Here is a 61399-nt window from a genome sequence, read left to right on the forward strand (position 1 = left end):
ATCTACCAGTGCCCATCAGTGCCGCCCATCAGTGCCCAACAGTGCCACCTATCAGTGCCACCTATAAGTGCCCATCAGTCCCATCTATCAGTGGTACCTACAGTATCAGTGCCCATCTGTGCCACCCTCTGTGCCACCCATCCGTGCCACCCATCAGTGCCATCTTATCTGTGCCCATCTTTGCCCATCAGTGCCACCTTATCTGTTCCCATCAGTACTGCCTTATCTGTGCCTATCGGTGCCACCTTATCTGTGCCTATTAGTGCCACCTTAACTGTGCCTATCAGTGCCCACCAGTGCAGCCTATCAGTGCCCACCAGTGCCGCCTCATCAGCGCATTTCAATGAAGGAGAAAAATTACCTGTTTGCAAAATTTTATAACAAACTATTAAACATGATTTTTTATTTTTTTTAATTTTGCATCTTTTTTTGTATGTTTAGCAAAAAATAAAACTCCCAGCTGTAATTAAATACCACCGAAAGAAAGCTCTATTTGTGGGAAAAAAATGATAAAAATTTAATTTGGGTACAGTATTATATGGCCGCGCAATTGTCATTCAAACTGCATCAGCGCTGAAAGCTGAAAATTGGTCTGGGCAGGAGGGGGGTTTAAGTGCCCAGTAAGCAAGTGGTTAAATATATAACGGTATAGACATCTGAAAGCATTGATTGGAACAAAGACACAAATATAGAAATACAAAAGTGCAAAGAAGTGCAGCGCTAATAGTGAAATTATCAACCAAAATGAATGAATATTTGTATAAATGAAATATCCCACCAGTGACGTGAAATAAATAAATAACAATGATATCAAATAAATTTAATAAATAATTGAACAAAAATTTATATACTTATTAGAATAATTATCACACCAAAATGACGTGAAATCAATAGCAATGATAAATATTAAAAAATAAAATAAATGATTGAAATCAATTCTAGAGTAATGGTGAAAAGTCATAAAAGTAAAACTAAAGCAGACACCATGCAAAATTCATAACCCTCCTAACAAGTGTTAAAAAGCTCTCTTTAGTGGCAAACAACACTACAAAAACCCATACAATTAATATATGCAAATAAATAATAATAAAAAAGAGAAAATAAAAATAAAAAAAGTCCAACAAAGCGTGAATTAATGTAATAAAGTGCACAAAGAAAAAAGTCCACATAAAGTGCTGAGAAACACAATCCAATCTCAGGTAAGTGAAGACAGATTCCTTTATCCCAATCGGTGACTAGATCCAAACAGGTGGCACACCATGAGTGAGTAATAATAACCCTTACCGACTCCAAATGACCACACTGCAATGGTCACTCCAAGCATGGGGAAAAATTCTCAGGTATCCCCAGTACCTATACCGGCTTCTCAGGCAGCTCACACAGTGGGTATGGCAATCATGCTGCTCAGGAAGTAAAAACAAGAATTGCCTCCATAGTGTAATTGTATAAACACTTATTTAATGAGTAAAAAAGAAATACACTTACAAAGGAACATCTGATTTGTGCGTAAAATAAAAAACTGAGATTGCGGTGTCTCCACAGGCTTCCCGCTGTTGTCTTGCTGTCCATCAATGTTCTATCAGTGTGATGACGTCAGCGTCCCTGGCCCCACCCTATGTGTTTCGTCACAAGGGGACATCGTTTGGCGATTAGCCAAGTGATGCCGCCATCGCGCTGAAGGTTACCCATGCAGCGCCATCTTAGATACTGGCCTCACTGAGTTAACAAAAAGGTGCTGCCATCTTAGACACTGGCCGCTAAATGCAGCTGCTAAATGCTGCAGCACACAATGCGTTTATAGACCTTAAGTCAAAAATATACTGTGGTTGCAGCAAAAAACCCTACATGTTTCGGAAAACACAAAAAGATTTTTTCTTTTTATGGTGTATGTACTTCCTTCCTTAGGGGTTGAGAAAAAGCGTGCTGTTATATTTTTATTGAAAGATATACACTGTGTATATATATATATATATATATATATATATATATATATATATATATATATATATAAAAATAACCAGACAGTAAACAAACAGTGATTTTACATATAAAAATTGGTTTCAGAAAGGCAGCCATACATAGAATTTATACAGTTAGGTACTCACAAATCACATGTTCCTTTAGAAAGAAATGATGCACAGCATCATTGCAGGTAGCTGGAATTCCACGTCCGGAGGTCCACTGGAATATATAGTGACCATAAGGCAAGAGCAAAAAGATTTCTTCCCCAGTCATTAGGGTCCTGCTACCCTCTCAGATATAGGATGGATTGGGTGCAAACCGGATCTCTATTGGAAGCTGGGACAGGCTCTGCCTATATAGTGGAGCGGCAAGTCAGGGCTCACAGGAACCATCACAAAAGGCATAGAGGGTGCAAATCTAGCAGGCGTAGGTATAGAAGAGGTGTAGAAGAGATGTTTGGGATACAGTCTAATGTTAGAAGACCCTTTACCAAGGACTGCACTTGAAATCTCCTCTGTCGGCTATTTGTATGGTGTGTTTTCATGTGTAAGTGAGATACTTTTAAAGAAGGCCACTAGGTTTTATTCTCACAGTGAAAAGAATCTATCAGCAGTCTAACAAATGTCAGCTTTCTTGGCAATCACAATAAAGGCATTTCTACTGACAAATTTACTGGTTGTGCAGTCAAGTATGTGTGTCAGATATAATTGGAGAATGCTGCAGGCAATTTTTGTTTTTCGAAATGCAAAATCAATAACTTAAAAGCTGCCAGTGACCAGGGGCGTTGCTAGATCTACAAAAAATCTGGGGCTAGAGCCCATAGCAGCGAAATAAAGAAAGTCATAGGCTTGGGCAGGCATACACATGTATATAATATATATATATATATATATATATATATATACTGTATAGTACTGCATACAGTATCTCACCAAAGTGAGTACGCCCCTCACATTTTTGTAAATATTTTATCATACCCTTTCATGTGACAACACTGAAGAAATCCCCAGAGAGCCCCCCCCTTACATCAGGGTCCCCAGAGAGCCCCTTCCTTACATCAGGGTCCCCAGAGAGCCCCTTCCTTACATCAGGGTCCCCAGAAAGCCCCTTCCTTACATAAGGGTCCCCAGAGAGCGCACCCCTTACATCGGGGTCCCCAAAGATCCCATTCCTTACATCAGGGTCCCCAAAGAGCCCCCCTTACAACAGGGTCCCCAGAGAGCCCCTTCCTTACATCAGGGTCCCCAAAGAGCGCACCCCCTTACATCAGGGTCAATTATAAAAAAACTTCTGCTCAGCTGGGGGCCAGGGGAAGCAACAGGACTGTTTAACCCCTCAGCTCAAGTGCTTACCGCTTGTGGTGATCCAGACCGGACTGTGGCTCTGGGCTCCATTTGCTCAGCTGGTGGCTGGGAGAGGAACATGACTAGTTAATGTTATCAGGCAAAATCCTATCTACAGTATATTCAGCAGTTCCAACCATTTGATCATTGTCCCGACGTTCACATTTATACCAATCTGCCGGGCGATGTAATTGTCGGGAACTGCAGCACAAGGATTACTCCACCTGAGCCCAAAAATCATCAAATAGTCCACTTTTTAAATAATGTTTTGTGCTATACCCACATCTGAGGTATAACAAAAAGCATGGTTGCACCAACCATGGGTTACACCAACCTCTCAAACCCAAACCACCCCCTTTACCACCTCCCTTCTTGGGGTGCTTCTGCTATTTGTTTTAGGTATTTAAATGCAGCACCACCTGGCTTTGCCCATACAGTCATATTATTAATTTATGGATCTATGAATGAAAAAACTACAAGTCTCATCTGTCACCACAGTAGATGGACTAAGCAGATCACATTGGCAGCAGAGCGGTAATATCACTACCATTGTAATGCATTGATTATTTTCTCCAGCCCCACACCAGAAGGTCCACATGGCGGTACAGACCTTCTGTTACCAGGGTGGATGAAATAATCAATGGGACTGGGGGTAAACAATGAAAAAGCCTGTGCATTGCACCTGTGACGTATTGATCAGGGTTGCAATGCTATCCAAAAATATAATAATATAATAAATTTGTGTTTTTTTTATTAGTTCATTGTTGGTGTATTTATTCGTTTTTTTTAATTTACTTTGTTTTACTATATAACGGAAAATTGTTACCAATACTTACTGTAATTTTCCTTTCCTGGCCTGCCCTCACGTCAGCACACAATGGGTTAACCCCTTCCTCCAGTCTCTCAGTACCACCTTGATAAAAAGGGAGCCCCCCCCTCCCCTGCCCTTGTTCCATTACTAGCGGACGACAGGCTTGTAGGGAGGGGAAAAAGATTGTGCTGACGTGAGGGCAGGCCAGGAAAGGAAAATTACAGTAAGTATTGGTAACAATTTTCCGTTTTCCTGGCCAGCCTCACGTCAGCACACAATGGGATTTGATTTAGCTGATATAGGGTGGGATAACAAAAAGAGTTGAAAAAGAACTGGTAATACTGCTTTAGTGAATATTTTATTTTGCTTGGAAGGGAGTTGACCCCCCTACGTTTCCAAAATTTGATGCACTAGCCACTGTGACATCTAAACTGTAATGTCTTGCGAAGGTTTCACGGGAGCTCCAACTAGCGGTCCTGCATATGCCTTCAACCGATATTTTAGCAGAAGCTGCCCATGAGGCTGCCACCCCTCTTGTAGAATGAGCTCTAATAACTTGTAGGGGCGTCAGCCCCTGTTTCTCATATGTGAGGCTTATCCCCTTGGTGATCCAGGTAGCTATGGTTCTAGCTAATACCGCTTCTCCTCCTCTAGGTCCTGATGGCAGGACGAACAAGGTATCCGTTTTGCGCATCTGTAGAGAGCGGTTTAAGTAGTTTGAAAATAAGTTGACCATGTCCAATGGTCTGAGATCTAGTTCCTCCGCTTGTCTCGGCGGTTGGGTGAAGCTGGGTAGGACCGCCTCCCAATTTACATGGAACTTGGAAACCACCTTAGGAGTTAAGGCTGGCGAGGGCCTTACGATCACTGTCTGGGCGAATGATGCAAAAGGAATCTTTGCAAGATAGAGCTGCCAGCTCTGAAACTCTCCTTGCTGACATTACGGCTGTGAGGAAAATCAGCTTGACTGTCAGGAACCATAGTGGGCATGTCTCCGCAGGCACGAATGGATATTGGAGCAAAGCTTTTAGCACTGTGCCTAAGTCCCAAGCTGGGAACAGGGACTTCCTTGGTGGTCTTATTCTTATGGCCGCTCTAAGAAATTGCTTTATTAGCGGCTCGTCTGCCCATTTGTGGCCTGTGAAGCAAGACAAGGCTGACACCTGCACCTTTATGGTGTTGTATGCTAAGCCCATACTTAAAGCTGACTGTAAAAACTCCAGCACCTGCGCAGTGTTTGCGGACAATGGGGAGAAATTTTGTTGTAAAGCGAATACTGTAAATGTTCTCCAAATCCTGGTGTATGTGGCATTAGTTGTGGCCATTCTTGACTTCAATAAGTGTCGAGAGTACCTCCTCTGAGATGCCCTGAGACTGCAGTCTGGCTGATTCAACAGCCATGCTGTCAGTTGCAATCTGCCTGGGTTGGGGTGACACCATTGGTCCTGCTGTAGAAGGTCCCTCTTCAGCAGCAGCCTTATTGGGGGAACTGCCGCCATCTGCAGGAGCAGTGGGAACCATGGCCTTCATGGCCAGAAGGGTAGGATTGTAATTGCATGGACGTTCTCCCTCGCAATTTTTAATAGGGTTTTCATTATCAGTGGTACCGGTGGGAAAACCTAGACTAGGGGAAATTCCCATGGGATTGAGAAGGCATCTTGAGCTAGCGCTTCGTTGCAGTGGAATCTTGACACAAACTGGGGGTACCTGTGCATTCTCTGGGGTCGCCATCAGATCTACCGAGGGTGTACCCCACCTGTAAAAGATTGCTTTCAGATAGTCCTTATTGAGTGCCCTCTCGTTTTTGTTGGGAAAATCCAGACTCAGATGGTCTGCTATGTAATTTTGACTGCCCGAAATGTAGGCTGCCGTCAAGGCTTCCACATGTGCCTTGGCCCAGGCGAATATTTTGGTTGCCAGCTGCAGCAGCGGCAGGCTCTTGGTTCCTCCCTGATTGGTTATATAAGCGACCACCGTCCGGTTGTCCAACATAAGCTTGAGCCGAGCTCCCTGAATCAGGTTCTCGAATGCCAGTGGGGCTAAGTATCTTGCTTGTAACTCCAAAAGGTTGGAGTGTCTGGTCTCCATCCTGCTCCATTTGCCTTGAACCCGTCTGCCGAGGCAGTGAGCACCCCAGCCCCGGAGACTGGCATCCGTGGTTATTTGGATCCAATCTCCAGGGCCGAGAGGCATGCCCCGCGACAGAGTTCCTGGCACTATCCACCACGCCAAGCCCTGGCGAATCCGTCTTGGTATGAATATTTTTTGGTGGAGTGATACTCCATCCCACTGGTTCAGAAATGACGTTTGGAATGCCCTTTTATGGAATCTTGCCCAGGGAACAGCTGGGGTTGCTGCGGTAAACATTCCAAGAAGCGTCATACAGTCCCTCGCCGACAGCGACGAGGACTCCATCACGTTTTTCAGGCAGGCTACTAGCTCAGCTATCCTGCAATGTGGTAGCAAGACCTGCCCTTTGCTTGTGTTGAAAACAAGCTCTAGGTACTCCATCTCTTGGGAGGGAATCAACTGGCTCTTCCGCTTGTTGATAATCTAGCGAATTCTGATAGAATTTTCAGCACCACTTCGCCTTGTGCTGTTAACTCTTCGTTTGCACGGGCCACTACCAAGATGTCCTCTAAGTAGTGGAAAATTGTTATGCCCCTCAAACGTATAACAGTGAGGGTAGCTAGCAAGATCTTGGAAAAGACTTGAGGTGCTGTACTGATTCCTAAGAGAAGACATTTCAGCTGGAAATGATCTTCCCCTACCATGAAACTCAGGTATCTTTGGTGATGCCTGTTGATTTGGACATGAAGGTAGGCATCTGCTAAATCAACTGATATTAGCCAGTCCCCTGGTTGCAGAATTGATATAATTGTAAATATTGATTCCATCTTAAATGTCTTGGGATCGATGTAGTGGTTTAGAGATCTTAAGTCTAAGACCGGTCTGAGACCTCTGGAGGCTTTGGGCACCAGAAAAATTGGGGAGTAAACCCCTGTTCCCTGCTGCTTTACAGGAAATGACGAGATTGCCTCTTTCTGAAGTAATTCGGTCACATATTCTTGCAAGCACCTTCGTTTCTTCTGATCTTGTGGCCATTCTGTCTGGACAAAGATGCCCGGTGGTTTTTCTCGAAACATTATCTTGTACCCTCGCTTGACTGTTTTCTGGACCCATTGGTCCTTGACCTTCTCCGCCCATACCTTCCAAAAGGATGCCAACCTGGCACCCACCTGGGGGTGATGGGCGGTCAACCCGTCAAAAAGGACTTCTCCGGTTTCTTAGCAGTCTGAGTGGCCTTAGCCTTCACGTTCCAAAGAAAGGAGCTTTGTGAGCCTCTCCATTGGGGATATATTCTCGGCCTGGTCTATATGACCTGGCCTCCTGCAACCTTCTGAACTCTGATTGGCCCGACCGAGCGGTTTGCGGTCTCCTTTTGGGTCTCTGTGGTATCAGACCCGACTTCCCTCCAGTAGCTCGTTTAATAGCTTCCTCCAGGGTGTCCCCGAAAAGCATCTTGCCCTTGTATGGAATGTTACAAAGTGCCTGTTTCGAGGTACTGTCCTCCACCCAATGGCGTAACCCTAGGGCCCTTTTTGCCGTTACTGAAAACATCATAGTTCCTCCACTGCTGAAATGATTCTGGCCGTCTCTACGTCAGACTTCAGGGCCGTCTCCACATTTGTGACCTAGCCCTTCAGCGCCCTGGAGATTGAAGTTAGGGCTATGGCCGGGCGACAAGCTGCTCCAGCAGTTAACTAGATTTTCTTTAGATCTGTGTCTGTGCGTCTGTCCATTGGGTCTCTGAAGGTTGTAGAATTCTGCAATGGCAGGGGCACCTGCCTTGCTAAGTGCTGCAAGGCCGCATCTACCTCTGGAGGTGACTCCCAAAAGGCAGCATCTGGGGTGTTAAATGGGTATAATCTTAAAAAGCGATTTTGTATGTTCACCTTCCCTTTCCGGCTTTCCCCATTCCTCATCGGATAATTTGCGGATCTCTGTCATGAACGGGAAGGTTGCCCCTTGCCTTTTCAAGTTAGGGAAATATCTTTAATTTTTTTCCGGAGGCTGAGTGTCTTGATCCCAGTCTATGGCCTCCTTCACTGCCACAATGTAAGGGTCTATGAGTTGGAAGTCGAACAAATATTCCAATGGTTCATCAGAGTCTGAAGAATCTCCTGAAGATATGTCCAGCCCTGGTGATGCGTCTTGCTTCTGCTTAGATGTGTTCTTGGCTCTAGGCTTAGTCCCGGAGGCACTGTGACCGCCTGCATACTCTCAGTCACCGCCTCCTGAATATAGTCTTTTGTCCTACGTGCCTCTGTTTCTCTATCAGTGGCTACATCTCTTATGAATTCTGCGCACAAGAGCTTTTCAGGGGCGGATGGCACTGAACAAGCCCAGCAGAGGCCTTCGGTGGGACGGCCTCTTGTCGCACTTGGTTCTGCCGCCCTAGCTGTGTGAGCATTTTTGCGGCTTGGACTGCCCATTGCTTGGGGTCTATGTCCTGTGCGTGACCCAGATGCATGCGGAGATTCTGAGCGGTGGCGGGACTTTATCTTCCGCGACTGTCTTTTTTTAGGACTTCTGCTCCTATAAAGACAAAACACCTTATAAGGCTGGTGTTGCACTTTTTTGTTTTGTGGCCTCCGTAGACCCCTCCTACCTTTCCGACGATCTTTGTGCACTTTGGGGCTGTGGTGAGCTCATACTACAGCAACAAAAGACAAGATATAGAAATAAGAAAAAATAAGTTCCTATTCTATCGCTTTTTTTTTTTCTTTTCTTTACTGGCTCTTTAAAGGAAAAAACTTTACCTTAATACTGGATATGGAGTCACTCAGGGTGGCCGCAGATTTGTAGGGTATCTGAAAAGCTGTAAACACATGGTGCAATGCATTTTGTGATCATGGCTCAGTAAACACTGACACAGCCCAGCCACCCCTCCCCCTCTGTGAAGGAAAAGTATACTTCACTCACTAGCTGTGGAAAACAGCACTGGAGCTTCTGGCTCTCCAGGCTTTATAGCCCCAAAGCCCCGACCCCCTGTGAGGTCATCACCGACCAACAGAAAACACAGGGGAGATGGCCGGCACAGCTCCTAGAAAGCAGGAAAGGAAAACACAATACTACAGCAATACCACAGCCTAAAATGGTAAGCTCTTTAAGCCTTAGTATGCCCGCATGGCTCCTGCACATAGAGCGTCCAGTGTGATAAAAGGAACTACCTTTATTGTTCTGGACCTTCCGATCCCAGGAGAGGCTTGAACCTGGGTGGGTAGGTTCGGTAGGGGGGTGTAGTCTAATCCATGAGCATGGTGGCCTGGAGTCTGACCAAAAAAAAGGAACAAGGGCAGGGGAGGAGGGGCTCCCTTTTTATCAGCTAAGAGAAGGTGGTACTGAGAGACTGGAGGAAGGGGTTAACCCATTGTGTGCTGACGTGAGGCTGGCCAGGAAAATTTCTTTACAAAGGTTTTTATTGATAGAATATAAAAACTTACAGAGCCAACTGACTGTGACAGTTATCCTGAGTGTACAACATAACTCAGAGAATAGCTCCAAAATACAGTAGGGAAAAATAAAGTTATGCCGTGTACACACGACCGGACTTTCCGGCAGACTAGAGCCGCGTACACACGGGCGGATTGTATGGCCTACTTAGTCCGTCGAAACACATTTCAGCGGACAGTCCGCTCGTGTGTGGGCTTCAGCGGACTTTTTCAGCGTGCAGTCTGGCGTACTAAGTATTTCGGATTTTTCGAAATACTGTCCGTCATACTTTGGTTTCAGCGGACAATCCGCTCGTCAGTAGGCTAGTTCAACGGACTAAGAATGGCGCATGCTCAGAAAGGATTTACACGGCGAAAGGTTGCATTGCTGTGTATTCGACTTCCTATTTCTAGTCCCGTCGTACGTGCTGTACACGTCATCGTGCAAGCTTTCAACGGACTGTTTGTGCATCCGTGTGTGGTCAAATCCGTTCATTCGAAAGTAGGACGGACTATCCGTTGGATTGTATGACGGACTAAGTAGGCCATACAATCCGCCCGTGTGTACGCGGCTTAGGTCCGACGGTCTTCCCAACTGACTTTTCAGTGGAGTTCCGATGGACTTCTGAACGAACGGACTTGGCCACACACGAAAGTCTGTTCATTTTGAACGTGATGACGTATGATGGGACTAAAAAAGGAAGTTCAATAGCCAGTAGCCAATAGCTTCCCTTGCGTCGTATTTGGTCTGTTGGACCAGCATACAGACGAACGGTTTTCCCGAATTGAGTCCGTCAGACAGCTTTGAAACATGTTCTATTTTTAGGTCCGTCAAATTTTTAAAATGAGAAACAATCTGATTAGCCCACACGCGATTGGATTGTCTGACAGACTGATTCCGTCGGACCTAGTCTGCCGGAAAGTCCGGTCGTGTGTATGCGGCATTACAATGTGTACAAGTTACAAAATGTAAAATATGGAATAACTAAACCGATCCATACTATAGATGTAATATGCAAATGTTCCTAAAAGATAGAACAAAAAACAATGTATAGGATGAAGAATACTTCCCAGAATATGTAGGAGGAGGTTGAAGGTATAAGGAATCAGACAGTATAGATGTTAATATATCATTGACCATAACATCATTCATGCGATGTTTAAAGCGGGAGTAAACCCAGTTTCAAAAAACACTTAGATTCCCAGCATGCCGGAAATACTAACTTTCACATTGGTTGTGCTCTCAACCAAACTTTCAAACCATCCAATAGCTGGTTTCATAACTGATCACATGTGCAGCATTATGGAAGTTGAAGAATCATTATAGGCCAAGATGGCGGCTTCCTTGACTGAAAACGATAGAAGGGTTTACTTCCACTTTAACTGCTTCGAAGCTGAGAGCAGGATTTTCCTGGACTCCCAGTATAGTGACTTTAGTTGCAAGAAAGAGGTGAGTTACCAGTTTGCATTCGTCTGCAGTAATAGATAATAAAGATTTTAAAAGGAACGCTTCACAGGGGTTCCTCCTGACATCTTTATTATTTTTTAAAACTATAGACTATACCTTTAAAGGGGACTTTAAAGTGGTTCTGAAGGCTTAAGCTTTTTGCTTAAGCTTACGTACTTACTTACACCATTGGAGCATATTTTGTGTGGATAAAGGGGAACGAGTGCGATTCATGGTTGGAGGAGGAGTGCACCTGAAAACTGCCAATTCCCTGTGACCTCCATTTAAAGCAATAAATGCCAGTGGAAGATTATTCTGGCAGAATTTGATTATGCCTTGGAAGACATTTTTTGGAATGTTTAAATTTTCAATGTACAGTACACTTTTTTTTAATTTTTTTTATTATCTTTCCACCTTTTGGACATTGTGCTTTGTTTTCTTTCTTTTTTTTTGTTTCCATTTTATTAATTCGGGCAGCACAGTGCTTGCACAGTGGTTAGCACTCTCACCTAGCAGTAAGAAGGGTCGCTGGTTCAAATCCCAACCACGACACTACCTGCCTGGAGTTTGCATGTTCTCCCTGTGCCTGCATGGGTTTTCTCTGGGTACTCCAGTTTCCTCCCACAATCCAAAGACATGCAGGTAGGTTAATTGGCTTCTATTCAAAATTGGTCGTAGTATATGAATGGGGACCTTGGATTGTGGGCTCCTTGAGGGTAGGGACCAATGTGAATGTGCAATGTACAGGGATAGGGACAATTGTAGACACTCACTCAGGTTGAACTGGATGGACTGGTGTCTTTATTCAACCTAACAAATTATGAAACTATGAATTTACATCATAGCGCTGCATTTTGAAAAACACTTTGTTCATATGTTGTGGTATTTAATTTCAGGATTTTGTTGAAGGTTTTTTTTTTTTTTTAACTCTACTGAGTTCTCTGCCTTAAGGTAAAAAAATGTCTGTAGTCAGGATAAACCTCCCCCCAACACTTGCCTGAACCTGATCTCGATCCAGTGCTGTGCCCGAGAGCAGCGTCTCTCTCTCTCCTCACAGGACAGAGAGCCATTGGCTCCCACTGCTGTCAGTCAAATCATGTGAAGAGGGAGTCGGTGGTAGGGCCAAGCCACCCTGTTTGTGTCAATGGACACAGGCAGCGTGGCTTGAGATCGAGCAAGTGCACCCATAAGAAGCAGCTTACTATGGGGACACTCACTGAAGAGAAGGAGCCATAAGTGCTGGTGGGGGATCCCAGAAGAGGAGGATCAGGGCTGCCCTGTGCACCATTGCACAGAGCAGGTAAGTATGACATGTTTATTATTTAAAAAAAATAATTGCAACCATTTTTTTTTTTCAAAACTTTATGAATAAAAGGTGACTATCTTTTAAAACTGAACTAAAGTCTGAAAAAAAACATTGGAGCAGGCAGGCTCTATATTGTAGAAGAGACATGATGCAATGCTTGTTCTTACACCGCTGATTATAAAGGGCAACAGGCCTGCTGGTCGTGAAACAGTTACCCAATCTGGATATTCACACTTCCAAAAATAATGTTATCACTCATACTGAATATAAACAGTATATAAACTATACAAGAAGGATGACCTAAAAACATATTCAGCAGAAAAAAAACGTTATCAGTGTCACGAGATGTCCTGAGATTTACACAATACTGATGCTACAGTTTATAAAGCTCTTCATCAAACCTGCCACAAAAATGAAGTACTGGTCATTTTTATATTTGATGGATCCTATGTATCACAATTTTTAAAGTATAAAGCAAACCTTAAAATCTTGTTTTTATATATACAGATCTCAGGATGCACACAATGAAGAAGGTCTCCTTTACTTTTTCCTTTCACTGCTGAACATTGCTTAAAGCTGAACTATAAAAATACAATACTATAAGGCTCGGTTCACACAGGGGGCCATGCGAGGCGACACGACTTGCCGCGCCGCGACCTGCCGCGACCTCAGCGGCGACTTGCAAATGACTTCTGTATAGAAGTCAATGCAAGTCGCCCGAGGTCGCCCAAAAGTAGTACAGGAACCTTTTTTCTAAGTCGGAGCGACTCGAGTCGCTCCTCTTAGAACGGTTCCGTAGTACAGAACCGAGTGTGAACCGAGCCTAAAGATAGTATTATAGTAGAAAGATACTATAAAGATACCAATTGATGCAGCTCTGTATAAATATTACATTATTAAATGCATTTTTAAAGTATATGTGAACCTTCACCTTGTTTAGCAACCCATTCAGTTTAAAATAGAAATACAGGTTTTTGCCTTGGATTGAGAGTATAATTAGTTGGAACCTTGGATTGAGAGCATAATTAGTTCCAGAAACATACCTGTAATCCAAAGCACTCGTATATCAAAGCGAATTTCCCCATAAGAAATAATGGAAAATCAAATGATTAGTTCCACAACCATTTATTCATAAGTTCTTCAGTTTATAGTCCATATAAAAAGATTATAGCAATGTGACCAGGTTGTGTAACCATAAAATGTCCATCTTCAAATGGCAGCCTCCACAAGGGGATTAGAAGCAAAATCCAGCAGGAGCTACAGAGTATAAAAGAGAAGAGAGGCGCCTCTAAGTTTAGCAATATGGTTACATTTAATGAAGGTACAACATTTAGCAACTCACATGGTTGATGATCAAAAGAGGCACATCTAAGTATGAAGGCATCCGGGGTAAAGCTGTCCACATAGACCATCCTCCGCACCGCCGCCTCTCACCGCTGTCAGTCTGCAAAGGTGACCGGGAAGACTGCCCTGCAGTAGAGCGATCTGAAAGCGAGGCTTGAAGCATTTGTGGAGCGCAGAGTGGAAGGGATGGCGTCAATGGCGGTGAGAAGGTTGGTCTATGTGGACAGCTTTACCCCAGATAGCTGCATACTTAGATGTGCCTCTTTTAATCATATTAAATGTAACTGTATTGCTACACTTAGAGACACCTCTCTCAGTTGTGACATGGCGCTACTGGTATATCAAGACGTCGCTTGTATATCAAGTCACATTTTATTAAAAAAATGAATGTACCCCAGAATTTATATAATGGATGGCACGCAAAGGAACTTGCTGCTTCTGAAGTCGGCGCTGTTTGATGACGAAACAGCGGAGGTTGAACGCACGTCAGGCTACAGGTGGCATCCATCTTTTTTGATTGTAACAGTGGACCGTTTTGTATGATGTCTATTGGATGTTGTAGTGTTTTTAATCTTTTTTGATAAATCTACCAATAGCTTTTACACTATGAGAAGCTCCCTCTCTGTTTTCATGTTTATCATACTGCCTGCCCACTAATTTCACAGGAGCAATAGCAGGACCGTATTGAGGAAGAGAAAAGATCCGTGCCAGGAAGCCACCAGGAAGAGTGGGATAAGTCTCCTAAATGACCTACAAGCGTTAAGGACTTCTCTTGCTGTAAAGTAAGGGGGTCATTGACATCTGATGAGTGCGGTGTGTATTACCCAGCACAAGGTGTAATATTCACTACAGGGGGCACACTGGGAACCTGGCACTCAAGCAGTCAAGATTTCACAATCTACTGTATAAAGACATTTGCACTAGTTTACTTTAAGGATTTTTTATTTTTATGCAATATATATATTTTCCCATATTTGCATTCATAGTTTGGTATTTGTGACAATTCATTATGGTACATGTTTGATTTACTGTACAATAACGCAAGTGCTGCCTAGGGATAACTCCATAATGATCAGATTTTTTTATCTATAGGCAAACTTCTTCTATAGGCACACTTATCCAATAGCAGGAGTGCTGCCAGACAGCGAAGAATAGAAAGGTAAGTATTTCAAATGTTCTCTTATAGGGGGCATTTTCTAATCCTAGGAAGAGGGTCGCTTTGATGGGAGGACTGAATAGATCAATAGGCTTGTAGCTTTTAGTAACTATCAAGATGAAGAATTGTCTGTGTTGCCCCTGGGCCATCACAACCAGTCAAACTTTTCTTTTCAATCTCTAACTGTAACCTAAAAAATCTGAGTTTCTATCGACAACATACCTTTCAGACACTTCGATAAATGAGGCCATCTGTGTCTGTGTTTTGTTCTTACTTCAATAGCAGTTTTGCATTCCATCACAAAACACTGTGAGAAGGAGATCAATAACACAAATGGGTGGAGGCCTGTGGTAAGAAGAAAGAGATGGAATCACCCAACTGCAAAACCTTTTTGTATAACACGCCTAAAACATACAATAAATGTCTAGCAGAATATATTACCTTTGTACAGAATTTGCTGACCCTGCCCCTAGCTCAGTAGGGCTTTGCTATCAACACAGCTATTAATCTCCATTATCTGTTAAAGATCAAGGACATGCCTAAAGGATGTTGAATATGAATCTAGGATCCCCGAGTAAAATTGTGAAGCTTTGGCAAACATTATTTAAATCAAATGTTTGGCTATAATAATGTATATTTATTAATATCTATGTTGTGTGATGGCAGGGTGCCACTGGCATGTTCAGATATTCCTTTAAATCCATGAGGCTGAGCCTGCCAGGAAGTTTTCACCTATAATGGGCCCTTCCCTGCCTTGCAGGTGCAGATATACAAGGGAACTCAGACACAAATGATTGGCCCATTACAGATGACAGCTGCCTGCCTACAGATGACAGCTGCCTGGCGGACTTTGCCACATGGTTTCAGAAGAGCACCTGAACATGCCCAGACTCAACTCTAGTGCCACATGTTGGGCTGCATGGTCACCACATGAACTCCTTACCCATGGGATGGATTTCCCCAAGCACACTAAGATACCTAGGGTACAGGCCTCCATAGGGTACCCTGGGACTCTGGCCTATGCTATGGATTGCCCCTTTGCGTGAGCTCACCCTTTTAGAGATATCCAGCCTGGCCTGGCCTGTATTTTCAGTTGCTCTTCCACATACCCACTGCAAACCTTACAGCATAGAGTCCCACAGCAGACCTACACTGACACAAGTTTTGTTATTGAGCGACCTTGCCAGTAGAGGCTGGGATAAAGGAGATTCCAGAGGCGAGAGGCATTTTCAAAGCTTTACTGAACAGTCAGTCAAAATCCATATACCGTATATACTCGAGTATAAGCCGAGATTTTCAGCCTCTTTTTTGAGGCTGAAAGTGCCCCCCTCGGCTTATACTCGAGTCATCGCTGTCTGCCTGCTCGATCAGCGTGTCGAGCAGACAGACAGCGGCCATTCTATAATTCAAAAGCCGCGCCTCCGGCTCCGCCTTCGCCTGTGATAGGCGGAACACTGAATTTCCCAGCAGCCTGTGTTCCGCCTATCACGGACATCGTCTCATCCTCGTACTACGGACGAGGATGAAAGGATGTCCGTGATAGGCGGAACACAGACTGCTGGGAAATTGTGTTCCGCCTATCACAGACAGGGAGGCGCGGCATTTGAACAGGGGAATGGGCGCCGACGAAGAGCGGTGATCCTGGGACGGGACCGGACGGAGGCTCGGCTCGGGACGGGACCGGACCGGACGGAGTCTCGGGACGGGACGGGACCGGACGGAGGCTCGGGACGGGACGGGACCGGACGGAGGCTCGGCTCGGGACGGGACCGGACCGGACGGAGGCTCGGGACACAGGTAGGCTGGACACACAAGGCCACACACACACACACACACACACACACACACACACACACACACACACACGGATGGATGGATGGACACACACACAGGGATGGATGGATGGATGGATGGACACACACACACACAGGGATGGATGGATGGATGGATGGACACACACACACACAGGGATGGATGGATGGATGGACACACACACAGGGATGGATGGATGGATGGACACACACACACACACACAGGGATGGATGGACACACACACACACAGGGATGGATGGATGGATGGACACACACACAGGGATGGACAGGCATATCTCACCCTCGGCTTATACACGAGTCAATAGGTTTCCCAGTTTTTTGGGGGTAAATTGGGGGCCTCGGCTTATACTCGGGTCGGCCTTTACTCGAGTATATACGGTACGTTTACTGTCATCCTGGTCCCAGGTAAGGGCAAATGACTTAGTTGCAAAAATGTAAACGTTAAAGAGAGAGACTGAGTCGAGGAGTTACCGTATGGTACAAAGCTCATGGCCCCTAAAGACCAAGTTGCCCAATTGTGGATGAGATCCAATGCAGGTGTCTTTGAGCTAGATCCTTACAGCCTACATCCTGCTGTAGCTTTATCCTCAGCCACTTACCATCAAAAAGACTCCAGTGGCTCCACATCAAAACTATTTATATCCTAGCCCTCTACCATGGTGTGCTCGCATTAACTCTAAGTGCCATCTACCTATCACCAGTATACTACCTATGGGGACCTCTAGTGGCTTCTATTGCAGCTACACTGCAAATTAATTCAAGTGTTCCTCTAGCGGTCAGAAAAGAAAAATACCCTACACTTATATTAAAAGAACTCTAGAAGAGCGCCTGCAGTATGCAAGAGCAGCTGGAGTTATCATGGCATAATGTTGCCTGGACTAACTGTGGAAATCTGTGGTCTGGCAAAAACTATGTATGCAAGCACTGGATGCTGTAGGCTATATGTCACAAAAGTTTAATATGGGGAACAAAGCTATAAGTGTGCCTTAAAGCAAACCTAAAGTGGAATATACTTAAATAATCCAATGCCATCATCATATAGCTGGCAGCTGCAAGTGTCTGTATGTTAGGGCCTTTTTTATCTGAAGCGTTTTGGGTGCCCTGAATGCTCAGGTGATATGATATGCAAAGATGTTGGTCTATTACTGTTACTGTGCACTGGGCTCGATTCCTGCCTGAAATGTCTCTCTGACTGCTTATTTATTTCTGTGTGTTTAAACCTGGGAAGATATATATAAAAAAAAAAAAAAAGAAATCGAAAATAATTTTTTTTACAAAAAAAGCTCTATTTGTGGGAAAAAAATACATACGTTTTATTTGGGTATAGTGTCGCAAGACCGCGCAATTGTTAGTTAAAAGGGTGCTACACTTACGTCCTCTGCATCCCCTTCTGCTATCAGCTCATGGTCACTTCAGCAAATTTGAACGAAAGAAAGAAGTGTCCTCTAGACTCTCCTGATTAAAGTAATAGCTGTGGTCCACAGCTAACAAGCCACTGATCGCAGGCAGCCATTCACTAAAAATGTAATGCCGCGTACACATGACCGGACTTTATGGCAGAAAAGGTCAGACGGAATCATTTCATCGGATATTCTGATTGTGTGTGGGCTTCAGCTGACTTTTTTTTTCCAAAAGTCTGATGGACCTAGAAATAGAACATGTTTTAAATCTTTCCGACAGAATCAATTCCTATCGGGAAAACCGTTCATCTGTATGCTAGTCCGGCGGACCAAATACGATGCAAGGGCAGCTATTGGCTACTTGCTATTGAACTTCCTTTTCTAGTCCCGTTGTACGTCATCACGTTTGAAACTAATGGACTTTGGTGTGATCGTGTGTAGCAGGGGCGGATCCAGAGTCTAATCTCGGGAGGGGCACTGCTATAAAATATGTTTTTTGGGGGGCAATTTATATGGGAAATGGCTGGTATTGGCGCTTCAATCATTACGGCACCATGGTTGTTATGGTGTCAGGATGATTGAAGCGCATTATTTCTATTAATACATTGTAATATAAAATTAAATGGTTCAACTCACCATATTGCAGAATCAGTGGGAGCCCTGAGGATGTCACTTGCCATGTCGCCTGCCACCAAATGTGGATTGTCACTTGTCACCAAATGCGGATTGTTACTTGCCACGTCACCTGCCACACATTGCGGATTGTCACTTGCCACGTAGCCTGCCACACATTGCAGATTGCCACTTGCCACGTCACCTGCCACACATTGCGGATTGTGACTTGCCACGTCACCTGCCACACATTGCGGATTGTCACTTGCCACGTCGCCTGCCACCAGATGCGGATTGCCACGTAGCCTGCCACACATTGCGGATTGCCACTTGCCACGTCACCTGCCACACATTGCGGATTGTCACTTGCCACGTTGCCTGACCCACATTGCGGATTGCCACTTGCCACGTCACCTGCCACACATTGGGGATTGTCACTTGCCACGTCACCTGCCACACATTGCGGATTGTCACTTGCCACGTTGCCTGCCACACATTGCGGATTGCCACTTGCCACGTCACCTGCCACACATTGCGGATTGTCACTTGCCACGTTGCCTGCCACACATTGCGGATTGCCACTTGCCACGTAGCCTGCCACACATTGCGGATTGTCACTTGCCACGTCACCTGCCACACATTGCGGATTGCCACTTGCCACGTAGTCTGCCACACATTGCGGATTGTCACTTGCCACGTCACCTGCCACACATTGCGGATTGTCACTTGCCACGTTGCCTGCCACACATTGCGGATTGCCACTTGCCACGTAGCCTGCCACACATTGCGGATTGTCACTTGCCACGTCACCTGCCACACATTGTGGATTGCCACTTGCCACGTAGTCTGCCACACATTGCGGATTGTCACTTGCCACGTCACCTGCCACACATTGCGGATTGTCACTTGCCACGTCACCTGCCACACATTGCGGATTGTCACTTGCCACGTCACCTGCCACACATTGCGGATTGTCACTTGCCACGTCACCTGCCACACATTGCGGATTGTCACTTGCCACGTCACCTGCCACACATTGCGGATTGCCACTTGCCACGTAGTCTGCCACACATTGCGGATTGCCACTTGCCACGTAGCCTGCCACACACTGCGGATTGTCACCTACTGGTGGTCTTTTGTTGGGTCCCAGAGTGAAGATAGGCAGCAGAGAGATAATGCAATCTCTCCGCTGCACACAGCTTCGTACACAGTGAGGGTGGAACTGGAGGGATGCAGGGCAGTGAGAGATGATGTCATCTCCCTGCTCCCCTGCCTGCTGGCTTCCTGATTGGCCAGCAGCCCTCCTAAGCCGCCCAGCTGCCCCCCCCTCACCCGTCCACTCAGCGCGGGTACCCGCGGAACCGGACGCGCGGGTACCCGCGGAACCGACCGCGATTGGACCCGCGGAACCGGCCGCGGGTACCCTCGGAACCGGCCGCGATTGGACCCGCGGAACCGGCCCGCGGGTACCCGCGAAACCGGCCGCGATTGGACCCGCGGAACCGGCCCGCGGGTACCCGCGGAACCGGCCGCGATTGGACCCGCGGAACCGGCCGCGATTGGACCCGCGGAACCGGCCGTGCTGTCATTAGCTGGCGGTATTCTCGGAGGGGGCAATTGACCCGTTGCCCCCCCCTGGATCCGCCCCTGCCGCGATTGGACCCGCGGAATCGGCCGTGCTGTCATTAGCTGGCGGTATTCTCGGAGGGGGCAATTGATCCGTTGCCCCCCCCCTGGATCCGCCCCTGGTGTGTAGTCAAGTCCGTTCTGTCTGAACTCCATTGAAAACTACGTCGGAAAGACCGTCAGAGTTTATTCTGATGGATAGTCCGGTCGCGTACACGGCATTATAGTTTCTTGATCGTTTGCTAAACATTTGCGCAGCTATAAAGGGTCCTACAAAATCAGTAGCACCATCTTTTTATTCCAGTGCTCCTGTACTTTCAGAAAATGGTTAGATGGGTATTTTACAAACTCTGAAAACTATAAGAGAAAAATTATAAAAAAAGGTTAAGATATGCAAATGTGGTCTGGCCACCTAAGGTTAAAGGGGAGCACGGGGCCTGGCAGCAAAAGGGTTAAAGAGGGACCTTATCACCCCCTTTTGTCCCGATGTGTTCATTTTCTCTCAGTCTTTTCTCACTTCTTTTGCTGGGTTGTCCTCAATTAACATGCAGTACATACCCAGTGAGGCTCCAGGGGCAAGGTTCTACATGTTCCTGGCCTGGGTGAGAATGGGGGCAGCGGACAGGTGGAATGTAAAAGAAAACAAAGGTAAAAAGCTGAAAAAAAATCCTTTTTTTCTTACATGTAGTGCTACTCCTGCAGGAGCCACTGGTAATATTAGGTCCTCTGCTCTTTCTCTGGTCCTAGGCAGAGCCTTACTCCTGCTGACACCACCAAAATACCTTGACTGAGAGCTCCCAGCGGTCACTCAAGAATGGCATACACTGACTGCTAAAAAATAAATAGTTTGTACTGGCAAACAAAAGAGAAAAAGTAACACAGCAAATCAGTAATTTAGTGCCAATACATGGAAAAAACAAAACAAAAAAACACTGCAATACCAATACAATATACTTAACCCAGGTACCTTTAAGAATAGATTCACTATGTATTGCACTACCAAGAGCATAAAAAACCCACCTTCTCTATAGCACATCGGTGGGCACTGGTGTAAGCGATTGGCCTAACAGTGAGAATTGGTATGTGCCTGATTCTTCTTTTTTCTTATATGTTGTTTTATCTTTTTTTTTTTTTTTAAGTGCACAGAACTGACATATGGACCCAAGGTTTTGTCACAGTAGGCGAGGTCACCTCATTTAAGGGTGATCCTACTCTTCCTTTTCAGTACTTAAATATTTTTGTGTGTGGCCCCTGTGGTGGTGGGCTACTGGGGGAGGTATGGTGGTGGTCATTTGGCTCCCCTCTCTCAGTGGCGAGCCTGCTGGGCCGCATTGTTACCAAACGTAGCACTCAAACTGTCTTTGACAGGCTAGGATTGATTCCGGAACATACTTGTTTAATTATTTCTAATGTTTTGGGTCCATGTTCATGCCTCCAAAGTTGCAGAGAATGTGTTCATAGTTTGTAGATGTATTTTGTGTGATTGCATATATTATACATGTTCTAGAGATTTTCTATCTTTCCCACATGTATGGCAATGTTTACTATGACATGCTCCTTTGTTTTGTATAAATAAAAGTTATATAAAAAAAGACCATAAACAACAGCTCTCCGACTGGGAGATTACGTCACGTGACTGGAAAGATCTAACAATAAGTATAACAGGTTGGTTCACATGAGGGCTCCCAGTCAAGAAGATCTAGGCTTAGGCCTGAAAATTTGACAAACTAACAGCAACCTAGTACTGTCCCCGGTAGGCCAAATGATCTAACAGTTCCTTGATATTACCCTTCCCAACCAGCCGCCGCAATTATACTGAGGCAGGTTGGCTCCCCTGCGTGAGCCGTCACAGCTGTAGGTCTGCTCTTTAAGACGCTTCAGCAGGTGTGTGCCCGCATCATGTCCCTAGAGCCGATGCGTGTGCTCGGCCGGTTCGATGACCGCCAAGCACCCCGCGATTGCTCGTGACAGAGCGAGAACCGGGATCTGTGTGTGTAAACACACAAATCCCGGTTCTCTCAGGGGAGAGGAGACAAATCATGTGCTCCTACTAAGTAGGAACACTGAACAGTCTCCTCCCCTAGTCAGTCACATCCCCCCACAGTTTGAACACACCTAGGGAACACAGTTAACCCCTTGATCACTCCCCTACTGTTAACCCCTTCCCTACCAATGACATTGAAATAGTAATCAGTGGCTATTTTTAGCTCTGATTGCTGTATAAATGTCACTGGTCCCAAAAAAGTGTCAAAAGTGTCCGATCTGTCCGCCGCAATGTCGCAGTCACGATAAAAATCACTGATCACCACCATTACTAGTAAAGAATAATAAAAAATAAAAATGCCATAAATCTATCCCCTATTTTGTAGACGATATAACTTTTGCGCAAACCAATCAATATATGCTTAGTGCAATTTTTATTTTATTTTTACAAAAAATATATAGAAGAATACATATTAGCCTAAACTGATGAAGAAATTAGCTTTTTTTATTTTTGGGATATTTATTAAAGCAAAATGTACAAAATATTGTGTTTTTGTTCAAAATTGTCGCTCTATTTTTGTTTATAGCACAAAAAATAAAAACGCAGAGGTGATAAAATACCACCAAAAAAAGCTCTATTTGTAGGGAAAAAAAGGACATCAATTTTGTTTGGGTACAATGTTGCAAATCCTGCCAGGGCTGAAGTGGTTAATGTCTGATGGCTCAGTTGGGGCCCTTTAATGTTGGTGCACTAAAGCTGTGTGATGTTTCTGGGGCATAGAGCTTAGGAACAGTTAGAAAGGTTGGATTCAGTTAGTGGGTATGCCTATTTAAAGTGGCTAGGCAAAAACAAACATGTTTGAAGAAAGAGGAGTGTACTGTGGAGAGAGGATTAGAACAGGCTAAGGTTGGGATATCCTGCAACAAACTGTGATGCACAAGGAGTAATCAAAGTCAGCAGTCTGGAATACTGGCAGCTTTGGTAATGGTCTTAGGCGTTGATAGCTGCAGCTTTCAGAAGTAAATGGAAGCAAATGTATTTGGCTTCTGTTGGGGAACAGTGTCACTGGAAGGTAAAGGCCCTGCTAAGCCTGCGTGCAAACAAGAACTAATGGTTGATTATAGCAACTACATAGGTCAGAGATCCTCTCACCCAGTCCTTATGCTGCACTTCTTAGAAGACTGAGTCATCTGTGCAGTGGGGTGCCCTCTTAAGTGGCAATGCAGCTGCGTCGATCTGGAAGAATACAGGTCAGGCAACAAATCTGGAAGATAGCAGGTCCCCCTTGGGTTATCTCACAGGTGCTCAGCACAACAGTCTGCTCCTCAGACCTGATGCAGCCCTGTAGAATGCAGCCTGACCCAGTCCACAACTGCACAGCATGGTCATACTCACACCTTTCCTCCAACCGCCTGACCCCTTCCTGGGGTTTGTGTTTTTTATTGTCTCGCTCCTTGTGGGCTTTGTAAGTGTGTCCCCAGATTTACTGTATGTAAGATCCTCCTTTGAGACTACATTTCCCAGATTTCTCTAGGCACTTTCACTAGCACTATGACAACACAAAGTGGTGAGCATTGCCATCTTCTGGGCAAATCGAGTTATGCATTTTCAGTAACAACTTACAGTGTTACATACTGTACATTTTTGGGGGTGAGCAATGCAATGGGGCAAAGAGTTTTTTTTTGCTTGTTTTTGCGTAAGGCTGGGTTCACACTAGTGGGTTCACACATTCAATTTGCACAGCAGGAGATTGTGACCGACTCTCTATGGAGCCGGTTCACATATCTTCACAGCGGCTCTGGTGCGATTTGCACAGGAGGCCTGTGTGTCTTTTGGTCCATTTCAGGTCTGAATTCAGCCAAAAATTTGGGTTGAAATCGTACCTGAAATGGTGAACAAGAACACACTGGACTCGTGCTGTGAGCTGCTGCGTGCTCATATGTGAACCAAGCCTTAAAGTGGATGTAAACCCCAATTTTTTTTTTTAAATTAAGGCTTACACCTTGTACAGTATAGGATTTCATGTCATGTTTTCTATATAAAATAATATACAAAGTGGTTGGAGGGAAGCTTCAGAATGGCAAAGATATTTTTATTACTAATTATGAATTGCATGTGCTTAGCTCAGCAATGTAACCTGTAATAACCTGTGTCTGTGCCTCCTAGGCTTCCAAGGTATGCTATCTTTTTCTTTATCTAAACCAGGGGTCTCCACACTTTCTAAACAAGGGGCCATTTCACTGTTCTTCGTGTTCTCCAGACTTTGTGGGGGGGGGGGGGGGGTGGACTGTGGCCAGTAGGAGTAGAAAATATCTCATAGTCAGTGGGAGTAAACAATGCCCCATCATTGGTTTTAGGGGGAGTAACAGTATCTCATTGTTGGTATCAGTGGAAGGAATCTTGCCCTATTGTTGGTGTCAGTGGGAGGAATAGTTCCCCATCATTGGTGTTAGTGGGAGAAATAGTGCCCCATCATTGGTGTTAGTGAGAGGACTAGCGCCCTATCATTGGTGTCAGCGGGAGGAATATTGCTCCATTATTGGTGTCAGCCAGAAGAATAGTGCCCCATCATTATTGTCAGCGGGAGGAATAGTGCTCCATCACTGGTGTTAGTGGGAGGAATAGTGCCCCATCACTGGTGTTAGTGGGAGGAATAGTGCCCCATCATTGGTGTCAATTGGAGGCATAGTGCTCCATCATTGGTGTCAGTGGGAGGAATAGCGCTCTATCATTGGTGCCAGTGGGAGGAATAGCGCCCCATCATTGGTGTCAGTGGGAGGAATAGTGCCCCATCATTGGTGTCAGTGGGAGGAATAGCGCCCCATCATTGGTGTCAGTGGGAGGAATAGTGCCCCATCATTGGTGTCAGTGGGAGGAATAGCGCCCCATCATTGGTGTCAGTGGGAGGAATAGTGCCCCATCATTGGTGTCAGTGGAAGGAATAGTGCCCCATTATTGGTGTCAGTGGGAGGAATAGCGCCCCATTATTGGTGTCAGTGGGAGAAATAGTGCCCCATTATTGGTGTTAGTGGGAGGACTAGTGCCCCATCATTGGTGTCAATGGGAGGAATAGCGCCCCTTTATTGGTGTTAGTGTGAAGACTAGTGCCCCATCATTGGTGTCAGTGGGAGGAAATGTGCCCCATCATTAGTGTCAGTTGTGAATTCGAATAGTGCCCCAAGGGCCAGATAGAGGCAAGCTAAGGGCCACATCTGGCCCCAGGGCTGCAGTTTGGAGACCACTGATCTATAAAATGTAATTTTTTTAACTTTGATTCAAGGAATCCATTATTTTCTTTATTTTGTTCAAGAGGAAGACAGAATAAAATTCTTGTCCTAAAAAAAAGGAAATGTTTAATTATTTTAACTGATTACTCATGGTAAGCTACATGGTCTGCTGAGTCTGGTCATGTTCCAGCATGTGAATGAAGTGTGCTGAGTCTGACACAGGAACATACCAGCAAGCACACACGATTCTGAAGGAAATGGCAGTAGTACTAGTCCCCTTAGTACATTAGGCCTTCTGAGCCAAATGCAAAAATCTCCTCCCATGATCTGTCAGCTCTTCCAGCAGTCTGACACTCGCAGCGTTGAACAATGGAATAGCTGCGTCCTCAGGAAGCTGTCTCATCCACACCTGCTCTGTGATGCAGTGGCGGTGACGTACATTGAATAAATTCATTCCTGGAAGAGATCACACTGCTCTATTGTGCTGAAATTGGATTAATCACCGAGGTGTTACAGGAGGCATCATCTACTACAGGCATGACATTTAAAGGGAACAAACACTTTGCCCAAAAAAAGTGATTAAACACTTTCTCTATTTATTTTGTGTGTGTGTTTTTTTTTGTTTTCTTTTTATGAATATTAATGTTTTTATAAATATTTATTTCAGTAGAAAATAATTATTGATTTCAGTTCAGCTGCAGTCAATAAAGCTTTGGGCTATTTTTAAAAGTATGACTTTGATCTTTGGCCTCGCTAGTGTGGTTTACGTGTAATGAGAAGTGTTGGTTCATTGTAAACAAGGAAGATATAAAATACAAAATAAATTTTTCAGTTAACCCGCAGGGGTGGAGAAGTGACCCGTGAAAGTGAAACTGCAACAGAGAAAAATCAGGCCTCTTCCCCTGATAGGAGGACTGTGCTGTGTGTCAAAGCTGTGTACATTTCAGGACTGGATGCACAGAAATTCAAATCCCTTCCGTAGGCAAAACAACTCGCATATATGTATTTATCTGTGCATGTTTTTCTGTTTGCTTGGAGTTTAGCGTTAACAAGAACCTGCTATTGGTAAAAAAAAAACACATAGGGGGTTATTTACTAAAGGATTATCCACTTTGCACTGCAAGTGCACTTGGAAGTGCAGTTGCTGTAGATCCGAGGGGGGCATGCTAGGAAAAAAAAAAACAGCATTTTAGTCTGCACATGATTGGATGATAAAATCAGCAGAGCTTCCACTCATTTCAGATCTACTCCTTAGATTTAGAGCGACTGCACTTCTAAGTGCACTTGCAGTGCAAAGTGGATTTTCCTTTCGTAAATAACCCCCACAGACTGGCTATAGGTTGTCATACTGACCCAGAATTCAAGCTTCACTGGCTGCATACTTGTTCCAGGTCAAAGTGAACTGAAGAGGGACGGTTAGCATGCTAGCCGGGCAACTCACATATTCAGGATGACATCCTACATATGAGGACCAATTTATCCCCTTCGCTACTTGACTGCTGCCTGTCAGATGGAAGCATTCAGGTAGCCGTGCTGCCGCCCAATTGCTTCCACACATCCTCGATCACCAATGCCATTTGCATTGCATTACATTCTTTTAGACCCTGGATGTCTCATTAAAGAGAACCTGTCACAAAAAAATCATCACATAGGGGACTTTTTGTGGGTGGATGAATCTCCTGCTGTGTCTGTTGTATTCCGACAGCCAGCATTTTTGGGAGAGCGTCGAGAAGTTACCTTTTAGTGGCAGAGGAGCTGGTATATAAAAATAAGGTGAGCACTCACATAACATAAGCACTAAGGGCTAAATCACCCCAAACACTTTAGTGGGAGCGCAGGACTACTCCACAGCTTCCTCCTGGCACGTGCCTCCACATCCTCTGGAGATAATGTCACCACAAATAGACTCCACCCAGCGCGTTTCATCACCTGAAGGTAATTGAGTATGTATTGTTATCTGTTGATCCCACCAGTAAATCTTTTTTTTCCTTTTAATTTTTTTCTTTTACAGTAAACCCTATGAATAAAATGACCATTGCAGGCTTCCTTTTCAGTGTTATAAAGTTTGCTGCCACCCATGTAACTGTCACTTGTGTTCTGGACATCTTGGCCTGAATGTAAATGTGGAGAAACACATAAATAAAGGCCAGTGATACCAATAAATACAATAATTACAGGTAATAACTGTACAAAATGTTTTCTTTATAGTAGTGTCTAACAGAGTTGTTTTAATGTAGAAATGACATAAATGTAACATCTGCCTGAAATCTTCCTCTATCATGCTTTGGTGTGATAACATCTGTCGGAGTGACGTAACCGTTTCCATTAATTAAAAAGGAGTCCTGCGCAAATAATGCCACAAAAAATAAATAATGTATAAAAATGTGAAGAAAAACAAAAGTCAATGTAAATATTTCAAAAATAAACACACCAATAGTGTAAGTGTGTAGTAAAAAAGTACTGGAGAAAGAACAGGACCAAATGTTCCAAAAGATCAGGCTCCCAGAACTCTCACCTCAGAGATGGAATAATAAGGCAAAAGAAAGTAATTCCAGTGGACTTCTCCTTCACTTCTCTGTGCACAATCATCAAATGGTATAAACTTCTACCACTAGAGGGCCGATTCAATCTCTTATGAGTAATGCTGCAGCATAAGTATCCTCGTGGTATGAAACTTAAAGAAAACACAGAGGGGAAGGGGGAAGGGAGAGAGAAAGGGGACTCCAATAGTGTAGTGGTTTCCAAAACTGAATAAATTTATTTAAGAGAAAGCAAATGGACTCTCACATTTAAAAAGAAAATATCAAACAGAAAGAGATCTGGCGTGTACAGCCAGTCTTACGCTCGTTCCGGTATTCCTACGGCCACTCCGTTTCCATTGTTACATTTCGTAAAGTTTTTCTCAGTTACATACTATGACAAATTTATATTCTGCCAGCCGGTAATCTCGATTATTTTGCTGATGCTTTTTTTTATCTCCAGCTTCCCATTTGACATGTTTATCAAAGTGACAGTGAATGTCAGAGAGCATATAATCAGAGAGCTTCACTGACGCATAATAGCGACTCTGCTTAGAACAAACTTGACATGTGGCAAACACAGCAAATAAAGACAAACTGTAATGCTTTTACCTTTGCTCCATTATAAATGACTTGGCACAGGTAAAAAAACAAAACAAAAAAACACACAATGCACCCTTGAGCCCGGTCCACCCGCAGCAGGTTTCAGCCTTTTTTATTGAGTTTAGTAGGTTGTGGGTAGTAGGGCTGTATGGTGTGCATGTGCTTTCCTCTTCCACCTATATGCCAGGATTTTGTACTCCAGGGCTAAACATCCAGTATGCATGAGGCCTTAGCACGAACAATAAAACAAAAGGCCCCTTTCATACCTATGTGCAAGTGTATATTGTAACAAGTTGCTTAATGTAGAAAAAGAGCTTGGAGATATGGGACTAAACAGGACTCACAGCACTCAAATAAATAAAAGAATATTGAATACTTCGACCCAACTTTTTTGACATGTTTCGCCGATGTGTCTTCTTCAGGAAAAAAGACGCAAAGTAATCTTTCTAAGTACAAATATCTTTGATGTTGCTTAATGTGCTGACCCTCTTAAGTATGGAGTTCACCAGAGCTTCACAGGTTGCCACTGGAGTCCTCTTCCACTCCTCCATGACGACATCACAGAGCTGGTGGATGTTAGAGACCTTGCGCTCCTCCACCTTCCATTTGAGGATGCTCCACAGATGCTCAATAGGGTTTAGCTCTGGAGACATGCTTGGCCAGTCCAACACATTTACCCTCAGCTTCTTTAGCAAGGCAGTGGTCAGCTTGGAGGTGTGTTTGAGGTTCGTTATCATGTTGAAATACTTAGAATAAATGTATTACTCCTGCGCTGTCAAAAAAAACAATAAAGCTAGGGGTACACTGCAGCAAACACCTGGTAAGCTGATCCTTAACGGATAGAGAGGTAAAAAATAATAAATATTGGTGTTTGCGCTGTGAGATGATTACGTGAATAAAGTGCTAGTGCAATGAGGGGATATAACCAATAACAAATTGCTAGGTGCTAAAATATCAGGTGAGGATAAAAATAATTCCTATAAATAATGAACATGCATAATCATAAGTGAAATCTTAATCATAAAATCAAATAAAATATACAAATCCATGAATAAGCATTTAAAATAACATATCAAGAGTCCAATGTGCGCTTCTCAATAAAAAGTAGACATGTGCATTCGTTTTCGTCCGAATGCATTTTCGTCCGAATTTCAGCTATTTTCGTTTTCGTTTTGACAAACGATAACGAAAGCACAAAGTCCGAAAAACGAAAGATCCGACATAAATAAATGCTTTATTTTCGTTTTCATTGTTACAACAGTTCGATATAGAATAGGAGATTCAATGTGACTCTGACGATAACAATCTGTCTATAGAACCTGTGGTCGAATGTGCCTAACCTTACCTCTATTAGTCCAAGATTATATAGAGAAAATATTCGACAGAGAAAAAAGATTTGACAGAGAGAAAAGATTCTGCAAGTTACTGTCCTAAAAAGTGTTTGGGGACCCGGGTCCTGCCCCAGGGGACATGGATCAATGCAAAAAAAAGTTTTAAAAATGGCAGTTTTTTCGGGAGCAGTGATTTTAATAATGATTAAAGTGAAACAATAAAAGTGTAATTTTCCTTTAAATTTCGTAGGGGGGGGGGGGTTGTCTATAGTATGCCTGTGAAGGGGCGCATGTTTCCCGTGCTTAGAACTGTCCCTGCACAAAGTGTCATTTATGCAGGAAAAAAAGTCCTTTAAAATCACTCGCAACTATTATGAATTGTCGGCTCCCGTAATACAGAGAACACTCATTGAAAGTCATTGATAAAAAAATAAATAAATAAATAAAAAAGCGTGGGGGTCCCCCAAATTCAATTACCAGGCCCTTCAGGTCTGGTATGGATATTAAGGGGAACCCTGCCTCAAATTTAAGAAAAAATTTGACGTGGGGTTCCCCCTAAATATCCATAACCAGACCCTTCAGGTCTGGTATGGATATTAAGGGGAACCCCGCGTCAAATTTAAAAAAAAATTGACGTGGGGTTCCCCCTAAAAATCCATACCAGACCCTTTATCCGAGCACGCAACCTGGCAGGCCGCAGGAAAAGAGGGGGGGACGAGAGAGCGGCCCCCCCTCCCTCCTGAACCGTACCAGGCCACATGCCCTCACCAGCGGCGGTAATCCACTCTTGCTATCCAGCGACGGACGGCCATCTCTCCAGCGATGTCTCATCTCATCCAGCGCAGCGATCCATCCTTCTTCTGTCTCCGTGGAGGAGACACTGCAAGGATTCCGGCGGCTGACGTTTCTTATATACGGAGGGCGGGGCCACCCGTCACCTGACCCCGCCCCCCTCTGACGCAAGGGGAAACCCGGGGTTCCCTGTGACGTATGGGTGACCCCGCACCCCTCTGATGTAACACAGGCAGGTTTCCGTTACATCAGAGGGGGGCGGGGTCACCCATACGTCACAGGGAACCCCGGGTTTCCCCTTGCGTCAGAGGGGGGCGGGGTCAGGTGACGGGTGGCCCCGCCCTCCGTATATAAGAAACGTCAGCCGCCGGAATCCTTGCAGTGTCTCCTCCACGGAGACAGAAGAAGGATGGATCGCTGCGCTGGATGAGATGAGACATCGCTGGAGAGATGACCGTCCGTCGCTGGATAGCAAGAGTGGATTACCGCCGCTGGAATCTTTTTTTTATTTTTTTATTTTTAATAAAGGAATTTTTCAAAAGTGTGTTTGTTTTATTTAACCATTTTTTACACTTTCTTTGTGAAATGGTAGGGGTACTTTTGTACCCCCTTACCATTTTAAACAGGGGGGGGGCCGGGATCTGGGGGTCCCCTTGTTAAAGGGGGCTTCCAGATTCTGATAAGCCCCCCGCCCGCAGACCTCCACAACCACCGGCCAGGGTTGTGGGGATGAGGCCCTTGTCCTCATCAAAATGGGGACAAGGTGCTTTGAGGGGTCACAGACCCCCAAAGCATCCTCCCAATGTTGAGGGCATGTGGCCTGGTACGGTTCAGGAGGGAGGGGGGGCCGCTCTCTCGTCCCCCCCTCTTTTCCTGCGGCCTGCCACGTTGCGTGCTCGGATAAAGGGTCTGGTATGGATTTTTAGGGGGAACCCCACGTCAATTTTTTTTAAAATTTGACGCGGGGTTCCCCTTAATATCCATACCAGACCTGAAGGGTCTGGTTATGGATATTTAGGGGGAACCCCACGTCAATTTTTTTCTTAAATTTGAGGCAGGGTTCCCCTTAATATCCATACCAGACCTGAAGGGCCTGGTATTTGAATTTGGGGGACCCCCACGCTTTTTTATTTATTTATTTATTTATTTTTTTATCAATGACTTTCAATGAGTGTTCTCTGTATTACGGGAGCCGACAATTCATAATAGCTGCGAGTGATTTTAAAGGACTTTTTTTCCTGCATAAATGACACTTTGTGCAGGGACAGTTCTAAGCACGGGAAACATGCGCCCCTTCACAGGCATACTATAGACAACCCCCCCCTACGAAATTTAAAGGAATATTACACTTTTATTGTTTCACTTTAATCATTATTAAAATCACTGCTCCCGAAAAAACGGCCGTTTTAAAACTTTTTTTTTGCATTGATACATGTCCCCTGGGGCAGGACCCGGGTCCCCAAACACTTTTTAGGACAGTAACTTGCAAATTAGCCTTTAAAATGAGCACTTTAGATTTTGAACGTTGGAGTCCCATAGACTTTAATAGGGTTCTAAAGTATGCTATATACTAGCTCCGTCGAATCTTCTTTATACATTCGACAGACACCATAAGCCTTCAAAGACAGATTCGACCGTAATTCATGTGGATTTTCGGACGAATGCAATTTTTGAACGAAAAACGAAATAAATAAAAACGAATTTCGGGAGTAACTAAATAAATTAAGTTTTCAGACGAAAACGAAATTCCGAAACGAAATATTTTACTCTGCACATGTCTAATAAACAGTATAAATGAAATCCAGAAAAAAATTATTCTGTGCCAATCTGACGATTGAAAATGTAATTCAAACAATATTGTGACAATCTGATAGTGATACCAAAATAAATAATGGATCCCTCCACCAAGAGAAAAAAAAAACTGCCTGGTCAGTCCTCAGTGATGATACCTGTGTGTGTACAAGCCTCTCACCTTACTGCCGTAAGGTAACAGCATTTATGGATCGCAAGCAGCAGTCCTCAGAGGGTCCCTCTTTGATGTTAGTAGCACTTCCTTTGCTGATATACTCAGTGTGAAGAGATGAGACAAAAAAATGAAGAGAGATGCCAATAGCATAATCCCATTTACAAGGGTCGGTTTATTAAAACAAACATGCAAATTCACTCACTTTTTGAATTTTAAAAAATGGCAACAATCCACGAGCACCAAGCTCGTATGCTTCAGTCAATCCTGGTTACATCTATTTCTCCAAGGGATTGGGCGCTCGTGGATTGCTGCATGAAGAGTAACCTTCACAACATTACGGGCCATTCAACGAGGCATGTGTGACATTTTCTGGCAGTGCGTATGTTAGAGACTCTGTATATAGCCCTACAGAACAAATAGATAGTTCACAGTCCACATGGAACTTTTTTCAGGGAAAAGACATAGAGCATGCCATAGCTACAACTACAAACTTATAAACACTGCCATCTACTAGTGGAAGAATATACAGTAGGTGTAGAAAAGAATCACCCCCCTTTTAAAATAATCACATTTTGTTGCTTTGCAGCCTGAAACAAAGACAGGCACAGTTTTTGTTTTATCCAGCTGTATTTATAACATCCAAGTGGAAGATATTACATCAACATGTCAGAAAAAAAAAGATCAAAACAGAATCACTAAAGTGCAAAAAGGATCACCTCCTTGTGTCAGTATTTTGCTGAACCATCCATTGCTTTAATTGCAGCCTTTAGTCTGTTAGGATACGTCTCTACTAACTTTGCACATCTAGACTTTGGAATATTTGCCGACTCTTCTTTACAGAACTGCTCAAGTTCAGTTAAATTTGTTGGTGACCGTTTGTGGACTGTAGTTTAAGTCTGGGCTCTGACTAAGCCATGCAAGGACATTCACCTCCTTCTCCTTCAACCACTGTGTGGTAATTTTTGCTGTGTGCTTTTGGTCATTGTCATGTTGGAATGTAACCCTTCTTCCCATTGACAACTTTCTGGCAGAGGGCAGCAGATTTTCTGCAAGAATTTGATGGTATTTTGCCCGATCCAATTTTTCCTTCTATCCTGACAAGTGCTCCAGTCCCTGCTGCAGAGAAACATCCCTATAACCGGATATTACCTCCTCCATGCTTTACTGTAGGAATGCTGTTATTTGGATGGTGAATGTTTTTATTTTTTTCTAACATGTTGGTATTATATCTTTCACTTGGATGTTATAAGTTGCACTGAGTAAATATAGCTGGATAAAACAAAAACTGTGTATGTCTTCATTTCAGGCTGCAAAGCAATAAAATGTGATTATTTTAAAGGGGAATGATTATTTTCTATGCCCACTGTATTTCTACTAAATACTGATGTACAGTAGTTATTGCACAAAATACAAATGAACATTGTATCCCAACAGTGTATGATGTTGGATGCCTTTCACCAAATTCATGAAAACCCCGCTACATTTTCATTGTTAGTACTAATGTGTGAGATAAATTCCAATCCTTCTTATTTGCAGCAATTTTGCTGTCTGGCATTGTCACTGCAACCAGTGGCAGAACTACCAGGGTCGCACTTGCGTCCGGGCCCTGGCCTTCCACCACTGTCGCGGGCCTCAGTGGGGTTGCTTGCCGCAGGGCTGAGAGCATCTCTCTCATACAGCATAGAGACTGCACTGACAGTTACCCCTCCCTCCTTCCTAGCATCCTAACATAGGAGGAGAGGGGTGGGAGGAGAAGGAGCAGATTGTCTCTCTCCTCTCCCATCTGTGCGAAGGAGGAGGGAGGGGAAACTTCCAGTACAGGCTCTGGGCTGTATGAGAGATATGCTCTCAGCTCAGAGGCCTGTTAAGGAGGCCCTGATAGTCGGCACTGATAGTAAGCACTGATAGGCTACACTGATGGGCAATGATAGGTGGTATTGATGAGCACTGATAGGTGGCATTGATGAGCTCTGATAGATTGCACTGATGGGCACTGATTGGTGACACTGATGGGCTCTGATAGGTGGTTTTGATGATCACTGATAGGCAGCACTGATAGGCGGCCCTGATTGGTGCCATTGATGGGTGGCACTGATAGGCAGCATTGAAGGGGCACAGATAGGCGGCACTGATAAGTGGCATTATTTAGCACTGATAGGTGGCATTTATAAACAATAATAGGTGGCATTAATAGGCGGCACTGATAGGTGGCATTGATGAGCAATGATAGGTGGCATTAATAGGCGGCACGGATAGGTGGCATTGATGAGCACTAACAGGTGGCACTGATAGGATGCACTGATAATTAGTGCAAACTATGTACTGACAGTCTTGCCGGTTCACGGCTCTCCTTTACTCACACAGACACAGCATGGGAGGAAAGGACTGTTGATAACCGACAAGTCTGTTTTCATGCAATCAGATGATAACATGGTAAAGAGCCTCTGTGATAGGCCCTTTACCATGATCAGCTGTGTCTGAAAGACAAAGCAGTCACTACAAGCTGGGGTAAGAATTTAAACAGTTTACTGGGAAGTGTTTATATTATTGTACTCAGTGTGTTAAAAATGAAAAAAAAAAAACACTGAGGATTTAAAGTGGTCTTAAGGTTTTTCACCTAATGCATTCTATGTACTGTGCTGCAGCCCCCCCCCCCCCCCCCCTACATGATAGTGATCCGATCCAGCGATGTGAACGACAGCAGCAGCTTCTGACGCTGTCTCCCTCCTCATTGGGCAGCTTGATAGTAGCGGGAGCCATTGCCTCCCTTTGCTGTCAATCAAATGCTGGGACACAGGAGGCAGGGGGCGGGGCCGAGGCTCACTGTTTGTGTCAATGGATGCAGCAGCGGACTCAGGAGCGAGACCAAAAAGTAGGAGCCAGGAGCACCGGCGGGGGACCCTAGAAGAGGAGGATCGGAGCTGCTCTGTGCAAAACCTAAAAATTACACAGAGGAGGTAAGTATAACATCTTTGTTTTTTTAGAAAATAACAAAGGTTTACAACCACTTTAATATAAAGCCCATTTTCATCTGAAACATTTTTTTTATGTCCAACAGAGTGTAACTATATTAGAATCTCTGGTTTTCCAAATAAAGTCCAGATCACACAGCATCGCTGGTGTGAGCTTGAACGATCGGTTTTCTATAATCACCATTTACCTTTCTACCTATCCATCCTCCGCACTGCAGAGGGCGCTCAACTTCTATCCTCTTGTTATTCTAAACTCGCGGCGCCTGTGTGATTGGTGTGCACTCAAACACTGGAGGCGAAGCAGTACTCTAGTTTCCGTCTGCTACTTCTTACTCAGCCAGCCAATGAGGAAAGAGATTGACGCTTACTAGATGATGACAAAAGATCGCCGACAAAATGACCGCATACTCACCGGAAAAAGACTGCTGTAGCTTTCTGTTGTAGTCCGGTATCCGGAAGTTGTATTATCTGTGTGTTTGAGCATGGCAGCTGTGGACCTTAGAGGTAGGCATTGTGTCTCTGGTGATAAAGCAGATAATACGTTGTATAGTTCTATTATTAGCGGTGTACAGGTTAGAGAAGGCATGGTGTGTCCTGAGCTGGGAGAAGTGAGCCCCCCACATAGCCTGAGATGGAAAGACCCCATAAGGAATACACAGGTAATGACTGTCCACATTCTGTCTGATGTAAATACTCTGATATTTGTGATTTCTGTTTGTAGATAATTTGCTGGGCATCTCCTGGGTGGACAGCGCCTGGATCCCCATACTGAACAATGTCACCGTCCTGGATTACTTCTCGGAAAGAAGCAACCCCTTCTATGACCGCACGTGTAACAACGAGGTGGTGAAGATGCAGAGACTAACCCTGGACCATCTCAAGTAAGCTGGCTGTGTAGGATTTGGGGGTCAGATGTGTTTACAATGCCCTCTATATTATAATCTGGTCACTTTTCTAAGCATGATTATTTTCAAATATATAAAGATGGGTATTAAATCCAAAAATGTATTATATTGCGGCATGCCAGTCATTAGATGTGGTGGCTGCATTCGTTTTATTTTCTTGGGCTTTTTCCCCTGGTGATCTGGCCAGTAAATCACCTCCTGTATAAGGCTTCATTTACTTGCATATACACGTGATTTTTCAAATTACTGATCTGCATACAGTTACTTTTTTTTTCCTTTTTATTGAAACTTTGAAAACATTAAAACCGAGTCAACAGTCAGCACTACAATGCAGCTCCAGTCCATACCAGTGACTAAGGATGAGCTCCGGCGTATTCCCACAGCCATGTGCAGAGCCCGCCAGGAAGTCGGCACCGCTCTGCGCTAATCACAGGCAGTGAGACACTGTCCTGATTTCTGCAGCCACGCATCAGGACAGTGTCTCACTGCTGTTTTGCCAATGTTTTGATAGGGTGGGGACAGGGAAGAGCTTAGTTTCCATCAGTTTCTTATTCCTTTCTGTGACCTGTTGGAGAAAGTTTGCCTCGCTTCTGGTACCATGATGTCCATTCAATAAATTGGAGGTGTGGGGGTCATTGGCACAGGAAGGCAAGGACAGCAGTAAAAAAAAGATGAAGTTCTAACTCTACTAAAGATATGTTTCCTCTTTGTCCCTGTTATGTTGATTTCCTATCTCTTCCTGTCCTGAAAGGGAGTGAAAGGAAATCTCCCCAATAGGGACACAGCCTGCAATAAAAACCTGACAGAGGCTTTAACTCTTCCCTGCCCTATTCAAGATGAAATGAGGTATTGTCTAGAGTTTTGCGTTAATTTATTTTATGATGATGTTATGTCAACAGTTGCAAACTGAGAAATGCAAATCACATGTGCTGAGTTGTGATAGCCCATTTCGACTACTGCTGTATTTGCATGCATTCTCCATTCATTATGTATGGCCTGTAAGAAAAATAAAAATAAGCAACAGACCTAAAAATTCACATGGACCCTCTTTCTCACCTCAGCGCACCGCAATGCAGGGTTTGTGTTGGGGTGCTTTCTACAATGGGGCCCCAAAATCCTTATTGTGCCAGCATACCGTTTCGAGTGTTGAATGACTCCTGCATATATTTTTGATCCATGTTGCTTCTGTTTCTTATTTTTTTCTTTTGTTTGTGTGTTTTAGTCAGATGACTGGTGTGGAATATATTTTGTTACACGCACAAGAGCCTATATTGTTCATCATCAGAAAACAACAGAGGCAGTCTCCCACACAGGGTGAGTACAGCATGCTCTATATAGGTTGACTTCTTACAACAGTCTTTAATGTTACTTCATCATTTTAGGAAGGCCAAATTTATACTTTTAAATGGCTAATATATAAAGCCGGGAAGAGAGAAAGTTGAAGGTATTGCAGCCCAACGCTGGGTTCATGTCTCATGCCATGAGGAATCTTTGATTGGGCTGGATAAAGTGTGATTTTGTGGGCATACAAGTCATGCAAGTCAGCAGTCCCAAACCTTTTTGGCAACAGGAACCAGTTTTGTGGCAGCCTATTCTCTGGGGGGGGGGGGGCTATTCACGGAGTTGTTCCTCGGCCCCCCTTTACAAAACAGTCCCTCGTTTATACCAATGTCCTCCTCTTTACATCCCAGTACCCCTTTACATGTAACAGGGACTGCTCTGTAACGGGGGGCTATGATGCACAGGGGCCAATGTAATGTTAAGGGGCTGTGATATAAAGGGGCACTGTAATGATTAAAGTACCCCTTTACAGTGCAGCCCCTTTATATTACAGTGCCCCTAGCAATTTCAGCCTCTTCCATCATAGTGCCCCTGCAGTATGTCAGCCACTACCCCCCCCTTTCCTCTCTAACGTGAGACTTCCCTATACCAATGTCTGCCTCCCCCGCACAGGAGTCGTACCTTTTTGGCAGGGCAGAGGCTTTGATCATTCTGTGTGTCGTCTCCCAGCTCCCCCGCCTGCCCTTACGATGTCATCCTAGCAGCAGGGCAGGGGGCGGGAGGAGCTCTCCATTCTGATCTTCAGCTCCTACCTCCCCCCTGCCCTGCTGATTGTATGACATTGTTGGCCGGGTGAGCGGAGGGGCCAGGAGAGGACAAACGGGCATGGCTGCACAGCAGGAGGTGAGCGACAACCGCAGTTTGTAATAATCCTGTGTGCCAATCATCTTATGCTGTGCAGCCTGGGCATCATCACCGGTCTATGGCCCGGGGGTTGGGGACACCTCATGTAATTGATATCCATTACAGCTAAGGGCTGGTTCATACCAGATAGTCCGGTGCATTTTTAATATGCATTAAAAATTCCAATGGCCTTCACATCAGCGCAGTGCATTCCAGTACGATCAAAAGTAGCAAAAAAAATTTCTGTATGGAATGCAAAATACATAAAAATTGCACTGAAACGCACATGTCCTGAATTGAGGTGAAGAAAAAAAACGCCCTGGCATGGATTAAAAAAAGTGTATGCAGAATTGCATTCTGAACGCAGACATTGTGGCATGAACCAGCCCTGCTACAGTAATGTAGCAGTAAGTGATTGTGATAATGGCACTACTAATCAAACACTGGAAGTCTTTGCTGTAGGGCATTATCCTCTAATAGTTTATTAAAATGACAGCAGTAGTAGATTTATGCATGTGTGCTACATGATTTATTTTTGTTTGTTTCCTGTATTATCAAGATAATCAATCCTTCTGTTTGCAGCTATACCGCTGGCTGATTATTACATCATCGCAGGAGTAATCTACCAGGCTCCAGATTTGGGATCAGTTATCAATTCCAGATTGGTAAGATCTATATTATATTTCATCGTGTATAGCCCTCATAGATTATAGATCTAAAAAAAGCTGCTATGAAACTTATTTGAGCATTTAATTACTGTTAATAAAAAAGGTTGGACATCTATCCCTAACTGCAGGTGACCCCTGGATGTGCAGAAACATGCAGAAAACCGCAACTCCTGTCCTCCTGTCTTTTCTTTGTACAGGCTTCTCACCAGTGTGTTTGCCTATACTTTTATTTTTTATTTCCTTTATTATACTTCTCTAGGCATCTGTTTGGTGCTGCATCTGTCCCTGCCGTCTCTTTGCTGAAAACCGAGCCACCGAATGGCTCGGTTCTCTTACCTCCCTGAGCAGAGAAATGCTGCCTGTCAGTCAGAATCTCTTCTGCTCTGCTCCTCCATGCTCATTGGAGCGCTGAGTTGTTGAGGGGCAGGGAGTGGCTGTCTTGGCTTGCTGAGAGGCTGAGACAGCCATTTGTCCAGGCAGCTAGTGGATCCAGAACTCCTAAGTTGGGATGACACGGTGCAGAAACTGATTCCGGTGACGTTGGCGGAGAGCGGACTTCAGACCGCTCTCTGCTGAAAATGGGTCACAGGAGTGCAAAACTAATTGCACTACTGTAACCCTTAGGAGAAGCACAGTATAAAAAGCTCAGGCTGGACCTCTCCTTTTTAAGCTATAAACCAAAGTAGCCTTGTCAACACTGACATATATAAAATGGATGTGACCTTTTACATGGAAGTAGCAATAATATAACGGTACCAAGTTGTACAACCTGAAATAGATTAGGGGTGGCGTTTTAGATTCAAAAGTATAAATATATAGGTACATGGATGATCTGGAGACCAAGGTCCTGGTAGTCTTCCATGTTTAGCTAATAGGCATAGATATGAGAACCAAAAAGGATTAATTAGGCTTGGTTCACACATATACGGATCCTGAGTGTTTCCCGCACTGCACTGAAATCGCATTCCATTCATGCGATCTGCCACCGGTGTCCATGTTAAATTAATGGCATCCCAAAACAGATTGCAAAACAGTGTGATTGCAAGAATCCGATCACATGGATGTGAACACCCATGCGATCTGATTCTGGTGTGGCAAAAAGATGCCTGCACCTTTTTTGTGCAGTGGGAATTGAGCCCTTAAAAAATGTATGCACTCAAATCGCCCTGCAAAAAATTGCATGTGATTTGAATAGAAATGCGGTACGATTCCTATCTGAATCACATGATGGGATAGGTATGAAGGTTGAAGCTCTGGAAAGAGGATGTTGGAGCTGTAAGAACAATGAAAAGACATAAAGAAAAAAAGCTGATGGGAGGAAGAGAACTGGGGGCTGGAAGGCTATAAGGAGAAGACATGGGGGGGGGGGGGCTGGGGAGGCGCCTAAGACATCAAGCCACTATAAATTCAAATGGACAATACAGAATTATTAAAGTGTGGCAGGCGGGTGTAAGAGGAGTGTATGTATGGGCCAGGATTGCCATTAGTATTTATCATAATATCAGTTAATCTTATTTTTACTGCTTCAAAACTACGGTTGGAAGTCTTTCAGACTCTAGTTATTGTGAGTCGTCATGGCTGCTTTTCATGTGCTTAAATAATCGGGTACATAATCGCCCCCGCTAGTTGTAAATTTTAATTCCTTCTCAGGTTTTTTTTTTTTTTTTTTTCTGATCCTGCAGTGTCGGTGGAGCTAAAAAAAAGGAATAATATCTTCAGACTTTCATGCATACAGGGTTTTTTTTTTTTTTTTTTTTTTTTTTTTTTTTTTCCTTCAAAGGATATTCTAGCACCAATGGCAGGCACAGTCAGGGCTGCTTTCTCTACAGATCACTCGTGGCAGTCAGTGATATCTGACAAGTGGTGTACAAGTGGCTTTATTACTTTGAGTCACTGAGCCTGAACAAGTATACACATCAGACATTCCGACTGTCCAATCTACATACATGTAGCCAGAGATGGCCAACAACTAGCATTTCTAAAGGAGGCCTGCAATGGCACACTCTTTATTTCTCTGTGAAAGGTTTTTTTAAATATATTTGGGAAGATTAAAAATGTACAGCAGATTTGTCATAAAATGTTACAAAGGTGAACATAGGCTTTAAGTAACTTCAGTAGTGTGACTCCCCAAGATCTTAACTTTAAAAGTATAACTTTGTGTAGTATATGATGTTATTTAATCTATGATTGTAAGTTTTCAGTATTTCATATGTAAACTAAGGTCCACATTGATCTTTCAGCTGACTGCAGTTCACGGGATCCAGTCTGCATTTGATGAAGCCATGTCTTACTGCCGCTACCATCCTTCTAAAGGCTACTGGTGGCATTTCAAAGACCAGGAAGAGCGAGGTACGCTACTATTCCAATTCATTTTTCTGCCTTGTGATACAAACTTTCTGGTTTCTTACAAATATGTAGAAATGAAACACTCTGTTGCCTTCCAGTAATAACATGCATATGCATATATATATATATATATATATATATATATATATATAATTGTATGGAGGCTGTATGCCCAGAGCATTTTAGAGGTTGATGCCCAAAATGTTTGTATGACTTATCATGGACTATACAAAATAAATATTCATTGCAGTCACTTGACTTATTCTCTTACTGATGTGTGCTTCATTTAAAGTCCCAATTCTGTTCTCTCCTCTCATATAACATTGATAGGGATGGAGGCAGGCATTCCTTTAGTGCCAGCCTCATTTAAAGTCCCAAAAATCCTCCTATTTTTTATATAATATATATAAACATGCAAATGAGGTGAAACAACTGTCAATGTGAAAAAGAGAAATAATTCCCCAGAAGCACACTAATCTACAATTTTCCTAAATATTAACAATTTGTAAAGAGATTCCTGCGCTTAGTACATAAAATAGCCAACAGCTGAGTACTATAACCCAGATATCGGGCACAAAGAAAAATGTTTAAATAAGTGTAGCGCTAGGGCAAAAAGTGCAATTCATGCGAATCACAAAACACATGTGATGTGCATACATCCAAAAATGGTATAATAAAGTGCAATTGTGCATTAATTGGTACAATTTGTAATGAAATAAATCATAGCAACATATGTGCAATGTAATATCACAAGTGCAAACAATGTGCACAAAAGTGTCCGTATAGCATATCCCAAAAATATGCTACAACATATGCAAATCAATATAGTAATACAGTCCAACTTAGTGATGAAACAATAGTTAAACAAAATCTCATTGCTCATGCAAAATCCTTCAACAAAGTGATGTCTATCACTTCCACTCCTTAAGAATAAAGCTCACAAGATGCTGTTGCCAATCACTCTCTTTTCTGGCAAATATCGCCTTATTAAATGTTATTGAATAGCTGCTTAACCACTTCCTGCCTGGCGAACATCATATGAGGTCGTCTACTTTGAGTGGTTATATCTGAATGATGCCTGCAGCTACAGGCAACATTCAGATATCTTCCTTGAGAGCCAGAGATTTCCCTTCACCGTAAGAACAATCATCGTTCTTACAGCTGGCGGGAGGTAACATCCCCACATGTAGAGAGTGTCTTTATTAATCTGGATGGAGATTGGCGTGTTTAAGCGGCGCTTCAATAAAATTTAATAAGGCAATATTTGCCAGACACGAGAGTGAATGGCAACAGCATCTGGTGAGCTTTATTCTTAAGGAGTGGAAGTGGTACACATCACTTTGATCAAGAATTTTGGTGGATCAAAGAGATTTTTGTTTCACACTATTTTTTTTCATCACGCTAAAAGTATGGCTTTCATTTTTTAGATTTCTACTTACCTAGGTGGATGCAGCATAGGTCCGCCTACAGCGCCTCTGCACTGAAAACCGAGCAATTGAACACCGCCGATCACTCGGTTTTCACAGCTCTATGAGCAGAGAGCTGTAGACTCAGTCACAGCTCTCTGCTCTTCTCCCTGCTCGCTCATTGGAGCGCTGGGCTGTGGTGGGGGCGGAGTGGGCTGTCTCAGGCTCTCAACGGCACATTGAGACGGGTGTCAGTCCAGGCACCTGGTGGATCCAGACTTCCATTGTCGGGATGGCGTGGTACCTGGACTGCTATCCATGACGTCAGCAGAGAAAACGGGTCACGGGAGCAAAACGAACAGCACTCCTGTGATCCATAGGCGAAGCCCAGCCAAACGAGCTTTGGTTGGACTTCTCCTTTTAAGTTGGACTGTATTACTATATTGATTTGCATATGTTGTAGTATATATTTCTCAAAGCGTCTTTCAGGACAGCACCTGGAGTGAGCGTAGCTCCACCCAACTTCCAGGAAACGCTGAATAATTCCTTTTTAAGGCAGCCCCTTCCACCATGGCCTCAGTTGTAGTGCTTCCTCCGCCATGGTGGAAGAGCTGCGAGGAACTGTGGGTGGGCTGTGCTCTCTCCAGGCAGAGGTCCTGTGTGTGGGTGCATGGCTCACCTTTAATTTTATTTTTTTATTTTTTTTCCGTATTGGATCTTGTGGTCCTCTGGCCCATCCCAGCATTCCCCCAGATGGGTGGGGGACACTCTGGAGCTCCCCCTTCTTCCCCGCTCTGGACGGCTGGGATAGTCTACCCCCTTCCTGGAGCATGGAGCCGGGGCTTCCCAGGTCTCTGTTTTTTGTTCTGGGTCTGGATGGTGGACGATATAATTTACGGAAGGGGTGGAACTTCTGGCCGTGCGCACGGCTTTCGGTTCCGGCCTGTGGAACGCAGGAATGCGGGGGACGGGCTCTGTCTGGCGTAGACTTCTGGTCGTCTCGGCGACGAGGAGACCAGGAGTTTTAAAAAAACTGGCAGCAATGCAGCTACTCCTGCTGCAGTATGGAGTCGAACAGGAGCCACAAGTGCCAGCCCAGCCAAGGTAAGCTTTTACCTTGGGGCTTTTTTACCTTCCCCTGGTGACTATAGTTTGGGGAAGGGGGAGCCTTTTCCATGTTCCTTCTGTTACCACTTGAGGGGACATGTTTTGGATGGTCTCTCCCCCACCCCACCTAAATGGGGGGGGGGGGGGGGGGGAGAGGAAGGGAATCTATCAGAATGTCCGCTAGAACTTCGGCGCAAAGGGTGCTCTGGTTTAAAACTTGGTCCAGGGACTCAGCTTCTAAAGTGAAGCTCTGGTCTCCCCTTTAATGGGGATCTACTTTTTGGCCCTGACGTAGAGGCCATTTATAGGACCGCAGACAAGAAAAAGGCTTTTCTGGCAAAGAAGAAGCCTTTAATGAAAAATTATTTTTGTCCTCTTCAGCAAATCCAGGCCCCCAAGGAAACAGGATATAAGAAGCCCTGGGGTACACAGAGGGGAAAAGGTAGGACGGCTGTTCTGTTTCATACGTCCTGAACAGCCAGCTAAAAGCCAGTGATGGTGGTCCTGCTGTGGGAGGGAGTCTTCTAGCCGCCTTCCCTCAGTGGTGGGCAGTAACCTCCAGTCTGTTTGTCCTGAATGTCATCTCGCAGGGGTATGAGCTGGAGTTTTCAGAGAGACCTCCAAACCGCTTCTTTGTGACCCAGATCTCCAGAGCACAGGACAAGGCCCTAGCCCTGATATCCCTTTTAGAAGAGCTGAGGCACCATGGAGTAATTATTCCAGTACCTCAGGAAGTGGAAGGTCTAGGGTTTTATTCTCACATATTTCGAATAAAAAAATTCCTCTGGAAAATTTTGCTTAATTTTGAACTTTAAACTCTTGAATCAGTCCATTCATTACAAAAGGTTCCGCATGGATACGATCTGCTCCGTAAGGAAACTATTTATGGGGGGGGGGGGGTGTTTTATGGCTTCCATCGACCTCAGGGATGTGGGATGCTTATCTGCACATTCCAATAGAGGTAGCATCCCAGAAATTCTTGCATCTGGCAATCAGCTCAGAGGGCAGGATAGCCCATCTGCAGTTCAGAGCCCTGCCTTTTTGGTCTATCCTTGGCTCCGAGGATCTTCACCAAAGTCATGGTGGAAACCTTAAAAAAGGGGGAGGGGTGTGTTGCGCTTCCTAAATACCAACAAAAACGAATACAATAACTATAAATCAAATAGTACTAAAAAGGTGTAAATAATTCTTAAAGTGTTTAGTGAGCGGCACTTAAAGCTTAAAGAAGTGCATTAAAATGAACGTCTAATATATAGTGTTCTTATGCATTATTCCTGTGTCTAGAAAATAAGCAGAACAGTGCTTGAGACCATAAAGTGCATAGAATAAATAAATTAAGGATGAGTGAACATCTATGATATCACTGTAAGCAAAATTATAAAAAAATATATATAATGGTCTATGTGATCAAAATCGCATAAAAAAACCTATAAATGAATGAAATCGGTGATCTAAAACGTGCAGAGAAAACAGAGGAATGTCCCAATTACATTCCTTAACATAAATAGAACTAAATAGCAGCAAAAACGTGAATTTCGATAAAGTGTCCCATACACAATTCAATCATGCAACTTTCAGATGTGATTTCACAGCCGCCAAAAAAAATGCAATGTGCCAAGGCAACTCCCCTCCAACGGTGTTCCGTGCCAGTGCTGGTTATCTTAAACAATTACCTCACAGCTGCAAGGTATGCAGCGAAACAACTGATGTTGCAGGGAAAACTCAGGGGGGTCAGCGGGGCTGTGGATGGGGGCTTCTGACGGTGCCGTTCTTCCTTGTAGTTATGGCCAATATAGCAATGCTCAAAACAACAGGTAAAGAATATCCTCCATAGTGTAGTATTTCAAACAAATAGTTTATTAAAAGTAGCCAAAATTTGGAAACCTTGGCACCTCTGACGATACAGGGAATAGTGATAGTTTACCTGGATGATCTGCTTCTTTTCGCCATCTCAAAAGATCATCTGCTGGCGAACCTGAACAGAATACCACTTGCAAGACCTAGGTTCAATCCTGAGTTTCAGGGCCCTGAAAAAGTCACGTGACAGTGACGCAATGCGTAGGGAGGCAGAGCCTGTGACAGACTCACGAGAGCACTAGCAAATGTTTTACTGCACGGATTAGCGGCAGTGTCTGACCATATTTTTTTTTTTTCTGAAAAGCGCTACTTCTATTTATAAACATGTGAGTGGATACAATTCTGAACCCTAACGTTTCATAGTAGTGGAGATCTGCGCAATGATACATTTTTATTCTTGGTTCCTTACAAGCACTTATCTATCCACGAGCCCAGCAGCAGTAACAACTTGATTGAGCACTTCACCTGGACAATATATAAGGTTGAAGATTGTTTGCTTGGCAGAAACTAATATATAATATGCTGGAAGTTTAAAACCCTCGGCAGTGGCTGCTTCTTTACATTGATCAGTATAATTTAGTCCATTTCATTGAGGACTATTCCGATTTTTGGAGTGATTTTTGCCTTTCCAAAACTGTTCTCCTGCTCAGAAAGTTGGCCATCAGATTTAAGCTTCCTTTCAGGTGTATGGCTGACAGGGACCCCAGATTCTTCTCTTCCCAGATTAAGATCTCCCAAGCCAAGGACAGGAGAACCCTGCTCCTGGTACCTCCCTGCTTTGCTATGTAGACAACTGCCGTGCCATTGTCACACAAGACCTGAACGTGTTGACCCCTGATCTCAGAGAATCAAAATTATACTAAATAATAGTGATGCACTATAATTCCACCTCAAACCTAAAGTGCAATGTGCAGATAATACAATAAGCTAAGTGCAACACAGTGACCTTCGGGGGGGGGGGGGGGGGGGAGACCAAACCATCTCCCACTATAATGACTGTAAATGATTCCAAACAATATAATACTTCCTGCAGTGCCAAAATAAATAAATTACTAATAAATAGTTATGAAACAAGGACACATAATAAAGTGCAGAGTGCTAAATGTGCTGATTGTAAACGTAAAAAAACAGGGGAGATGCAAATATCCCAAAACCCCCTGACACTGCAACAAACAATGGGGCTAAATAAATAGTATATCCAGTTTGGACATAAATCGGATCCCATGGGTGTGAACATGAACACCCATGGGATTTGATTCTGGTGCATACCAAAAAAAGGATCCTGTGCAAGTTTGGTCCGAATGTGATACGAATTCAGCCATACTATCCATATGGCTGAAATTGCATTGCACGGACATCCCATATGATTTGCAGTGCGGAGCTCATCGCATGTGATATTGCAGACCGTACTAGTGTGAACCAACACTTAGACAAATGCTAGTGAGACGATTCAAGCATTGGCCTCTTCTGGCTGAGATGTCTGTGCCATAGCTCCCAGCTGTGCTCCCACACTTTTGTTGCTTTATGCAGCCTTCTGCAGCGCAATAAATCAAACTTTTCTAGTGTAAAAAAACAAAAAAATGTTTACATTTTATGATTTTGTGCCAGGTGGATGGATCTGTAAACCTAACCAGTATTGTTGCCACTCAACAACATAAGAGATATATAAAAAAAACAATGCAGGCTGACTCAACCCTCCAGCATCATCCAAAAATTTAAATAAGAACTTTATGTGGACTGATCCTTTTAATAGATGTCTTGTTCTTTTTCGGATTCTGAACTACGTTTTTATTATATTCCTGTGAAGAATGTAGTGTATGCTATGGCTGATTTTCCTTTCTTGTATTTGCAGACAAGGCCAAACCAAAAGCTAAAAAGAAAGAAGAAGCCAGCTCCTTCTTCCAGAGACAGAGGGTAGATGCATTGTTACTTGAACTCAGGCAAAAGTTCCCACCAAAGGTTGTCCAGGTAAATGAAAATAGTTGGGCAGTGCACATTTTTGTTACCATGATTCCTACTGGATCTCCTTTACCTTCTGTAAGTTATTTTGGAACGGTGCTGGATATAACTTAAAGGGGTTGTAAACCCTCATGGTCCTATGCATTAAGATGAAAAACCTCCTGTGGTGCTGCAGCCCCCCCCCCCCCCCGAGCCCCCGTTTTACTTGCCTGACCCTGATCCTTTGCCGGTCTGGAACGAGCAGACCAGCTCTAGCTGGTGTCTCGTGTCCCGATTGGATAGATTGATAGCAGTGCAACCATTGGCTCCTGCTGCTGTCAATCAAGCCGGGGGCGGGGCTGAGTCCTGCATTCTGTGAATGGACACAGATGCAGGACTCGGGAGCGTGCTCCGCACAGGTGTCCACCGTAGGAGAGAGCTTCTCCAATTAGACACTCGATGCAGGGAGAAGCCAGGAGCACTGCTGAGGGACCCCAGAAGAGGATGTTCGGGGCCACTCTGCAAAACAAGCTACACAGTGGAGGTAAGTATGACAGGTTTTTATTTAAAAAAAAAAAAACAAACAAAAAAAAAAACAAAGCTTTGAAAATCCCTTTTTAAAGCTGAACTTTACCCATAACAGTTTGATAACAATTAATATTCTTTAACAAAAAAAACATACATTACACTTTATTCATTATGCTACCAAAATTAGTGGGTGCTGTAAATTGCCTCCAGCATTGCACCCATTTCCTCTTGCTGGAGGCTGCCATTTTGTTGAAGTCCAGAGCAGTCATTTCCGTAATAAGCTCTTTTTCTATCCTTAGTCTCAAAAACTGTCACTTTTTGCAGTTAACGTGTGTGTATATCCTTGTCTTGCCTTGTATATCCTTGTCTTTGTTCAGCTAGAGGGGAAGGCCAACCAATAGCTGACGGTGCTTGCTCATAGTAAAGGGGAGAGATTATCAGGGAGATGAGGCACTATTCTTGTAAGTGTAACTCTTTTGTGTCTCCCTGGAGTTTGTCCTGTCACTTCTCCTGCCTTCCTCTTCTCTCTCCCTAATCTTTCCTTTCTCAGCACAGACTTTCATCCCCCCCCCTCCTCCCTTCCACTGCAGCATCATTACACTTTTCGGCAGTCAAAGGATTGGCCTTTAGTGACTCCCTGATTAATGACACAGTGCCGAAAATACATGAAATTGAGGTTGTGCAGAGCAGGAAGAGGCTGTTTATTACTTTATTTTAAACAGTATAGGCAATTGTGTTTAATATTTTAAGACCTAGAACTGAGCGATCAAACACCACTGATCACTCCATTCTCTGTCTTCAGGCTGCAGAGAGCTGGTGACTGTTAGTGACTGGCTCTTTGCTCTGCTCTTTGCCCCTCTCCCTTCCCTTGTATACACTTTATAAGGATGCCTATGATCCTGCCAATCAGCTTGACAAAGGAGCGAGAATGCTCATGAAACACGTTGCATTACCTTCCTCGTCTTCTGACCATCTGCTGTCCGAGCTTTGCTTTGAGATTCCTCCACTGTGGCTGGCTTGTCACAAATCTACACCCAGAGGCACTTCTCTCCTTGTCTTTTTCAGTGTTGCTGGAACCTGGTTTCTGTTCCTATATGATGGCAGCCCTAAGTGTTGGACTTTATGCTACTCCCTATTCATTTATGGACTTTTAGAACATCTTTTTAGACTGTTGTATATGTTATATATAATTATAATTTTTATTTACCATTTTGGGATACATTGATCCAGTTTTTGTGCCTTTTACTTGTTTGTTTGTCTTTGCTCTGCCCCACCAGCACTCGCTGGAGTACTGGGCTGTGAAGGAGGTGAGAGCGGCTGGTTCAGTCTCCCAGTGGCTCGCTGAGAGGCAGCTTCCGGTCCAAGCATCTGGTTGGATCCCAACCACACGGTCAGGATCTTTTCAGTGCCTGAACCAGCTCTGTGACAGCGGCTGACAGCAGGCCTTATCCTACTGTTGGCTTAAACGAGTCACAGGAGTGAAGAATGAACTGAAGTGGCAGAAGTACAACCCAAAAAAATAAAGTTTTGGCTATACTTCTCCTTTTTAAAGATGAAATCCATAACTAACAAGAAAAAAAAAATGAATAGCCCATTAAAAGATTAACCACTTGCTTACTGGGCACTTAAACCCCCCTCAGTCCCAGACCAATTTTCAGCTTTCAGCGCTGATGCACTTTGAATGACAATTGCGCGGGCATACAACACTGTACCCAAATGAAATTTTTATCACTTTTTTCCCACAAATAGAGCTTTCTTTTGGTGGTATTTAATTACAGCTCAGAGTTTTATTTTTTGCTAAACAAACAAAAAAAGATGCAAAAAAAAAAAAAATCATGTTTTAATAGTTTGTTATAAAATTTTGCAAACGGGTCATTTTTCTTCTTCGTTGAAGTGCGCTGATTAGGCGGCACTGATGGGCTGCACTGGTGGGCCCTGATGGGCTGCACTGGTGGGCCCTGATGGGCTGCACTGGTGGGACCTGATGGGCTGCACTGGTGGGACCTGATGGGCTGCACTGGTGGGCCCTGATGGGCTGCATTGATGGGCAAAGATGTCACGGATGGGCACTGATAGGTGGCTCTGATAGGTGGCACTGCTGGGCACTGGTAGATGACACTGATGGGCACGGATATGTGGCACTGGGGTGCAGCACCTTTGAGGCAGATTGTGGGCACTGCTGGGTGGCACTGTGGGCACTGCTGGGTGGCACTGTGGGCACTGCTGGGTGGCACTGTGGGCACTGCTGGGTGGCACTATGGGCACTGACGGGGGGCACTTTTAATAAGTGTGGCACTGCAGGGGGCAGGTGGGCACTGGCAGGGGGCAGGTGGGCACTGATGTCCCGATCACGGCCGCCGGTGATCGGCTTTTTTTTTTTTCTCCTCGCGCTGTCAGCGCGAGGAGGAATAATAGCCGATTACCGGCTCCGTTATATCACATGATCAGCTGTCATTGGCTGACAGCTGATCACGTGATAAGGGGTCGGGATCGACCTCTTGCACGGAACGGTGATCAGGCGAGTCTCATGGACTCGCCGATCACAGAGCGCGCGCCCCTCAGGGGGCGCGCAGGCCGCTCGTACACGGGACTACGTCTATTGACGTCGTCCCGGAAAAGGAGATCCGCGCTGTAGCCGTCATTTGGCTATAGCGCGGATCTCAAGTTGTTAAACGACAAAAGCAACTTTTTTTTTGCACTATGCATCTTCAATCCAAAGATCTTCCTCGCAGTACTTTTTTATTTATTTTTTTTGCTGCTAGATGTGCTCAGCTATTGATATTCAACCTGCATAATTTGAGCCCAGGTTGTCTTGGACTTGCCAAGCCTGAGACTGGACAGTACAGGAAGAAGCAGCCCAGTGATGAGCTTATCTCTGTCACTCTGCTGTGTCCTATCGGCATGCTTCTTGTCAGCAAATTAACTGGTTCTTTGTACTGCTTCTTCCTCACACTCCAGCCCTGATATACAGGGCCTGCAAGAGGCTGATACCAGGTTATATTCAGATGATTGCAATGATGGTTTTGTTTTTTCCTCAGAGAATAATTACAGGCACTCGCACAAAACAAGTGTACATCCACTTTTACTGGATGAATTGCTATGCATTTTTTAAATGCATCCTCATGATGTGTCCTATGGAAAAAAAATGCTTAATACTTTCCCCTTATTAATAAAAAATTTAAAGAGAAACTCCACTTATGTTGAGAAAAGCCTTCCCCTCTGGGCGATCTATGTACATTGCAAGGATTTTAACAAACTTTGATGCAGTGACCTACCTATTGTTGTTCTGAAGAAATAGCTACAGTGCATTCGGAAAGTATTCACAGCACTTCACTTTCCCATATTTTGTTATGTTGCAGTCTTATTCCAAAATGGATTAAATTCATCATTTTCTACAAACAGTACCCCATAATGACAATGTGAAAGAAGTTTGTTTGAAACCTTTGCAAATTTATTAAAAATAAAAAAACAAATAAAAATTCCATGTACGTAAGTATTCACAGCCTTCGTCATGACACTCAAAATTGAGCTCAGGTGCATCCTGTTTCCATTGATTATCCTTGAGATGTTTCTACAACTTGATTGGAGTCCACCTGTGGTAAATTCAGTTGATTGGACATGATTTGGAAAGGCACACACCTGTCTATATAAGGTCCCACAATTAACCACGCAAGGGTACAGAAAAATGTCTGCAGCATTGAGGCCGGGTTCACACCACAGCGATGCGGGAACGCCGCGAATCCGCGGCGTTTTCCCGCATTGCACACCTCCCGCCGCCAGTTCACACTGCCCTATGCGGAAGGCTGGGAGTGTCAATGATATGTTAATGACACCCCCAGATCCGTACGCATATCGCAGTGCGATCTGCAGACTCGCACAGGAATCGGATCGCATGGTGTGAACCCCCATGCGATCCGATTCTGTTGCGGACCAAAAAAAGGGTCCCGTGCGAGTTTGCTGCGGGAGCGATGCGAATTCAGCCATACTATCTGTATGGCTGAACTCTCATCGCTACGGAGATCGGATGTGATTTGCACTGCAGTGCGGGTGCGAATCACATCCGGATCTCTCCCCGCAGCAGTGTGAACCCAGCCTGAAGGTCCCAATGAGCACAGTGGCCTCCATAACCACTTAAGGACCAGGCCTCTTTTTCAGATTTGGTGTTTACATGTATAAAACAGCTTTTTTCGCTAGAAAATTACTTGGAACCCCCAAACATTTTATATTGTTTTTTTTTTTTCCTAACACCCTAGAGAATAAAATGGCGGTCATTGAAATACTTTTTTTCACACCGTATTTGCACAGCGGTCTTACAAGCGCGCATTTTTTGGAAAAAATTCACTTTTTTGAATAAAAAAATAAGACAACAGTAAAATTAGCCCAATTTTTTTTTATATTGTGAAAGATAATGGTACGCCGAGTAAATTCATACCCAACATGTCACACTTCAAAATTGCGCCCGCTCGTGGAATGGCGTCAAACTTTTAGCCTCAAAAATCTCCATAAGCGACATTTAAAAAATTCTACAGGTTGCATTTTTTGCGTTACAGAGGAGGTCTAGGGCTAGAATTATTGCTCTCACTCTACCGATCGCGGCGATACCTCACATGTGTGGTTTGACCACCGTTTTCATATGCGGGCGCTACTCGCGTATGCGCTCGCTTCTGTGCGCAAGCTCGGCGTGACGGGGTGTTTTTAAAAACCTTTTTTTTTTCTTATTTATTTTAATTGATTTTATTTTATTTAAAAAAAAAATCAAAAAAATGTATCGCTTTTATTCCTATTACAAGGAATGTAAACATCCCTTGTAATAGAAAAAAGCATGACAGGACCTCTTAAATATGAGATCTGGGGTCAAAAAGTCCTCAGATCTCATATTTGGATTAAAATAAATAAAAAAATAAAAATAAATGACATTTAAAAAAAATATACCTTTTTAAGAGGTATGGGCGGAAGTGACGTTTTGACGTCGCTTCCACCCTCCTATGGTATAGAGACGAGTGCGGGCCATCTTAGCCTCACTCGTCTCCATACCCAGCTAGCAAAAGGACCCGATCGCCTCTCCGCCGCTACCGACGGCTCCGGTAAGCAGCGGGAGGGGGGTGGCACCTCTCCCACCGCCGATAGCGGTGATCTCGCTGCGAATCCGCCACGGAGACCACCGTTATCGTACAGACGACCGGTGCCTGAAGAGATGGATATCTCGGTTGTGGCAGCAGCTGCTGCCGTTACCGAGATATCCCTCTTCAAAAATAGGACGTACATCGGCGTGCGCTGGTCGTTAAGTGGATAATCTGTAAATGGAAAAAGTTTTGAATCACCAGGACTCTTCCTAGAATGGGTTGCCTGGCCAAGCCGAGCGATCGAGGGAGAAGGGCCTCAGTCAGGGAGGTGACCAAGAACCCGATGGTCACTCTGACAGAGCTCCAGCGTTTCTCTGTGGAGAGAGGAGAACCTTCCAGAAGGACAACCACCTCTGCAGCACTCCACCAATCAGGCCTGTATGATACAATGGCCAGACGAAAGCTACTCTGTACAAGGCACATGACAGCCCACCTAGAGTTTGCCAAAATGCACCTGAAGGACTCTCAGACCATGAGAAACCAAATTCTGTGGTCTGATGAATCAAAGATTGAACTCTTTGGCCTAAATGGCAAGCGTCATGTCTGGAGGAAACCAGGTACCGCTCATCACGTGGCCGATATCATCCCTACAGTGAAGCATGGTGGTGGCAGCATAATGCTGTGGGGATGTTTTTCAGCGGCAGGATCTGCAAGGTTAGTCAGGAGTGAGGGGAAGATGAATGTAGCAATGTACAGAGACATCCTTGATTCAAAATCTGCTCCAGAGCGCTCTTGACCTCAGACTGGGGTGAAGATTCATCTTCCAACAGGACAACGACCATTAGCACACAGCCAAGATGAGAAAGGAGTGGCTACAGGACAACTCTGTGAATGTCCTTGAGTGGCCCAGCCAGAGCCCAGACTTGAACCTGATTTAACATCTCTGGAGAGATATGAAAATGGCTGCGCACCGACACTCCCCATCCAACCTGATGGAGCTTGAGAGGTCTTGCAAAGAAGAATGGGAGAAACTGCCCAAAAGTAGATGTGCCAAGCTTGTAGCATCATACTCAAAAAGAAGGGTGAACAGCGGCGCTAGATATGGTGATAACATAAAATTATATAACAACTGGAATATAGGTATACATAAAATGTGTGTGAATAAGCACACATGATATTAAAACATTTGTTTAAAACATAATGTCCATAAATGATCCGAGATCTTGTATGATTAGCACCTGGAGGCAGCTCCCTTAGAGTGAAGTGATGAGCTCTGTGTAGAAATGGGAACAGAGGGGCGCCAGACTGAGTGCAGTATAAATCATATATTTAATAAAAACAAGTAGTAACTCACAGGTTAAATTAGATGAGTTCAGTATGCAGTGAAAATCGCCAGTCCTGGAGTCTCATAAATGTCTTCCCTTTGCAGCCTGGAGCACTGGTGTGATCTTACAGGGATGGTCTGATGAAGAAGCTGTAGCTTCGAAATGCATTACCATTCCTTGCCACTGTGAATAATCACACTTCCTGTTCCTGTGAAGTCACGACCAGCTGCTTCTTGTTTCCTGCCTCCTGGTTCCCAGCATTTTCTGGATCCCTGTAAGATCACATCAGTGCCCCAGGCTGCAAAGGGAAGACATTTATGAGACTCCAGGACTGGCGATTTTCACTGCATACTTAACTCATCTAATTTAACCTGTGAGTTACTACTTGTTTTTATTAAATATATGATTTATACTGCACTCAGTCTGGCGCCCCTCTGTTCCCATTTCATACTCAAAAAGACTTGAGGCTGGAATTGGTGCCAAAGGTGTGTCAACAAAGTATTGAGCAGAGACTGTGAACACTTATGTACATGTGATATTTTTTATTTATTTTTTTGATGAATTTGCAAAGATTTCAAACAAACTTCTTTCACGTTATCATTGTGAGGTATTGTTTGTAGAATTTTGAGGAAAATAATGAATTTAATCAATTTTGGAATAGGGCTGTGAATACTTTCCGGATACACTGTATGTGTCCTTGTGCGGAGTGAATGTAGGGGAGTGGTTTTATAATTGCTGCTGCACCTGTAGTGCTCTAATAAGGAAAGCTGCATGGTCTGCATCCCTTTAGCCATGATTTCCCTTTGGGAGTATCTCGCCAAAAATTTAATTTTTGTTGCAGGGGATGCTCAAAATCAAATTTGTATCTAAGTGCAGACTTCTGGGAGAATCTGTAAGTCAAACACACAAGCAGAAAATAACTTTTCTGTAAGACGTTTTGTACACCATCTGTGTATAGAAGGCCTCCAGGTAGACATTGCATTTTGCAGAAGATTAGGGTGCTGCAGATTGAAAAGGAAAAGTAATTTTTAATAACATTTGGTTATAATATGACTTGGGTCGCAATTGTATACACTATATTTTTCATCTGATATTTTTTTCCCCCAAGAAAGTGGAGTTAACCTTTAAGAATGACAATTGTCTACTTTTTAAGTTACACAGGCAGATAACTTTATTGTTCTTCTTTATTTAAATGATGTTTATTTAAATGATGATAACTATTTGTGTAGATTAAGAAGCCTAAAAAAGGGGAATGATGAACAGTGAAGACAGGAGTTTTATTATCCGAGTGTTAAAAGGAACAACTAAGAAAGTACTGATTATTCTTAACTTTCTGATTCATTTTTCTCTTTCCATATTGCAGCAAAAACCTGGCGAGAAACCAGTCCCAGGTAAGTGAAAACATAACATAGCAGATTATGGGGCTTCTCAAATCTGAGTACATAGACTCTGTCCCATTGGTACTAAGATGTGCAAGTAGGAGAATTAGTTGAGGTGTGGCAGCAGTGTTGTGAAAGTTTACAGTGCCTTGAAAATGTATTTATACCCCTTGAAATCTTCCACATTTTGTCATATTACAACCAAAAGCGTAAATGTATTTTATTGGGATTTTATGTGATAAACCAACACAAAGTGGCACATAATTGTGAAGTGGAAGGAAAATTATTTTACATTTTTTTTTATTTTATTTTTTTACAAATATCTGAACAGTGTGGTGTGCATTTGCGGAATAAATTGTAGTAAATAGAACCCACCTGTGGGTAATTTAATATCAGCTGTTCTGTGAAGCCCTCAGAGGTTTGTTAGAGAATCTTATTCACAAACAGCATCATGGAGGCCAAGAAACACACCAGACGGGTCAGGCATAAAGTTGTGGAGAAGTTTAAAGCAGGGTTAGTTTATAAAAAATAAAAAAATCCCAAGCTTTGAACATCTCACAGAGCACTGTTCAATCCATCATCCGAAAATGGAAAGAGTATGGCACAAGTGCAAACCTACCAAGGCATGGCTGTCCACCTAAACTGACAGGCCGGGCAAGGAGAGCAGTCATCAGAGAAGCAGCCAAGTGGCCCATGGTAACTCTGGAGGAGCTGCAGAGATCCACAGCTCAGGTGCGCTCAGGTCCACAAGACAACTATTAGTCATGTACTCCAAAAATCTGGCCTTTATGGAAGAATGGCAAGAAGAAAGATATATTGCTGAATGAAACCAAAATTTAACTTTTTGGCCTAAAAGCAAAACGCTATATGTGACGGAAAACTAACACTGCACTTAACCCTGAACACACCATCCCCACCGTGAAACGTGGTGGTAGCATCATGTTGTGGCAATTCTATTCTTTAGCAGGGACAGGGAAGCTGGTCAGGGTTGATGGGAAGATGGATGGAACCAAATACTGGGGCAATCCTAGAAGAAAAGCTGTTTGAGTCTGCAAAAGACTTGAATGGGGTGGAGGTTCACCTTCCAGCAGGACAACAGCCCTAAACGTACAGCCAGAACTACAATGGAATGGTTTAGATCAAAGCATGTTCATGTGTTTGGCCAAGTGACAGTCCAGATCTAAATCCAATTGAGAATCTGTGGCAAGACTTGAAAATTGCTGTTCATAGACACTCCCCATCCAATTTCACAGAGTTTGAGTTATTTTGCAAAAATGTCACTCTAGATGTGCAAAGCTGGTAGAAACATCCCCAAAAAGACTTGCAGCTGTAATTGCAGTGAAAGGCGGTTCTACAAAGTATTGACTCGAGGGGGCTGAATACAAATCACGCCACACTTTTTTCAGATATTTGTAAACAATTTTGCAAACTGTTAATCATTTTCCTTCTATTTCACAATTGTGTGCATAAAATCCCAATAAAATACATTTATGGTTTTGGTTGTAATATGACAAAATGTGGAAAATGTTCAAGGAGCATGAATAGTTTTTCAAGGCACTGTATTTACTTGGACCGGATGTGATCTGTGACAGTTCTGGGATCTCAAAGAAATAAACATAAGATTCTCCCAAGAATAATAAGATGTTTATAAAAACCTAAGGTTAAGAAAAATCTCTGAAATACCCATAGCACCACAATCAAACTTCACCAATATGTTTTCATGATGTCTGTAGTACAGTAATGGAGGCAGATCTGGGATTATGATATTCTGCAGGATGCTGAAGTACAGTTTTTTGCTTTCTGGAAAGTTATGCACTTTGGGAGGGGGCTAAGAATATGCATGCATCGTACATACTAGGGGAATCAATGGTGGAGAAGAATCTGTGGTTTTTGGTAGATCATAAGCTTAATATTAATAGCATGCAATGCCAAGCTGCTGTCTCCAAAGCAAGCAAAAACCTTTCTTGTATTGAGAGGTATGGACTCCAGAGAGAGAGAGAGAGAGATAATTTTTGCCCCTGTACAAATCATTAGTAAGACCTCATTTGGAATATGCAGTTCAGTTTTGGGCACCAGTTCTCAAAAAGGATATCTGGGAACTGGAGAAAGTGCATAGAAGGGCACTCAAACTGATAAGAGGCATGGAGGAACTCAGCTATGAGGAAAAATTTAAGGAACTGAATGTATTCTCTCATGAGAAGAGGAGTTTAAGGGAAGATATGATCCACATGTACAAATATATAAAAGGTCCATATAGTGAACTTTGGTATTGAGTTTTTCACTTTTAAGGTCATCAGAGAGGACAAGGGAGCGCTCTTTATGTCTAGAGGAAAGGAGTTTTGATCTCCAAATACAGAAACGTTTCTTCAGTTAGAGCTGTGAAAATGTGGAATAGACTCCTCCAGAACTGATTCTGGCCAAAAAAACACATTATTTTTTACTTTTTGCTATAATAAATACCCCCAAATTGAAAAAACAAAAACAAATTTCTTCCTCAGTTTAGGCCGACAGTCTTCTATATATTTTTGGTAAAAAAAAATCGCAATAAGTGTATATCGATTGTAGACACGAACTTTTGCGCAAACCAAAATAGGGGATAGATTTATGGCATATATATTTATTTGTTTTACTAGTAATGGTGGTGATCTGCGTTTTTTATCGGGACTGCGACATTGTGCTGGACAGATCGGACACTTCTTTTTTTTTTTTTTTTTTCTTCTTGGGGGGGGGGGGGGGGGGGGGAACTACTGAAATTTATACAGCAATCGGTGCACACAAAAATAACCACTGATTACTGTATAAATGTCACTGGCAGGGAAGGGGTTAACTGTGTTCCCTCGGCATGTTCTAACTGTAGGGGGGGGGGGGGGGGTGGGGGAATGTCTGGGGGAGGAGACTGATTGGTGTACCTAATATACTAGGAGCACACGATCTGGCTCTGTCAGGAGCGATCATGGGTACCCGGCAGCCGCGAAGTCTACGGCAGGCGGGTGCAGCCGCCGTACAGCTACGGGGATTCGTGCAGGGGAGCCATTCTGATGGCGGGCGGTCAGCAAGCAGTTAAAGGCCTGGATTCTTTCCTAAATGTACATAATATATCTGGGTACTAACATTTTCTTGGTAAAGTTGATCCAGGGAAAATCTGATTGCCTCTCGGGGATCAGGAAGGAATTATTTTTTTTTCCCTGCGGGAGCAAATTGGATCATGCTTTGCTGGAGTTTTTTTACTTCCTCTGGATCAACTGTGCTTATATGGGATTGTATGATTTTTTTTTTCTTTTATTGGTTGAACTAGATGCTCTTTTATTTTTATTTTTTTCAACCCATGTACTATTGTGAACTAGACTAGTACTTTTTTGTAAGTTTTTCACATACTTCTACATGAAGATATTTTATACTAGTATTTTATTGTTTCTAGTTGAACAGATAAAGAAAGAACAAGAGCCACCGGCTGAGGTTGTGGTAAAACAAGAAGAAAAAGAACCAGTTAAGCCTTCTCAAGGAACAACCCCTAAAGGTCCACCAGAGAAGAGAATGAGATTACAATAGAAGCTGACTTCAGACTTCTTAAAGAGCTCCCCTTGTCTATAGGCTGTCTTCATGGCCATATCAAGTATATTTTGAAGGTCTGCAAGTTGGTTCTGATGACATTACATGCAATCACATCAGTGACTTATACCGCACTCTGTCAAGGAGGACATTTTTTCATATCCTGTGGGATCAGCTGCAGCAAAAATCTGAAAAATGTAAATAGATCTGTATATTGTCAGTGTTCCTTATGGATAAATGTCTTCTCTGCATCCTCCCCTTTTTGAGGGGATGGGGGTCAGAGATAATCGAATGGGTTTTCTTTTTGTATGTGTCAAAATATTAACAAGTCATTTTATAACTTTAAACGTTGCTTAATAATATTATGGTGAAGTTATTTTATGGCATTTTCTTTTGAATCAGCGATTTTGGTTCATGTCTTCGGGAGAACGAAAGAGGCATGTTGTCTCTACAATTATATAAGAAGAGTATTGTGATCCTTGCAAGTACAAATACAGCTATATGTGGTTTTACAGATACAAGTACTTACATCTATCAACATTTGTAAAAAGCCACCATTTGTTAACACATAATGCCCAACAGTGCACGTTGCCCGATGTCTGACACAGGGACCATGGGAGGGATGGATGAGGGGGAACAACAAACCAACCCGATGTCTTAAACATGCTTTCTAAGTTACCTGGGATATACAGTATATACAATTACCCTTATTTTATATTCTCATAGAATGGTAATCTATACTGTGTATATAATTTCCAGGTGATTTTTGTCCACCCCGTTCTGAGATTTACTCTGCTAGCTCTATCACAGTACATACGGACCTGGTAGGAAAAGCTGATTTTTCTTTGCTGTTGTTCATTTACAAGTCTCCTCCCCGGCCTGTGACTGAGCAGTAAAAGGAGAAGCATCGCTCTGGAGAGCTTATCTCTCTGTCACTCTGCTCTCTCCTCTAGGGGTGCAACGGATCAAAAAACTCACGGATCGGATCGTTCCTGGGATCAGAGTCACGGATTGGATCATTTTTCAGATCAGCAAATAATAATTGAATTTGCAAAAGCCTCTGAAAATTCCACCACCCTATAGTCCCCACTGTAATATCCACGTCATCTCCCCCCACTGTAATATTGGCTGAGTGTGGCTGGGTATCACCGAGTGTGGCTGGGTATCACCGAGTGTGGCTGGGTGTTGCCAGAGTATTGACAGGGTAATGGCAGAGTATTGATGGATGTGACTGCAATTGTCACAGAGCAGTGTTGTGGGCACTACAGATCTAACCCACAGCGCTGCTTCCATCCGACCTCTCCCCTCCACTGTACAGATCAGTACACAGAGGGGAGAGAGGAACTGGCGTCATGACATGATGTTGGTTTGTTTACAAGTGATGCTCCGTCATTTGATGGAGCAATCGCATTGTA

General features: G+C 43.8%; 1 protein-coding gene across 1 annotated transcript; it reads left to right on the forward strand.

The window, feature by feature from the left end:
* Nucleotides 1-35818: 35818 nt before the first annotated feature.
* MED6 (mediator complex subunit 6) lies at nucleotides 35819-60360 on the forward strand. The gene is made up of 8 exons (XM_077464621.1): nucleotides 35819-36233; nucleotides 36451-36610; nucleotides 37857-37948; nucleotides 39401-39483; nucleotides 41727-41835; nucleotides 48055-48170; nucleotides 56420-56447; nucleotides 59854-60360. The coding sequence occupies exons 1-8, from the start codon at nucleotides 36212-36214 to the stop codon at nucleotides 59982-59984; spliced, it is 741 nt and encodes a 246-aa protein (XP_077320747.1). The 5' UTR covers nucleotides 35819-36211; the 3' UTR covers nucleotides 59985-60360.
* The last annotated feature ends 1039 nt before the right edge of the window (nucleotides 60361-61399 follow it).

The sequence above is a fragment of the Lithobates pipiens genome, unplaced genomic scaffold (genome assembly GCF_037356315.1).
Source record: "Lithobates pipiens isolate NorthernLeopardFrog02 unplaced genomic scaffold, aLitPip1_a1.2 Scaffold_30, whole genome shotgun sequence".
Taxonomy (NCBI): domain Eukaryota; kingdom Metazoa; phylum Chordata; class Amphibia; order Anura; family Ranidae; genus Lithobates; species Lithobates pipiens.

What these genes read in the sequence shown, in the direction of transcription:
- MED6 (XM_077464621.1), top strand. Translation starts at nt 36,212, where the DNA reads ATGGCAGCTGTGGACCTTAGAG. An exon ending in GAGGCAGTCTCCCACACAGG is followed by an intron (nt 37,949 to 39,400) that starts GTGAGTACAGCA and finishes TTCTGTTTGCAG; the next exon opens with CTATACCGCTGGCTGATTAT. An exon ending in TGGCGAGAAACCAGTCCCAG is followed by an intron (nt 56,448 to 59,853) that starts GTAAGTGAAAAC and finishes TATTGTTTCTAG; the next exon opens with TTGAACAGATAAAGAAAGAA.